This window comes from Aotus nancymaae, unplaced genomic scaffold (assembly GCF_030222135.1).
Source record: "Aotus nancymaae isolate 86718 unplaced genomic scaffold, 86718_ANA_hifiasm-v0.15.2.pri h1tg000083l, whole genome shotgun sequence".
NCBI classification, from domain to species: Eukaryota; Metazoa; Chordata; class Mammalia; order Primates; family Aotidae; genus Aotus; species Aotus nancymaae.
This window is the reverse complement of record NW_026988498.1, coordinates 1,238,258-1,310,346: the sequence shown is the minus strand read 5'-3', so window position 1 is coordinate 1,310,346 and position 72,089 is coordinate 1,238,258.

The window sequence follows — 72,089 nt, the reverse complement described above, 5'->3', positions numbered from 1 at the left end:
CCTGGATTCTCTGTCTGGCCGCGGCAGTGCCAGGTTTGCGTGGTGTCATATACCCTGACGTTATTGAAATGGCAATGAGGTTGGGAAGTGAAAAACCAACAAGAAAATTTTGAGGACAACCAAGGTGGACAACCTCCCTCCAAACAGTTTTTTTTTTTTTTTTTTTTTTTTTTAGAACTTTTGATTACCAGAGGCCTTATTTTATATCGCAATTAAGAGGACTTGAAAAGTACCTGATCAAACAAGCATGCATAAATGAAAGCGTTGGGGAGCCAGTTGGGTGCAGTTAATTTTTATTTACACTCTCTCTCCGCTCTGGCTTTATTTATCGCCAAGCAGCTGGAAGGGTAGAATCCACCAGAGGGTAAATCACTAGTTCTGTGTGAACGGGAATATCTTTCTAGTACATTGTTCAAAAATAGATCACAAGTGAGATTGACACAATTCAGAGCAACTTGTTTTTTCCTCCTTAAATGTCATGATAATGCAATCCTGTCTCGACAAAGCCCAGGTTGCACAGCCCTGCACGAAGGCTGGGACTCTCAAGTTCCTCTGGCTCCCACTTGAGGAAATGCTGCGTTCAAATCCAGAAGGAAAACGCCAGAGTTGAAGCTAAGATGAAAACACCAATTAGGAAAACAATCTGCTAAGCCCGTTATATCCAGTTCAACAACCATCCTCTATTTAATTTGGGGACATTAAAACTAAGAGGGCTGCTGGTGCTGTTATGAAAGATTAGATTGATTTTTAAATCCCCACACACTCAAGACTTCACTGCTTCTTGCCAAAACACAGTCATCCCGCACTGAAACAGAACCGATCTTTGAAGGCTGATGAAATACACAAGGCTGGCTACACTCCATTGGAGAAGATGCCTTATAAGGTGAACAGAACCCAGGATTTGTCAAAGATGTTATGATATATCGGGGCTGCTGATATAAGAATATATGGAGTGAGAATTGAGACATAAATTAGGGATTTTAAAACTTCTTGAACTTTTTTAAGATCTATAGATCACGCATAAAAATATACTTAAAAGTAAGATAATGACAGCTATTGTCATTCCAAATCTTCTCAAAAGTAAAGATTCTAGAGTAAATCTTCTGGGAGCACAAGCATTCTCAAATGCAAATGAAAACAATTATAATCAGTTCCCAATAACAGGAAAATAAATCAGAGTGCAGACAACTTAGGAGATGTGTTGAGGGATTGATAAAATGTTGATATTTAGCTACAATGTGTTATAGATTTCTTCTGTATTTGCATTGTATTGCATGCTATTTATCAAACATAAATCAATTTCAGTTTCTGCAAGACAACCATAAAAAAAATTCTGATAGCCATTTCTAATGTAAAAACTATCCCTCCTGTCTCACCTTTCAGAAAAGCTTAAATGGAAACTCCCAGATCAAAAGTATGACTTTTTTCCCCCTCTTTGAGTTTGGCTTTTTGTTTTTGTTTGTATTTTTTAAATTTATTTTCTCATTCTGAGGTGATATAGCTGCTTGGAGGAACTGCTACAAAGGAGTATCTTATCTTAAATTGCATTTAGACTTGGTTTTAAGAAGAACTAACTACACAGTACTAAGTGTTAAAATTGGTGCATACTAGTAAGTTACACTCTCATAAAGGTGTTGAATTACGAGTTTTTAAGCAGGTTTAATGTGTACCCAAATCTTCAGATTGTCATATTCATTGTTAGAGGATTTGAGCATTTCCTTTATAGCAGTCAGACCCAGAGACAATTTGGTACATATGTTTCTAATTTACTCACACTTAGCTCATTGAAGTCTGGTTTTGTGGAGGAAATATGATGTCCCAGAAGACGTTGGGAGGCACTTTTCTTGGAAAAAGGAAGTCATGCTCTTTTCTTTTATAGTTCACAAACCGACTTCTAAAGATTTGAATGTATTTCAAATGTATGAAATCACAAAGTTCATGCATGTCCTAAATTTGGCAAGCCGTTCTTCTATTTCTGTTAGAATGATGTCACAGTGTGCGACTCAAGGCAGAGAGAAACAACCAAATCTCTGCACCAGAGAAGCAGACATTCAATTTCCAGTATTCCTCTCTCTTGCAACTCCCTTAGATTGAAGCCAAATCGCCTGTGCACAGACATTGTCCATCCATGATGTCATATTTCCCAGTCATTATGGAACCAAGTTACAGCTCTGAGCACATTTAATATTTTTACAATTCATTTTAATGTGTTTTAGAGATTTTATTGTTCTGTAGAATCCTATCAACTCTCGGTAAATAGTATTTAATTTTTGGAAGCTCTGTTTTGGAAGATAATCATGCATTCCTTTCTATCGGAGAGAGAATGTGGTGTTGGATTCAAAGGCTTGAAAGCCACAGACCTTGGCGCTTCCCACATTCTCAGCTCTGTGATCTTGTACAAAATATTTTGTCTCTGTGTTTCAGTTTCTTCAAATATCAAATGGGTGGTAATACTCACCTGCGATTTTGGTGAAGAAAAGTAAATGAGAGCATGCCTGCAAAACAAGGAATAGCAGTGGCATTCCAAGTCTCAACAAATGCCAGTTTCCTTCTTACTTCATTTCACGAGGAATCTCTCTATCATCATCAACGGTAATCCACATGATGAGTTTTGCCAGATAACAAAAACCTACTTTTAATAACATTTCTGGGAGTAAAATTTCTATGGCAACTGAGATTTATCATCTTATTGGAAAACTTAAAGTGTCCAGTGGAGAGTGAAGCTACATTTTAAACTAGAATTTGAGCATATTTAATTAAAGTTTTAATCATGCATGATGGACCTTTGACCTCTCCACAAAAAAGAGGAAAATTGGAGGGCGTCTTGCCACACTCCGCTTCTCTCTCTCCTGCTGTTCCTTTTATCACGGCTATTTACCTGCGCATCGCATCATCCCTGACAGCGGGCAACAGAGGCTGGGTGCCACTCCAACCAGAGCCACTTCTGGGAAGTCCGCTTTGTGGCTGTTGAGTCACGCACAAATAATTTATTTGAAAGAGACAAGATTGGAAAGGGTGTGTGTGGTGTCCATATGTATGGTAAATTTTAAAACTGTGTTTTGCTAATACTTCCACGTTTCCACAATAAGGCTGTGAGCACCCTGCCCAGGGGACCAGGTGACTGCCCAGCGTGATGGGGATACTTCCTGCCATAGACCCTCCTTGCCCTCCCCCACCGGGACCCAGTGACACTCAAAAGCACGAGAAAACCTCTCAGGTGTTTTGTGTGTTGTACTTCACCTGACCCCCAATAAAGATGGGGTTTCACCATGTTGGTCAGACTGGTCTTGAATCCCTGACCTCAGATGATCCTCCCACCTCGACCTCCCAAACTGCTGGGATTACAGGCATGAGCCACCACGCCTGGCCAACTTTTTAAATTTTTAAGCACAGTTTCAACCCATTCTTTCACAACAGTAATCTGGAATGAGAGATTCATCAATTTTTTTTCTGCCTGTCATCTCATTGACTCATCACCTTCTCTTCTTTCCTCTTATGTCTTGTTTCTGTAAGAATTCTTTACTTCTGCCTTCTCCCTTGCATGTTCTGTTTGGCTACAGCAGTGCTGAGGGGACAGGTGAAGAAATGACATGGCATAGTCCATTTTTATTGTTGCTGTTCCTCAATTGTTACAAAAACTAGGCAAAACAAGAAAATCACATACATGATTTAGGACAGGCTTTCCCAACCTCGGCACCATGGACACCGTGGGCAGGATCATTCTTTGTTGGCGGGAGGCTATCTTGTGCATCGTAGGATGTTTAACAGCATTCCCTGGGCCTCCCCCGACCAGATGCCTTTAACAAGCCCTCCCCCATCACGAAAGTCAAAAAGTCTCCAGGCATTGCCAAATGTACCCTGTAGGGCAAAATCAGCCTCAACGGAGACCCACTGGTTTACAATTGGTATCTTTTCATAAAGCAATGATATTCAGAAAAGGCATATTCACATGGAGTTACTTGAACAGCCTGGCATTAAACGGTATCTAAAATAACTTATTACAATAGTAACTGCAGCAACAGCTCACCTATCTTGGGCACTCACTATACACAAGGCACTGTGTTGAATTCTGCACACTCATACTCTAATGTCACCCCTAAAATGACACTGAATACCTTTAGGAGTCTTGTATAAACCAGGTAGAATGCACAAACACATTTAGTCTCCATTTCAGTCGCCTCATGGTCACAGTAGGTATTCACTGACATAGCCTAAACTTTACTCACACTGTTCAGCATCAATTGTTTTATTGTTAAATACTTTTAACTACTGGTTTCTATTAGAGTGGATAGTCATTAAAACACAGTTACCTGAAATTTCCTTCCTTAAAAAAAAAACTGCTGTTTCATATTTATGTATCCATATCAGTGTTGGCAACATATTTATTTTTTGTTTGTTTGTTTTTGAAATGGATTCTCACTCTCTTGCCCAGGCTGGAGTGCAGTGGTGTGTGATCTTGGCTCACTGAAACCTCTGCCCCTCGGATTCAAGCAATTTTCGTGCCTCAGCCTCCCAAGTAGCTGGGATTACAGGTGCCCACCACCACACCCAGCTGATTTTTGTATTTTTTAGAAGAGACAGGGTTTCACCATGTTGGCCAGGCTTGTCTGGAACTCATGACCTCAGGTGATCCACCCACCTCGGCCTCCCAAAGTGCTAGGATTACAGGCATGAGCCACCATGCCCGGCCTGGGCAACACATTTAATCGATTATCTTTCAGTGTTCTACAGCAATGATATTAAGTTGTGTATCTAAAAGTACCCTGTCATTTTGGGAAGTAAACCGACTATGAGGCTTGCCTTGGTCTATGGAATTATTAATAGAAAGATATTTCTTCACTACACAAGTTTTCTTCTTCACTGACGAAAACTGAATTTTAGAATTCATTGCAGGATTATTGAAGAGAAAAATGCACAGTGTATAGAATTCCTGTTTTATATGTCAAGTGGCTTATTCTACATGTAAAAAATATATATTTTTATTTTCATAAAAACAATCACATTTATCTAAAATAATTCTTCCAGAATTGGGTCACGTTACAAAAAGAAAATTTCTGTGAGTGGCTTGTCCAACTAAGAGTGGGAAACTCGTAATTCACTGTCAAGCCACTGATGCGCTGGTGGAAGGTGAAATTAAAACTGTGTCTGAAGACAGATTGACACTCAAGGCCAAGTCTCTACCATCGCCTGCAACTGATGGTAGAATTTAACTGGACAGGCTCATCTGGACATGTTGAAAAATTATTTCGTATCCTGAATTCAAATGATTAATAAGTATTTTATTCCTCTCAATAAATCACAGACATGTTGAAGACATATGAACAGGCTTTTCTATGTCCAAAGTGCATCACAAAGAATATTCTATATGTTGAGGAAAGAGTGGCTCACAAGTTGTAAATGTTAAACATGCTTCTGAATTCCTAAAGGAATGTACAGGAGCTGTGGTCTCCATCAAAGCTACGGGGCTTCCCTGTATTGTAATAATCATGTATAATAAGGATTTATTTCCAGTGTGTTCTGCTTATCTGGTTTCTCAGTCAGTCACTGTCTACAAAGAAATAAAACTTTTGAACAAACAATAAATATTTTCAACCATGGGTTTCACAGACCAATTAAACCTGTACCCAAGCCAGTATTATACATTACAGTTTCTGGTCTTAAGAATAAAGAGTATCATAGACATGTTTCTGCTTTGAGCATAACACACACTGAACAGGGTTCCACCATTCATTTCCCAAAGTAGCCGCAAATGAAGGACTTGATAATGTAACAAACAATATTAAACAAGAAAATTATTTAAAAGAAAACAAACTTCACAAGAGATTATGGATGTTCCTATAAGACCATGGATGTTCGTCTGCACAAACACAATTTGTAATGATTATTGATCAATAATTCTGTATTAAATTGAAGAAGTATTATTTAATAATGCATAATAGATAGTGTATTTCAACAGTCTTCTGTGTATCAGATATTTTGCTGAACACTTAGAGATATATAAATCAAGACAGTCATAACATCTCATCACTCATGGGATCTTTATTTGCCTTAATAGATACCAAAATATTAGATTTTTCACCATGCTTTAACATAAAATAGATAACACAAAGAATAAAACTTAGTCATCATTAAATGTATTGAAATAATAGCGTGAACATAGTTTTACAAAAGTTCTGAACAATTGTGTCACATATTCATCATTCAATAAAAACAATTGCAAAACCTCTAAGACTATCTATGTGCTGTTCGCTGTGCCTGTGACTAGGTTTAGAATGTTAAGGAAATCAGACAAGTTCTTCTTTACCCTCAAGGATTATCTATTCTAGATTGAGAAGACAAACAAGTGTGCAGGATGATCGGTGTGTGAGATCGTGACAGTGCAGATAAAGTCTCAGCTGGGCATCACTTGGCAGCTGTTTTATGTAGTACAGGTAAGAGATGAGAGCTGTTAGATTTTGCATTCACTAAAAACAGACACAAAACCTGGTGTAATGAAAACTAAAAATCAAAAATTGCCTGCCAATCCTGCATTCCATTAAAATTTAAAAATAAAACACTGGCTGGACTGGCACACAGTAATGAAGGTAAGTTACCAACAGACATCTGTGTTTGTTGGCCACCTGCTTGGGCCACGTTCTCTCCATTGTAATTAATCTCACCAGAAGCTCACAATCCTGGATCTGTCCATTGGCCTTCCTCTAAGCCATTTTACCGGACCTGGGAGGTGACATCTAAGAGAAAATGAGTTTACAGGTCAAATGACCGAAGTGCTGAGGATTAGAACCATGACCAATGACAAGAAATGAAGCAACCTATACCATGTAAGCTGAAATTGTTGTAATAGACAAGAATTTTAAATTAAAACAAAATCTTTGGAAGGATAAAGGAGGTTTTTTTTTTTAATCTGAAAAAGAAACAAGAAATCATGAACTATCAAATGGAACTATTAAGTATCATGTGTCGTAGTTGAAATGAAATAAACAAACACTGGGAAAAAAAAGTAAGATGAGCACAGCTGAAAAATGATGGAGTTGAAAGATTCAACTGAAGAACCCTCTGATAAAACAGCAGAAAAGGATAAACATTGACATGTAAAATCATCCACATCTGGACAACAGGAGTCCTATAAAACAAGAACAACTAAAGGAGAAGAGCGAATATTTAAAGGAAGCATGATGAAAGTTTTTATCTTTCACAGCAGTGGTGTTCAAACCTTAAACAAGGTGTTCACCATCACCTAGAAGCAGTTGGGACTGCCAGACCCAGAGATTCTCACTCAGTGGATCTAACGTGGGGAACAAGAATTTGCAATTACAGCAGAGCTGAAGATTCTAGAGACCAACTTTGAAAACCACACTTTCAACGAAAAAATAAAGTCATTTGATTAAATATTGTACAGAGAATTGAAAAAAAAAACCTACACACATACACCTTTTAATAAAGTAAGGATATATGCTCCAAGGATCATTTAAATGCATTCGAAGATACAGAGCAGACTGCCTTGAAATGGAAAAATCATATTGATATCACTAGATGCAAGAAAACAATGAAGTAATATTTTAAAATTAACTTAGAAGGAAAATGTAAATTTGAATCGATAATGTTACAACTAGCCAAATTGTTATGTAAAGTAAGACCAGAGCACTTACTTTCTCAACCATACCTTGAAATATCACTTTTTAAAGAACAACTTGAGAAACACTTTTGAAGACATTTTCTAATAAAAGGAAAAATAAACTAATAAGAATTTAGCCAAAAAATGCAGAAAATAAGATTAACTAAATTTATTAAAATGTTTTTGTCTAAAGAAGAGGTAGGTTAAAAAATGTATTCACAACACTTGCGATGGTTAATTTCATGTCACCTCGACTGGGCTTTGGTGCCCAGTTGTTTGGATAAACACTAGACTAGATATTGCTATGAAAGTTTTTGTTTTTAAAATATGATTAACATTTACAATCAGTAGACAAAGTAAAACAAATTAGCCTTCATAATGTTGCTGTGGCTTATGAAGTCTGTCTAAAGCCTTAACAGTGATGATTGAGGTTTCCTAAAGGAGGAATTCTGTCTCGTTTGCATCATAGAAAGCCTGTCTGAGCTTCCAGACTGCCTGGCCTGCCCTCAGGGTTTAGGACTCAAGAAGCAACATCAACTCTTGCCTAAATTTCCAGCCTGCCAAGCTACAGACTTCAGACATGTGTGTCCTTGCAATCTATTTGCCTTTAACAAATGGCAAGATATCTGCCTTTTGTTAAAAGATATTTGCCTTTAACAAATGGCAAATATCTATCATCTATTATGTATGTATGTATGTAGGTAGGTAGGTATGATCTATCTATCTGTCTGCCTGCCTGCCTATCTACAAGAAGCAACCTAACAATTCAGAAGGAGCCAGAAGGAGAAACCTAGGCATAGTCACGTGTTGTGGGATTGATTATGTGTGTGTGGACGTAATAAATTTGACATGAGAACACACTAGTGTATTTGTAATGAAGGAAAAAAATATATAACAATATATCTGAGAAAGTCATAAGGATATTTAAGTCTTAATAGAATTTTTATGTTAAAGGTAAACAAGAATAAAAATAGATCCCATGACTGAAACTAAAGGGAAAAGATGTATCCAATACAAAGTTGAAAAGAAGATGAAATAAAAAATAACTTCCGATGCAAAATTGGAAAAAGTAGGTGAGAAACACGTCTCAATATAACAACAAAAAATCAGATTTTATCTTTAAAGTCCACCAATATTTGATATAATGGGAACAAACAAATAACACTGAAAGCCAAAGAAGAAAACATATTATATGTCGGTAAAAAACAGAACTAAACATGTAATCACTTTAAATATCAATACACATGCCAGTATTTACCAGATCTGAGAGATTTATAGAAAAAGGCAGAAAAACAGTAAATGTAATTTGTAATACTCCTTCCTTAAGAGCTTATAGATTAAGAAGACAAGAATAAATAAGCAAAAATATAGAAGATATACGTAACATAATTTATAAGCTTGAACTATTGTGTGTGTATAAATATGCATATATGTAAAATTCTACATGTCACAAATAAAAACATATTTCTGGACATGTATAGAAATTGGTCATGTAATAACCACAAAGCAACTTTCCAAAAAACTCCAATAAGTCAGTAACATGACTCTGTTTTAAATAAAATAATAGCTTAAACATTTTCAAATGACTCAAAAAAAATGTTATTAAATTACTTTTGGATTCATGGGAAATCAAAGGAGAAATTATAGCATATTTAATATGGACTAATAATTAAATGCTATGTGTCAAAATATAAGTGAAGGTAGTAGTGAAAGTTAAACTGATACCTCTAAATGTATTTTATCAAGACTCAAAAACTCATCTTTTCAGAAGAAGAGAGAATATATCAGTAAATAAAGCAGAGTGGAATAAGAGAAATAATGTCAAAAACAACATCGAAAACAATGAAAGTAAAATAATACAGTAATATATGTAACTCTTCAATTATACAGATAGACATTTTAATATATGTAGATAAAAACTGTTTAGGAAGACACTGGAGCATGCGTAAACTAATAAAAGTATAAATACGCTGATACACTAATTGAAGCATTACTTTTCCCCAAAGCCTCAGAATCCCACGTTACTTTGAAACAATCCTAAAATTAGAGAAAAACTAAAAGGATAGGAAAAAAGTTAAGTTGTCAACTGGATGCCCATCACCACCAAATACTTTAGTATCTTTTTCCTACAAGCACGGGCATCCTCCTACATAACCTCAATACTCATAATCCTCAAAGTCAGGAAGCCAGCATTGACGCATTACCGTATCTGACCCTCAGGTCCAATTTCTCCAGTTGTTTCCATGTTTATCGTAGGAAAAGGAGCCAGCTCAGGATCACAGGTAGCTTTCAGTTAATCGCGTCTCTTTAGGCTTCTTTGGACTGGACGAGTTCCTCATGCTCTCCTTGCTTTTCTTGATTTTGACAATTTGAAGTTACTTCCTGACGGTTCTCCAAGGTTTCTTCTTAGGTTTCTGCGTATCTTGCAAGGAAAGACACTGACTACTTTTGTTTCAGGTTATCATTTTAAAAATGATGGTTTGGCAAATAGTTTTGGAAGGTAAATATAGTTTCTCCCTCTGGACATACTTCCTGCCCGTTGTACTGCACTTCCTTTCACACCAACCTAACGAAAGATTCAGGTTCCCTGAGCTCGTGGTTCCTCTACTGTAACACAACCGGCGGCATGTGCAGGTGTTACTGGTCCTCTTTGTGCTGCCTTATGGGAAATGATCTCAGGAAACAAATGCAAAAGCTGGTACTCTTGCTCCTGTGACTGCTGTGTGTAATGAAGTCTTTGTCTCTGACCTAAGAGTCTTACGTCTTCTGCCAGCATCCATCACATTGTAGCAGGCTCACACTTTAGCTTTCAAGCAGAGTAAAATCTCAGACCCTCACAGTTCTTAGAACTCAGAGCCCAATTATTTGGTGGGACATCCTCAATTTGGTTTTGACAGGTATTTTCTCATGATTAGATTTAGGAAATCCCTTAATTTGGTTACATACCGTCCCAACACTGTCATAAGTATTAGACATTATGTAAAACTTCAGACACAACTCCTTTATGACTAGAAACAAACCAAAAATATTCACAATTACTTCTGCTATGCTGGAAAGGAAGAATTACAGTTGTTATTATTTGCAGATGATATGGTCATCCACGTAGAAACGCCAAAGAATCAGACAATTATTAATATTAGAATAAACACAATAGTTTATCAAGTTCATATTACAATAACCAATTGACAAAAATTAGTAATATTTATCTTCACCAACAGTAACAAATTAGAAAGTAAAATAATATATAAGATATTTGCATTCATGGTAAAAACTATAACATTTTAAAGAATTGACTAAAGAAAGAAGTTAAAAGTCTCCCTGGGGAAAAATCCTTTTATGTATTATAGGAACTTACAGATTTGAAGATATGGAAAGACATACTATGATTCATTAGTATTTTCAGTTTCTAAGTATTATCAAATGATGATTAGCCACATATTAGAAGCCCAATTCCATGTAGGTCTATCACAATTTCAAGTGACTTTTTTTTTTTTTTTTTAGGAAAAATATAGTATACATGAATATTTGTTCTTTTTACTGATCTTTAGATTTTTTTGTCTCTTCCTGCTTCAGCGTAGCGATCTGGAGTCACCACCATTGCCAACTCTCTTTCTAACAAATTAACAGCATCTAAAACACAATTGCCCATGCATCTGAGTGAGCACAGTGTTAAAAAAGTCTCTGTGGATATTAGTGTGTAAATCCAAGTTCTAAAGGGAGGTCCACCCACTTTACAGTCAAGCCAATAAGGGTCGGAGAGAGGAGGAAGAGGAAAGCAGATGTGACGGTGACATCCTAGGGCGATGCCAGTGGTTATTCAGCTTGTAACTAAACGTCACCTGCCCCTCTATTTCACCCAGTTTCTCCTCATGAGAGCTGGCAGGAATGGGCACCACTGGTACACGTGTGCGGTTGACCATGAGACGTGGCCACTTCTCCCTGCGGATGAACTCCTGCAGCTGTTAACGGTGGAGGGAAAGCTAGCCTAATGACTTATGACGGGAACATCACCGTGGTCTAGAATTCCCTAGAGGGAATTCTTCATTTTGGGGGCATAAAATTAAAAATTATATTTTAAACATATTAAACCATTATACCTTGATATTTACTATTTCTATTATTAATTTTAAAATACATAAAGCTTCTGACAAGTTATTTTAAATCATTTATTTTGATATTCATGGAGAGAAAATGTATGGTTAAAGTACTACTCTACTCTGAAATCCTTCATTTAAAGTTATTGAATGCTTTTAAGCAAGGTAGTTTAGAGAATTTCGAACTATCTATGCAGTGGCTTTTTTAAGATTCCTGGAAACAAATATGTGCTAAATAACAGGCTTTTTGAGCACTGATAATGATACTAACTTACTCAAATGTGTCTTTCTGCCAAGACCAAGTTCCTTGAGAGCAGGTTCTTAAATGCAGCATCTTGGTTACCTTGTTTACTTATTTTTTTAATTTCCTTATGTTTATCTTTGTTTACTTACACCTAGTAGGTTCTCAGTAGACTTTGTTGAAACAAAATGACACCTTGTGATTGACCACTGTCTCATTACCAGGCAGCTTGCCCTGGAGAAAAATAGAGCAGTTGGTTTAAATCAAGACACTGAGAATTAGCTAAGTGATTTACCTCTGCCAAGTAGGAACTATAAATACTACCAGACTAATAGCACTCGCTGCATACCTACTGTGTACTGAGCATCATTAGATTGGCACACCTACTCTAATTGTGAACAGATGGAATTAGCGCATAGAAAACAGCATGTGTTTTTCCCTCTCCACCCACATATACCAACCTAGAAAAATAGAATTCTCCATCATGGTATTTTTTTTTTCTAACAAGGACATCATCAAATGTATTAGTCAAACTTGGAGTTGCTCCAACACTAAATCTTACTTCTAAATTTAGAACTAATGCGCTCTCTGTGTGTACCAAAGTAGAAAGCACATATTCTCTGTTAGCATCGAGGGCTTTATTCAACATAACGCTACTGCCAAAGAGAATATAAATGTTTCTTCTTTAGTGTTACTGGCTTGCAAAACTCAGTCACTGGGAAAAACATGAATGTTAGGGAAGAATGATGGGTTTGTGGAGAACATTCGTTTCAGAGAATCATAGAACTCTTCATTTATCAGGTCTTTAAAGAACCCCAGCCCAATGCTTCCTAACTGATAGAGTTCTTTTAAAATGAGTCTCTGGGTGATCGCCAGTGCTCTACCTACCTCCAGCACCAACACATCTCCAGCCACGTCGGAGTAGCTTCAGTGGCACAAAACCAAAGTCATTTTTGCTACTGCCTCCCCAGTGACCTCTGAGTTTCCTTTTCGGGACACACAGATTGAGGACTCTTTCCTACGACGCTTTCTTCGCGCTCAATGACAAACGGCTACCGCATGCTCTCCTCTCCGGGTTTCTCTTCTCCAGGCCAAACACGCATTTTTCTTTCTTTCTTGCTTTCTTGCTTTCTTGCTTTCTTGCTTTCTTCCTTCCTTCCTTCCTTCCTTCCTTTCTCTCTCTCTCTCTCTTTCTTTTCTTTTCTTTCTTGACGGAGTTTCGCTCTTGTTACCCAGGCTGGAGTGCAATGGCGCGATCTCGGCTCACTGCAACCTCCGCCTCCTGGGTTCAGGCAATTCTCCTGCCTCAGCCTCCTGAGTAGCTGGGACTACAGGCACGCGCCACCATGCCCAGCTAATTTTTTGTATTTTTAGTAGAGACGGGGTTTCACCATGTTGACCGGGATGGTCTCGATCTCTTGACCTCGTGGTCCACCCGCCTCGGCCTCCCAAAGTGCTGGGATTACAGGCTTGAGCCACCGCGCCCGGCCAAACACGCATTTCTTAACCCTTCCTCAGTGACCCAATTTCCAGTTGCTTCATCCTTCTGGTCACATTCTTGTCATGTTCCCAATAATACAACTTATTAAAGATGGATACCATGACTTTTAAAAGAAGTTAATTGTGGCAGAAATATAAAAATCAGTTCTTAGGGATGAGACTCAGGTCCCAGCTACTTGTTACAGCAGAAATGAGTATGTTTAAAAATTACACTGGAGAGTAAATCCGTGAAGATTTTACTTACAAAATAAAAGGAAGTAATAGTATTTGACAACAGGGAGATGAAAGACCCAGGAACACCTTCGAGACCTACACTGGCAGGTTAGTGGAAAATTATACTATTCATTTTATACCGGAATATAAAGAGTAGGGTCAGTTTGCTTGTAGGAGGAAAGACATACTTCATTGAATGTGTTCTGTTAAATTCTTGTAAAATTCCAGGGTAGATGAGTCTATAGAATAGTTACCATAGTTACCATATCTATACCCTGGTTACATAGGAAAGCATCTAGTGACCTGGTGTTCTCTCTCAAGCCAAGCCCCACAGATGTGCTTAATGAATTTAGAGTGCTGAAATGTAACTGAATTCTTTTTTTCCACAAATGTCTGATCCTTTTTGCTGAATCACAATCACAGACATCATCATTCAGTTAACCTTTCAAGTGATAAAATTTTTAATTTTTCCATGACTTCTCTTTTTTTAAAAAATGCAATCAGTTGCCAGATTTCATCAATCTCAAAAATGTCTCTCAAATCGTAGGCTTTGCTGCATTTGAACACCACTGCATGAGCACTTCCTCCAGCCACTGTCTTCCATGCTCATGTTAGCCCACGGTTTCCTGCCTGTCATCATGATGAAGAGCTCTTTCCCAGTGGGGGTGGGGCCCAGTCTGGATAGCACTGCAGAGGCACAGTGCTGAATGCTCAATAATTTTGTGAGCCTGTGAAACAAGGGGTAGCTTGAAACTGACCATAAGAAGGGAACAACACACACAGGAGCCTACTTAAGGAGGGTGAGAGGAGGGAAAGGAGCAGAAAAAAATAACTAAGGGGCCCTAGGCTTAGTACCTGCTGAAATAATCTGTACATCAGCCCCCTGTGACATGAACTTACCTATATAACAAACCTGCACGTATGTCCCTGGACCTAAAATAAAAGTTAAAAAAACAAAAAAAATATGGTACATACATACAATGGAGTACTATTCAGACATAAAAAAGAATGAGATTGAGTCCTTTGCAACAACATGGGCGGAACTGGAGACCATTATGTTAACTGAAATAAGCCCTGCACAGAAAGACAAGCGTCACATGTTCTCACTTATTTGTGGGAGCTAAAAATCAAAACAACTGGACTCACGTTAGACGGTAGAAGGATGGTTGTTAGCTTATTTGCAACTCAGAGGATGAATGCTTGAGGGGGTGGGTATCCCATCATGATGTGCTTACTTCACACTGCGTGCCTGCATGAGAACATGTTATGTACCCTATAAGTACCCTACTATGTATCCACAAAAATGAAAAATTTAAAAAAAGAAAGACACTGACCATAGCTGGAATATTCACAGCAGGGAAATCTACAAACACTACCAATTAGCGCTTTTTTTTTTTCTTTTATCAGAATACAACTGATCTTGACTTTCTAGTCCAACTGTCCTCCAGGTGTCAGAATTATCTTCCTAAAAAAGCAAAGATAGTAATGCCATTCACCTCTATTAAAATGGAAAACGCTATTTTTATCAGTATAAGATCGTGAATGAAATACTGGTAAACAAAAAGTCTGATTTATATATAGAGAGTGTGTGTGTTTTTTTTTGGGGGGGGATGGAGTTTTGCTCTGGTCACTCAGGCTGGAGTGCAGTGGCATGATTTCAGCTTACTGCAATCTCTGCCTCTGGTTCAAGCGATTCTCCTGCCTCAGCCTCCTGAGTAGCTAGAATTACATGCCGTGCCTGGCTAATTTTTATATTTTTAGTAGAGATGGGTTTTTGCCACGTTGGCCTGGCTGGTCTCAAACTCCTGACCTCAGGTGATCCACCGCCTTAGCCTCCCAAAGTTCTGGGATTACAGGAGTGAGTGATAGCACTCAGCCTGATTTAAATGTATTTATAATCAGATCACTTCACATGCACATAGAGAGACACATCCTCACACATGTTCTTTATTGTAGAACTTCAAATGGTGGCAATTCTTATCTTGGTAAAGCAGACAGTGAGTTCAGCTTCAGGGATGGTGGAAGTCATTCTGCTCAGGAGTCCCATTCAGTAGTTCCTTTACCCCTGATCAGGAATCTTTATTAAATGTTTCCATGTGCCCTGTGTCTTCTTTATCCATTGATGTCTCATAAGGTTGACATAGAGAGAAGATGGTGATTCCTAATCTCAAGGTAGAATTCTTTCATCCACGTGTTCTCCAAAGCCAATTTGTTTTTCCAAAGTGGAAATCTCTATTATATTCTGTTCCAAAGGAGGTGAAATGCTCTCTGGTAAACTGATTTGCTGAAATTCAGTTGAAATCGATTTTTCAAAATTACAAGGCCAATTCTGGTGTTTCTGAGATGAAGACACAGAGTGCTCTGACCCTCTGTGCCTCTGTCCAGTTTTCTTCACATGACCACATACCCCAGGTAATTAAATCTCCAGAAGTTCTTTGTGCAGCCAGGCAGTTTCTGTTTGAATTCCCGGCTAGTTTTAACTATTGGCCCATCATTAACTTTACTTACAAATGCATACATTTAGCAAAATTTATTAAAAATTGCCATTATAATTTGGTCTGGTCTGCTCAAAATGTCTTTCTGTTACCCTCTCCCAGGCCAACTAATTAATTTTTGTTTGTTCTCTATTTGAAATAAATTTCTGGATTTCTCTTATAGTGCACAATTACATCAGCACCTTTGCATTTGGCCTATCATCATTCACATATTTCACTGCTTTCAGAACCCTGCTGGTTTCCTGTTGTCCAATGAAATACATGCTTCAACAGTTCGTTAAAACGAAAATGACTGTATGAGAAGCTGGGATGAGAGGGAGGTGTCTGCATTATTTTGCATGCTGCAGTTTGACAGCCACTGGCCTATAGGTCAAACTAATAGTCAAACTCCTTAGTATGAAACATAATTTTCCTTCAGCATCCATCTCTAACATCTTAACTACCTTTAACATCTCATCTCCAGCTACACTCAACCCAAATTCTTGAAACACTGAATTGCTTGATTTGTTCCCTGCTCTCTAGTCACAGGGCATATTAGAAGATTTTACATTTTCATAAATTCTTGTCTCTGCTTGGGATGACTTTCTCTGCATCACTGCAACCAAATATGGTTTCCAAAGCCAGCTCCTCAGAAAATAAGAATAACTAACAATTACTGAGTGTTTTCACCGTGTGAGGCATATTGTTAGGTCCTTCCAAGGATTACCTCATTCAATAATCCCTGGATTTTAAAGGAGAGAATTTTTTTCTTTTTTTTTAGACAGAGTTTTAATTTTGCTCCTGCTGCACAGGGTGGAGTGCAATGGTACCACCTCCGCTCACTGCAACCTCTGCCTCCCAGGTTCAAGTGATTCTCCTGCCTCAGCCTCCCCAGTAGCTGGGACTACAAGCATGTGCCACCGCACTAAAGGAGAGGACGTAAGAGGAAGAACGTGAGGCTCTGGCCCACAAAGCCACCTGCCCATGTTTACATAGATTCAAATCCTGTCCTGGAGACAGGTGCCCAGGCAGTTGATAGACTGTCTTTATCACTCTTCATTGATTTCTCTTGATATATTTTCTTTACAGCAATCATCACTTTTTAAATTGATTTTGAATGCATTTATTTAGAAGTTTTGTCATATTTTCCCCTATCATCAGACTCTGTGGTTTACTAGGATATGGATTTCTATTCCTGGGCCTCTGATAGTCTTTTTTTTTTTGAGACGGAGTTTTGCTCTTGTTATCCAGGCTGGAGTGCAATGGCACAATCTCGGCTCACTGCAACCTCTGCCTCCTGGGTTCAAGCAATTCTCCTGCCTCAGCCTCCTGAGTAGCTGGGACTACAGGCACACGCCAGCATGCCCAGCTAATTTTTGTATTTTTAGTAGAGACGGAGTTTCACCTTGTTGACCAGAATGGTCTCCATCTCTTGACCTCGTGATCCACCTGCCTCGGCCTCCCAAAGTGCTGGGATTATAGGCGTAAGCCACCAAGCCTGGCCTCTGATAGTCTTTCATACGTGGACAAGATTCAAAGTTATTTCTTGGATGGATGGAGGGATGGATGAATGGACTCATGGATAGGTGATGGATGAAAGGATGGATGGATTGTGGGTAGAAGGATGGACAGATAGATGAACATTGTTATCTGGGTCTTTCTTTTTAATGGGAGAAGTAATACAAATGTCTAAACATATAAATAAGCGTTTAAGTCACATATTCAGATATGGCTCACACGTTTCTCCTATTTTCTCTCCATGTGATGACCAGTTTGATGCAACACTTTGCTTCTTAATGTGTGGTCTGCAGAACAACAGCCTCAGAATAACCTGGGAGCTTATTAGAAATCCAGAACCTTAAACTTCTCCTCAGACAAACCAAATCAGAATCTACGTTTTAACAAAATTCCCAGTTAGTCTTATGTGCCCACAGTTCATGTGACTAGTGCTTGTTTTTATCAGGAAGTAGCATAGAAGAGCTCAGACTTACGATTTGCTGAATATACCTGAAAGCACTTTTGAATTGAGAAGCTCTAAATTATTTCTGTTACAACTTAGAAATAAACTAATCATTTTCCCTGTTAGGTCCCTAATGTAAAAATAATAAAAAATTATGTACTATACAATACTAAAAAAGCACTAAGAAAACCATTCAAAACTAAAATTAATTAAGTCCTTTTTTAGCATTCTGAAAAGCTGACTTCAACTAAGAATGTCATTCCTTGGCATTTCTGGTTGACTGAATATCATTTTAAAAATCAAAGTCATTTTCATAAATCTCTTTATATACTAAATATGCGACTTACTAAATATAATTTTCAAATCCAATAGGAAAAATGAAGAAAATTGGACTGCATTACTTCATGTAATTTATACAATTGTTATTCTTACACATGTTCAAATTTTATGAAGGATAATAAATACAGAATAATTAATTTTAATTTAATTTTTTAAAATGCAGAATAGTTAAATAATTTAAATTTAATTATTAAAAATTTGATATGTAGTTATCAAGGTAATGTTAATTACATGGATAACATATTGAATATATGAATACAATTATATAACTGCCTGGACTTCTATAAAAACATATTATTTTTTCAAAACATACACTTCCTTTTTTATGGTAGCTTTAGGTGTATGGAAAAATTTCACAGAAAGTAGAGTTCCCATTCTTGCAATTTTTTCAAATTCCTCTTTCATTAAAATCTTGCATTCATATGGTACACATGTTACAACTGAGGGGGCAATATTGATACATTATTAGCTGAAGCCCACAGGTTATATTAAGGTTTACTTTATTTTTTGCTGTCTATGCATCCTGCAATGGATCCACCATTGTCGTGTTGTACAGAATCGTTCCACTACCCTAAAAATCCTCAGTGCTCTACCACTTCCTCCCTGCCTTACCCTGACTCTTGGCAACCACTGATCTTTTTACTGTCTCCATAGACGCGTCTTTTCCAGAATATCATAGAGTTGGTTCATACACTCTCTAGCTTTTGAAGACTGGCTTCTTCCACTTAGCCATATGCATTTAAGATTCCTCCCTGTCTTTCCATGGCTACATAGGTCATTTATTCTAGTGCTGAATAATATTCCAGTGCCTGCGTGTACCAATGTTTGTTTATCATTTATCTACTCAAGGTGATCTCAGTTGCTTCTAGTATTTGTTAATTATTAATAAAGCTGTTTAAACACTTATTGTGCAGGTTATGTGTGGACACAAGTTTTCAACTTATTTGGAAAAATACTCAGGAGAATGATTGCTGGGCTTTATGGTAAACCTGTGATTAGTTTTGTGAGAAACTGCCAAACTGTCTTCCAAAGCAGCTATAACATTTTGTTTTCCCAGCAGCAATGGACGGGAGTTCCTATTGCTCCCCATGCTCACCAGCATTTGGTGTTGTCGTGCTGTGGATTTTGGCCAATCTAGTAAGTATATAGTGGGATCTCATTGTGCTTTTAATTTGCATTTACCCACTAACATACAAAGTCCAGCATCTTTTCCTATGATTATATGCTGTCTGTGTATTTTCTTTGGGGTGGTGTCTTTTGCCTATTATTAATTGGGTTGCTTGTTTTCTTATTGTTGAGCTATTTGCATATTTTGACTACTAATCCTTTATTCGATATGTGTTTTCCAAGAATTCTTCTCTCAGCATGTGGCTTGTCTTTTCAATCTCTTAACAATGTCTTCACAGAGCAGAAGTGTTTACTGTTAATAGTCTGACTTAACAATTATTGTCTCACGGTTCTTCCTTTTGTTGTTGCATCTAAAAAGTTATAACCAAATCAAAAGTTGCCTAGATTTTATCCTGTTTGATTAGAATTTTGCACTTTTACATTTAGATCTACAATCCATTTTGATTTTTAATTTGTAAAACGTATAAGGTTTCTGTCTAAAATTTTTTTGAATGTGAACGTCTATGTCTAGTTGTTCTAACCCTAAAATACATTGAAATAGCTTTGATTTTCTTATTTAAAAGTATTTCTAAAGAATTATTAGAAATTAAAGAATTAAGGATATTCCAAATACCAAGTCATTCAATATTTTAATTTTCAGGTTGCATAGCGTTGGCTGGGTTGTATATTTTCTGACTAATCTTGTTCAAAATTTGTAACAAAGCATGTTACACATTAAGTAATGCAATTTTTTATTTAATCTAGCCTGACAGCACCACATTTTTTTAACTAACTACTGTAAAGAACTTTTTATAAGTAGTCTTCGACAAAATAGTGGAGTAGGTCAAGATTCTCTTTTGCTTTGTTTTCCTCCTAAGACTCTTTACCTCTGCCTAGACACCCTGAATTCTTAGGAAGTTAATCAGCAAATCAGGCTTGCATACCCTATAGGCTCATTCTAACTCTCTCTTGCTAGCAGTTTCTTGTACTTGTTACTTTATTTTACCATGATTCATGGAATAGAGGTTCATAAAATTACCTTCCTCTATCTAATTTTTATAATGTATGGCTATTTTACTCATGATAACATATTAGTGCAAACACTAAGCACCCTTTTATTGAGTAATTACTTTATATGCTGATCTTATTTAATCCTGACAATAATATTATCAGGATTAAAAAAGATAAGCATATTGAATATGCTTATATTGAATATACTGAGTAATGGATTATACTGTTATATAATTTGTATGGCTGAGGACCCTGATACTCAAAGGAGTATGTAATTTACATAAGGTCACATAGTTAATTAGCACTTGAGTTACATCCGACCCAGTCTGGCTGGCTCCAAAGTTCTTGGTCATAAACTCTAAAATCTGATTAAGGGAAGGGAATGGCCTTCTACGAACAACTTTTCACCCAAAAGGACAATTTCAATGCTTAGAATCTGGAAACTTCATCAAGTCAATGGGAGTGAGTATGCAGATGGTCACTCATTCTATTTTTGTGTCGATCTTTTTCAAAAGACAGAAGGGTGGTTGTGGAGTCAGTTTGAATGAAAAAAAGTTGTTTTATAATTCTGCAGCTCTGAAAATAATCATAATCTTCAGGAGGAGATTGCATGAAAAATGCCCCGTCATTTCAAATGTATTTTGAATTAGCCTATGTGCCTAGAATCCTGTGGTTGTTTATAAGAAATGTGTTGCTTAAAATAGGCATTGATCATAATCACACTCTTTGTAATGCAGTCTTATTACGAAAATAAAGCAAAAACAAGTATTTTTACTCTTTCCTTGAAGTGTTTGAAACCTTTGCTTTACTACTTTACTTTGAAATATCATTGTTTCTTTAGACTTTGAAGTGATATTCTATACTGTCATTTAGAAATGGCTTTGTGTTTAAATACGAAAATTTCCAAGCAATTAGTTCCTTTAGTGGACTAATTGCTGTTTCTATTTAAGACTAAAATTAAATAATACGGTTATTTCAATTTGAACAGAAAGATTTATGCTTTAAAATAAATATATAAAAATTTCCTAGGGAGATTCTAGCTGCTTTTTCCTGAGTACATATGACATACTTTGGTTAGTTTGTACCTGGGACTATTGGACTGATTATTAATAATCTAAGATTCCTTTAATAAACCTTCAATGCAATTGATCCAGAGGAAAGAAGGCTATTGATTGATCGTTGATTTTTAAACTTCGCATAACCTTTATGTGCCATGTTATGGATCAGTTGCAATAGTGTCATTGGAAATATGCTAATGAATAAACTTTTCTGATTAACTCCTTGATATATCCTTGATGCAATCATCATTTCTGCAAAAAATTAAAAGTCCTTCATTGTATTGTACACGTAGTCTATAAAGCGTCTGATAGCCACTGAGAAACATGGAAAAATATTGTATTTGAGACATAAGGGAATGACCTCCATTTTGATAATATTCAACTGGGTCCCCCGAGATTAATAAAACTGACAAGGGAAAGTACCCTCCACTTGTGTGTTTAAGGTAACAAACAAACAAACAAACAAATAAACAAATAACAGCCCAGGAGCCAGGAGGATGGAGAGCACAATACTCTTGCATGGGAAAAGGGAGACATGAGTCTTATACCTAGACCCTGAGCACTCATGGAAATGTCAGCGAGGGGTTAACATCTCTGGGAGGTTCATTTCTTCACGTGAAAAATGAGGGCATTAAACAATATGATTCGAAGGATTCACAAAACCCTGAAAGTCTTTAATTGTGTGATTTTTGTTTGCTATGCCCCCTACCCTTTTTAATTCAAATCTCTGGCTGCACACACAGCAAACTTTGACCCAGTCTTGAGGCAGCTCAATTTCTGCCCTCCTGGGAGCTCTCCTAGTAGCTGGGCAGGGACAATCATTACCAATACTCAACGTTTCTATTCTTTGTAACAAGCAACAGAAACCGACTCTGATGACCTAAGCTGTAAAGGAATTTGTACAAATATTGAAGAGTCCATAGAATATTCAGGAGCATTCAAGAACGATGTCCAGGAATCCACACAGTCAGAAACACAGACAGACATGTCACAGCACAGCTCAGTGAGGCCACAGCTGCTACCGTTGCTGCAATCAGGGGCTGCAGCCATTACCCTGACACTCCAGGGCAGGACGCTGACAGTTGCCGCTGGTACCACTTCTACTGCTATGCCCAGAAACTGCAGGGTCTCTGCTGCCGATGGTAAGGTCAGGCTGCAGGACTCTGGAGCCTACATTGCAACCCTCTAACTGATGTTTAGCAAATGTCTACACAGTATTCTCATGGACTAGGGATACTTCCAGCTCAATGGGAACTGCTATTTCACATAGCCCAGGTTAAAGGGTCACTTTCACTCCATGTTGAACATGGAGAGTTATCTTTTGTTCTAGGCCCTTGTCCTGTGCCTAACGGAGTGGCTCACCCCTGTAATCCCATCACTTTGAGAGGCTGAGGCAGAGGCATTACTTGAGCTCAGGAGTTTAAGACCAGCCTGGAAAAATAGTGAGACTTTTCTCTTCAAGAAAGAAAAAAATAAAATAGTTGTGTGTGGTGGTGCACACCTGTAGTCCCAGCTACCTGGTAAGCTGGGACAGGAGGATTGCTTGAGCCCAATAGGTCAAGGCTGCTGTGAACCATGATCACACCACTGCACTCCCACCCAGGTGACAGGGTGAGACTCTGTCTCAAAAAAAAGAAGAAAAAGGGCAGCTTTCCAAGGCACCTCATAAATGGGTGGAACAGTATTTTCCAGGTTCTAATTCCAAAATCACAGAGCTCCACCAGGAGCAGTCTGCTTCTTTCTTTGTGATGCAGGTACAAAATGTAATAGCTTGTTCTTTACCTTGAATGACATGTCTCACCATGCGCCCAATCACCGACCCTAAAATTCTTACCAACACCTGAGACTCCTCAATCTTAAGTAGAATTTAGTTCTCACCATCTGCTGCACACATATCTTATGACAACTTACAGAGTCCTTGCCACCCTCCCAGGTCTGATTAATTTGATGTCGTCCTTTTGTGAACTGTTGTAACTTTCTGCGGACTATTCAAACAATCCTGTCCCATTTAGCCTATATTGTGACAGACAGCAGGAGAGGTACTGTAAATGTGGATATAGAATGCACACTGCTGTACCTTCTCAGTGAACGAGTCATGTTTCCTGCAGATAAGGAATGAAAGAAACTGTTTGCCAGATACCAAGGTCAGCAGAGGTTCCGGATCTGTCAAGTAGGGATGTCACATCTGGCACAGCACTGCAACTGGGGAAACACTTGCAGGTTCATGCATCCCCAACATCTGCCACCGTTCATCTGCATCACACATGGGCCAGAGAGACGGCTCACAAGGGAAACCAGCGAAGACCACCATGCCTGCATGCTTACATCTTTGGGGGTGGCACGAATTTATGTCTTTCCATTGGGATGATGTACTGGTTCTGATTCACCATCTTGGTGGGGAGGGGCAGTTTCAAGGGTTTCCACTTGGCCATTTCTTTGACAATTGGTCATACACATCGTGGAACAAATGTGAGGGACCTTTCAGCTGCTAAGTGTATTCATCCCAATTACACACTCAGAGACTGGAAAGATTACTCATGGTGGGTCTGGAGACCGCTGTACCCAGGACGCAGTGGATACAAGAGGACTACGGTCATGATCGGGCCTTGACATGCCCATCTGTAACAGAAGGGCCATGTTGGAATTTTGGGTTCTCTGGTATTTGACGTTTCCTGCTTCAGCTGACTCTGCATGAGACAGCCCTGTGAGATCTGTCTGTCCCCTTCCCCAGGACCGACTCTTTCCAGGAGATTGCTATAGGTACCGTGTGAGTGATGGCTGGGGGCCTCACTACTGAGCATACTCAATACTGGGGCATTGTCAGGTCCCTCTTGAAGAGATCAAGCCCACCTTAAATTTATAGGACTTAAAGCCGAGAAATGGGCCAGGTCTGGAAATGGGCCGCAGCTCATTATTTTGCTTTGAGTAACTGATGTAAGCCTTTAACCCACCTACTCCTGATGATTTTCTAAAGAGGTCAGGCAAGACCTTAATTGGCTGCCCATCTGTCTCACAACCATGTCCCATTGTCCACCAGCCTTGGCCAGAGGTCTCCTGGTTGTCCTGCCATTGCCTGTGCTGCCAATTGGTCTGTCAATTGTCATTCTCCTTGATGTTAGGGGACTCAGTCCCATAACACCACACTCTGCCGTCACTGGTCCACCAAGCACAGCCAACACCAAGCCAAAACAAAGTTGGTGTGAGTCCAGCATCCTCTCTCGCTTTCGCGGCTGGAATGTCCCCTGCATCTTCCCAGGGCATAGGGTCAGCTGAGGACTTCCTGACTTCAGGTGAAAAGTCCTTTCTAGCATGTCTATCTTCCTGAAATATCTTCCTCCTTTCTTAATGCTATCAAAGCAGTTCTAGCATCCCCACCTCAACAGCTCTGTGCCAAATTCAGTGATACAGAACAACACTCCATTAGATAGGACCAGGTGACTTTGACAGTCACTGAATTCTGAATCATAGAATAATTTCCCTCACATCAATTAACTCTTTTTTTATTGTCTTATATTCAGCCTCATCCAAACCTCGATCTGATACTTACAGAACACATTCTGCCAGTGTATACTACCTGCTTGTGCAAAGCTTTTGAAATAATCCCTTTTTCCTGACCCAGATGCATTATTCCCAAGTTAGCCCACGCTGGAAAATAATTTTAGTACCTTCCTGTATGGTATTGGGGTAGCGGCAGCAGATATGGAGGAGGGAAGCTATCATCTTGTGGTGCATTCCCCTCAGGGGAGACAGGTGCACATTCTCTAGGTACAGTGAGGCTGCTGTCTCCTAGCAAAGCCAAGAAGGACTTTTGTGAGGGCTGAGGGAGCCCAGGGGAATCTTGTATTTCAAAGTAAACAAGAACATTTTCCACCCAAAGCCTAAAAGATGGTGGCCCCATGGTATTTACGTTTAACTCACCTATAGCGCCCCCTCCAAACAGCCAGAAAAAACTCTCATCACCATGACTGTGCCCATGTGTTATCTCCATCCATGGCATGATGTCATTAATCTGATGGCTGCATTCTTTCCCAGAAGCAGTTTATGTGCCCTTGGGAGAGACGAGAAACATTTTCCCCATAATTTCCTGGTCATTGCTCTAAAGTCTCTGGACTTTATGGACATTCTGCAGAACGTGACATTGGTCCACCATGTTCATTATACCAAGTTCATCAGCCCAGGTGATACACAACTGACATGTACATTTGAAGACATAGTAAGCTGTTCATAGTTCAGAGGATGGGGAAAACCCTGTGAATATTCAGTGGCTTGCCACATCCGTGAAGATTTATGGGTCCATAAAACTGAAATATGGAGAACCTTCCTCTTTAAAGTGAAGAACAAATCATCTGATGGCTTCCAAAAAACGTAACACCTGGTAAATTTCTTTGTGTTACAGATGCAGATATTTTATGTGAGGAAACACTATTCTGAATGTATATGGGATGATGTGAAAGCCCATTTGCAGTGAGACCCAGAGCATGCAAGGTGGGGGCTGCATTGCAAGTGTTCCTGCTGCTTATAACCCAGAAAACCTATAACCTTAGAGGTCTTGCTGGTGGAAAGATACCGACTGGCATTTCTGAGAAGCCTTGAAAGGAGATGCTCAGTGCGTACGCCAAACTCCTGAAAGAATTCCATTCCCTCTGCAGTGAGGAAATATATCCCACTTGAAAAATAGCTCCTAGAATTCTCCTGGGTCCTGGGACACCCAGAGTGCCAGGAGGAGGACATCACGTGTGGCGAGGGTTACACTGCATGAGATGGGTTCTGTTGGACCTACTATGTCATAGGGTCTGCCCAGCAGCAATCTATTGTAAGATAGAGGCAGGGCCTCTGGAACCCAACGCCAACACTGCCAGGCACACACGTAGCTTCAACAGTGAGCGGGCCAGACTCCCATGATGTCCACCACTGCTTCAGCGGGACCATTTCCAGATGAGACCACCCCGATGGAGGAGGGCACTCCCTCTCTGGAGTTCTTTTGCTTGTTCAAGGTTATGCCTCTTTTTGACTGCAGCTCACGTGCAAGGACTGGTCAATATGAGGAATTAAAGCCTAAGCCCCTTGCCTCAGTTTGGAACAGGTTCAAAGAACCATTTCTTTTTCAGAACTCTGGAACGAGTGGAGTCTTTTGCTGTGTTTACATCACTGTCCGGTTCCCCCTCTGTGCAATACTGCTTTCTCAACCCTCGCCGATGCCACTCTCAAAAGCACTCACCTTTAACCTCCATGAACGCGTCTCAATTTCCTGGAGCACCTGACCTGGGACACGGACATACACCTGGTGTACAGTCATGCTGTTATGCCTCCTGTTATGAATTAACCCGACAATTCCAATCTGCAAGGCATCGTGCTGGGCTTGAACCTATGCACCCTGGTGCCAGAAACTGAGCCTGGCTGAGTTGCAGAGACAAGCGGAATGCCGGCCCCAGAGCAGGCCATCAGAATGTTTTTTTGAATGAACAGGTGGAGGAATCCACCCACCCCTCAGGTTCTGCTCGGTACCACTGTGTTTTTAGAGCCTTCCTTAAAACTTAGCTGGACGTGGTCTTTGTTTCCGCTTTGTTTCTAGTTAGCATTCATAACATACGCGTCCATACGTGCTCAGCACACACGCATACACGCTATTTGTTTTGGAGCTGTCCAAAATCTACAGCTTAGTGTTTCAGTAAGACTTGGGAATTCCTGAACATTTACCAAAGGGCAAGGAAGAAGAGGAAGAGTGAAAGGACTTCAATGTAAATGTCTTTGAGTTTCTAAAACAGCTACCAAATTATGAAGCCTCTTTCAGCCACAGTTCCTTCGTGTATAAATCACTAATACTATTTTCCCTGCCAGGTTTCTCAGCGAGAGCCTCTCACACACACTCATTGAGCTTGTCTCTTACCGCAATGTGTGTATGGTGAATATCAGCTGTTTACGACTGGAGTGCCCTTTGCGGATCCTAACCCTCACTCACAAAGCTGGGAGAGCCTTAACTGAGACATTATATTTCAGTAATATATGTTTGTTACCATTCTCAACATTATTATTCAGACTTTATTCTAATGGTCCTTTGATGTTTCTCATGTCTGTTCTTTTTACTCTAATACAACGGGAAAGTCATACATTTTACCTATTTCCAAATGAGTATGACACACACACACACACACACACAAAATACCTGTGTGCTTAGAATTTCTGTCTGAATTTATATAAAAGGATTAGAATTGATTCCAAGAGAAAGGATGTTCTCCTTTCCACAAGAAAGCAGTTTGAATGGCCTCTGAGTATCACCATGCCGACAGAGGGACAGAAGATAATCTTTGGTTTTTCTTTCTGGCCTGGAATGCCGACCTCCTCTCTTAAGGGTTCAGTTCTTTTAGAGAATGCCTTTTTATCTCTCCAACTCATGGAGTTGTTCCTGTGTTGTATTCAGGGTCTAGAGAGGAGTTATCGCCGAAGTGAACAGAGAAGACGGAACATGCATCATTGTGGAAATACTGTTTGGAGAGTAAAAAGTAATCTGAAAATGGCAATTAGTGAAAAAAAAACAGGTAGAGAGTGGAAGCCTCTGTGGAAATGAAGGACGATGGATCGAGAGTGGACAAAAACGATGGAAAAGACTCTATATGGCCAACAGAGCTTTGAAAACAAAAAGGTTTTTATCCAAGAAAATAGCCTTTTTGTTCCGCAGTTATTTTCTTACTACACCAGCAAAAGTAGTAAGTGCCTTGAGCTTTCATTCACGTCTTCCTTTTAGTCCCTACCTAATCTCCTTTATCTGAGGCAGTGGCCAGGTGGTCCACGACCTGGAAGTAAGCGGTGCTGAGGCCATTAGGACGCGCGCGTCAAAGCCACGGCCTTCGTTGCTGCAGCTTCTTTCACAGAAATCTGGCACCAGTCACTTGGCCTTGGCTGCCTTTATCTACAGGACAATGCACGGTTTTATCTGCACTTGACAGAGAACACACTGCACAGAAGCTCTAAGAGCATTCCGGCATTTGGTTTGAGGTAATTCTTCTACCACTCTACGGATTGAGGATTCTGATCCTAACCCTTTCAGAAATCCAAGAATGAGCTGAGGAAACAAAAGCAACGTGGAATTTCCGAGGCAAATCAAAAGATAAAGCAAGAGAGCACCCATTTACCTTGTTTTCATTAAAAACATCCCAATGAGTTACGTTTCCGCCATTCTCCAACCTACTGTTTCTCAGAATCGTCTGATCTACTGCAAGAAGTGAATTATCTGTCAGCTTATACAATTCATATCACATTTACTATAGAGGAAATAAACAAAGCACCTTGGCCAGGCATTGACTGCTCTGTGATCTTCCTGTAAAGCTGCGTTATCACCAGCACTGGGAAGCCTCTGCTTAGCCGCTGTGAGTGATTCCTTCCTCTAGCACCTGACACAGCACCTGATGCCTGCACACAGGCTGTTCCTACCCTTTCTCCTATTACAGTTCCTTCTTTGAATGCAGAGACCCTGCTTCGACAACCCTCACATGCTGAATATAATATCTCACACTTGTGAGCCCCATGAGTGACTTTTCTGTTTCATGAACATTTTGCAGGAGTTAGACATCACTTTGAAAATGCACATTAAATAAGTCTTGAAATGCCACAAGCAAATCCTATACTTGTGAAGGTTAGAAGCTAAGACACTGAAGAGATTTTCTGACTCATATGCTGAGACATCTTATTCCAGGAAATTTTTCTTTACAATAAAATTGCTGACAAATGCTTATGCTCATTTATGAACCATGTTTTACAGAACCTACAATTCATATCCTTTTCTTCTTCCTTCCAAAAGGTACACTTTCAAAGTTAATACTAAAAAAAAAAAGTAAGACAAAAAAGGTTATTTATTATTAACAAAACTCGAAAGGCAAAGGCCCGTGTGTTAATCTTACGGTAAACTGAAAATGTTTCAATATGCACATTCATGAACAGTAAGTGCTTTGATTTTTGGCAAGTGTTATATAAAAGATGAGAACAGAGAAGAGAGAATCAGAATAGTAGAAATACAGAGGCTTCTAGAAAACAAAGCAATGTATTTTAGCATGACATCTTTGACAGTCAACAGTAATGTCTCCTTAAATGGTCACTAAACTTTGACTAAAATATTACCATAAAAATTTTGTTTATGTTGGTAATACCTTGTAATCCAAAGTATCAAACCAGTGGATTTTCCATCTTCTAAAGGACAATGATAAGAGCTCAGTTTTAGAACTATAATTTTCAAGGCATTAGAAAACTAATTGTTGATTTCCATTATTGCAAAAAGGATATTCCATTTTCTTTGACTAACCGTACACACCTGTATGCGTACATACTCAGAGAGACTCACAAAGGAGACCTTAACGTAACCAGATATTGAATTAAAGCTCAAGAGCTCAGAGCAGGATGTTACGTCACTACCAGTTAGATGTAGTTCAATTTACATGTAAGTCATACATTTTAATTAGATTGTCATGGGAAATTAAAGGACAGTTTTTGCATCAGCACATGTTATTATACAATTTTTAAATGCAATTAGAATTCTGGCTTGCAAGAAAAATTTTTCCTGATTTAAAAGGTCAAAATTTGTTATCATATGGGCTTTAGAGCAATCTGTATTCAAGGGTTCTAAATATTATGATTATTATTGAATATAAATTCTAGGTATATGGCAAAGTGGCTAAACATGTTGTACTTTTGTGTCAGGTTTTAGATGTCAGAATCCATTTGCCTGTAAATTTCCTAAAGGTTTTGTCCTGGGATTAATTCTGTAAAGATGGTTTCCCAAGTTTTCCTGTTTCACAACAAATTTTGAAAAAAAATTTGTATTTCACTTATAATCTCTTCTTGTAACTTATTTGAAAGCATCCTTAAGACATTAAAGTTAATTTTTAAAGAGACATGCTGACCACTACACATCCGGCTATTCCACTGGTAGGATGAAAAGATGGAAATATAATGCTAAGAATAAAAATGGTAAACATAAAAAAATACAAAATTTAAAAACTGCAACATGATATTGACTATTGTCTCACTATCTATGGAATTCCATTTTACTCATGGCTTATATAAACCTTTTGGTAAATGATACTTTTTTAGCTATTTTCTTACTCTAACTTTCCTTCAAGTACTCAAAACTGACAACAAAATCTGAACAAAAAATTATGACTTCACTGAAAATCTATAACATTTTCTCACTCAAAATATTTACTTGATTGATATGTAAGCCATCACTCTTTTTCTCCATAAGCTATAGATACTTAAATATGCACCAATATGGCTGCTTTAAAAATTATTGTTCTTTCATTTTAAAAATGAATTCCCAGCTGCACTTTAAAGATTACACTTTCAGTAGCATTTATCCTTTTTAAAGCCGTGATACGAACACAGGCTGAGATTCTCAGTAAAACACCCAATAGAAATGAACAGCGTAATTATAGTTAGTTAAAAATGAGTAATTCTTAGCTGATTACTTCCTACAAGCATAACTAATCTAATGTTTCACTTCCCATGAAATAATGGTTAAAATGCTAATTGTTAAGGCTTTATTAAACTTAATAGTCATTTGTCTCAGCTGAGTTCATTAATTATTAGCCATATCGCTCCCCATTTTTTAAAAGGAAAGCCTTATGGAATGATGACTAAGCAGGACCATGGGACAATGCCCTCCCTCCTTCCCCAGTTTCTCCTTATGCCTACCAAGACTCGGGCATCAGAGAGCAAAGGAGGCAGGAAAGGACATGAAGCTTAAAAAGCACGTAGACGTTTTCATATCATGTCTTTATGCCCTTGGGTAGGAGGAGTGGAAATGATTTTTTAAAATTACCCTTTGCACCAAAGCTGCTAATTTAAGAGAACAGGCCTCAGTATTTCACGAAAGGGGTGAAGGCATAGATGAGGGCAAAACAGTGAAGCTAGCATGGAGTCCAGACCAAGGAGTCCAGACCTCTACTGGCTTCTCTACCCAAGCCACAAGGAAATATGGACCCAAATATGGCCACTCTCTGAGCACAATAACCCCAGCTCCACTCCCAGAGCCCTTGCTAGCGCCCTGGCTCACCCACACGCATTTTACAATAACCTTCCTCAGCCTCGGCTCTGTAGTCTGAGTGCTTCTCAGCAACATGGAGCCTCTTCATTAGTGGACACTTCTCAGAGGCATAAAATGAACACACTTTTTTTTCCTTATAAACCTGCCAATTCCATCTCATTATTCCTTATCATCTTCTTCTGTACCGTCATCCATCTCACTTTTCAGTGTTCACACCCAACAGATATTTGTAGACATTTATTACGGCTTTCCCTGGTTGTCACTTAGGAAAGTTATTCATATTGAATTCATTTAACGTGTCTCCATAAATCAATGCAAACAGCCCCTTAATCATGTTCATTGCTTTTCCCTAAACTCTCGTCAGGTTTTTCCAGTCTTGCACACACAATTAGGAATCCAAAGGACAAATAAATATGCTAATATATGGGCATACCAGACCCACTGGGAAGCTGCTATTCTTTTTTCCTTGCTTTTACGGTGATGGGTGATGAGCTTATGTTTACAGTTGTAAATTTCATGAAAAGAATCTGCCATCCTTCCACATAGGAGACTTTTAATTCCCCCAAACACATGGGTGGTTAGCTGGGCAAAAGCTTTTATTCCCAGTGAAGAGTTTAGGATGCTCAACTATCAACTAAGTCTTGGCCAACGCAACGTGTGTCTCCTTTGGACTCCATTATATTATAGTTGAGTTCATTTTAATATATAAAAATATACACATTGCTCCTATTTCAGAAAATTAAATCATTTGGAAACATCTAGATAGATTTAAGAGACCCAAAAGATTATGAAAAGGATATGTGTTTATATTATGTTTTGGAGCCAGTAGTATTTATGATAAAGATAGTTGAAAGCTGCATCAAAGTCAGTATAACACTAATCCTAAGAGTCTTGTCACAGCTTAAGAAATATTTTCTTTACCATTTCTTGACAGATACTATTCCTTTTATTTTGAAGTTAAGTTTTTCCTTTAAGTTATACCTTCAAGTTGTTGCTCCCATCCTCACACCATCCCTGTGCCCAGATCTCTCTCTCACACATGTACACACACATTCACACACACACACACACACACACACAATTGGCCGGGGAGGGATCTCGTACCTCTTTGAATACCTCTTCTAATTGGCTGCATCTATGTGCATATGCAAATATCTCCTAATCAGTATAGCTGCACATGACTGATGGTCACAGGTTACAATTAGTACAATGTGTATCACATTGGTGATGGAAACACTCACACCTAGATTCCACCACCGCCCAGCGGATCCCCATATATCAAAGCTACACTTGCATCCCTGGCATTTATATGAGTACTAAATAAATAAATAAATAAATGAATAAATATTGCAACCCCAGTTCAGGACACATTGGGAGGACCAAGAAATGAACACTTTACTGGGAGGAAGAAGACTTGGGATTGAATGAAAGCTTCTCCATCAGTGTGTCAACATTTATTATTACACATGCCAGTTTGAGGCATTGTCACCTAGTGATCTCAATTCAATTCTGAATCCCAAATCACAGGGAAGAGCCAACAAGTGCAGACACAAAAACAATAGAACATTCAGGGAACCTAACAAGCCCCTTGCAAGCAGAGGTGAGAAGTAGGAAATTCTAGTTGAGCTAACACATATGCTTACTTTTCATAGTCTGAAAAAATGCCACTTAACTGAATTTATATGTATCGAAAGAAAGAGCATTTATCTCTCCTTTAACTTTAAGGTTAGACAGTCTTCAAATAAGAATAAATCATCTGTTTCTTGACATTTTGACAACCTTTGGGTCTTAAAGTGGAGCAGCCCTGACCAGGTAAAGAGAAGCAGAAAAAATCCAGATTGTGTTAATTTACGTTGAGGAGTCACACACTCATCTGGTGTGACTACTTTGCTCACCTCCTGTGCCACAGCAGCACTGGTCCTCTTAGCGCCCAGGGCACCCCATGCTCGCATCCACTATGGGGTCATTCTTCCCTCCGTAGTTACCAGTGTCAATTGTTCTTCTTTCAAACATCAAAAATATCTGTTGCAGTAAAAAAATTACCTTCTATATATTTATGAGGAATAAAAACCCAACCTATCTGATATTTTCATTCAGAAATATCCTAAGCACATTTTAATTCCTCTAAGACGAATATTTTAAAACTAATATATAAATGCTAAATATGTCCACTGAAATATTAGCCAATTCTGGCTACTCTATATAAATAGCTTTCCTTCTTCAAAATGGGGACCTAAAACTCCCTCTAGTTGAAAGACTAGATTTTCTGAAATGTCTCAAATTTTAATTTGTAATCCAGTGTGATAGCTGTGATAACATGCCACTTTGATGTCTTGAAAAACTAATTTATATAAATTGAGCCCATTTTAATTCTTTCTTCAAGAAAATACAAACAAATAAACCATTTTTAAAACTTCTTTTATTTAAAAGGGCATGTGTCACTCTGGGAGGCCGAGGCGGGTGGATCACGAGGTCAAGAGATCGAGACCATTCTGGTCAACATGGTGAAACCCCGTCTCTACTAAAAATACAAAAAATTAGCTGGGCATGGTGGCGCGTGCCTGTAATCCCAGCTACTCAGGAGGCTGAGGCAGGAGAATTGCCTGAACCCAGGAGGTGGAGGTTGCGGTGAGCCGAGATCGCGCCATTGCACTCCAGCCTGGGTAGCAAGAGCGAAACTCCGTCTCAAAAATAAAATAAAATAAAATAAAACAAACAATAAAAAAAGGGGGGGGAATGTGTATGTTTATATAAAGGAGAAGGCAGTAGAATTTTTAAAAAATGTAATATTTATAGTGAAAGCATAGGAAGTTAAAATATTATAAAACTAATCAATTTAGGCAAGAACATATTAGCTAAAACAAAATAAAATACTGAAAACTAATTTTTATCGAGCATCGACCATATACTGGGGTGGTTCCTAGTCCATACTGTTCACTGTGGCAGTCCTTATCCTCCCAGGGTTGCAGAGGAGTTGAATGTGGCTATTTCCAACTGAAGTGTGTTATTCAGTGTAAAGTACAGACTGGACTTGGAAACACAGTATAAAAAGGTATGTAAAACAGATCTATTATTTTTATTTCATTATGTGTGGAATGATTATATATTCAGTTAAATAAAGCAAATGTTAAAATTAATTTTATTTTTTTTCTCCATTTTTAATGTCATCCCCAGAAAATCTAAACTGCTCCGTGCCGCTCCCCTCACCTTCCTGCAGGACAGTGGTGTTGAATTAAACCTGCCCACACTCTCACGTGGTACGTGCCACCGTGTCCCCATTTTGCAGATGACTAAACTGAAGCACAGGGTTGGAACCCAGCTGTTCAGCTGTAGATCCCATGGCTCCTGGGCTCCAACATTCTTGAACAATTTTCAAAGTCATGCAAACCCGCTCTAACGGACAGAGTAATACACAATAACACCCTTAGTCACGCAATTTTTTAAAGAAGCGATAACTGCCGTGTGCCTGACTGTTGAAATCAGAATCAGATAAAATGGATTCCATCCATGCCTTGCATTCAGTATCTGTGTGGTTTTGCAGGGCTCTAAACTCAATGGCAGCAGCTCACCCTGGCAATATGGTTGCATGTTCAACTTCCCAATTTCTTTTTTGTTTGTTTGTTTTGAGATGGAGTCTCACTTTGTCACCCAGGCTGGAATGCAGTGGCACAATCTCAGCTCACTGCAACCTCCACCTCCTGGTTCAAGTGATTCTCTGCCTCAGCCTCCTGAGTAGCTGGGACTACAGATGCGCGCCACCACACCCAGTTGATTTTTTATTTTTAGTAGAGATGGAGTTTCACTATGTTGGCCAGGCTGGTCTCAAACTCCTGACCTCAAGTGATCTGCCCACTTCTGCCTCCCAAAGTGCTGGGATTACAGGCGTGAGCCACCGACTGTCGGCTTTTATTTGGGGGATCTACATGCCCTGTAGTCACCGTAGGTGAGTTCATGCCTGTCACTTCAGCTTTAAATGCTAATTGACATGTTTGCTCATCAGTGAATTTGACACTGATTCCCTCCCTGATTCTTTAAGGCAGCGGTACCCTTAAATAATTCTTTACAATGTCATCACATCCATGTGGAGAGCCTAGGCAAAACGTGCCTCTCACAGCCTTCCCAGAGCCTGTTTCTATTTTTCCTGATCAACATCAACTGAGCTCAGGGGTACAAGATCCCCCTCAAGTCCCTTCTCAGCAGGCAGTTCTTTCAGTGAATTATCTGATTTGTCCTGTTCCATTTTCAGAATACAATTTATATACATGCAGTATATCCAATCATCCCAACAAATGTTTTTTAAAAAGGAAAAGGGAAAAACTTCCCCTCAGGGGTATTTTATTCTTACTGGATGAGATAAATTTCCGCAACAGAGACAAATTCTCTTCCTACAGCTCCTGCAATCATAACAAGGAAGTCTATTAGTGCCTGTGGATTTCCACATTATTTCCCACTCACTAACAGCTTATTTGGTTTGCATCTTATCTCCTCTGAAGACGATTGGGAACTTCAAATACCAACTCCTTTTCCCTAATCAAAACCAGAAGTCAGTGTTCCAAGCATCTGCTAATGAAGAGAAAATCGGGACATCATTTCTCATTGTTTCCAGGTCTGTGACTACAAACAAGTCCACGTAGATTCCACTGACTTCCATAATCTTAAGGGTCCTGATTATTTTTTCTTTTTACATTTTACTGTATATCCTAGGAAGCTGGCCCCATGAGGATACTTCTAGACATGGAAAGAAGACAGATAGCTGGGACACTTAGCACAGCATAGACTGGGTAATTCCAGTGAAACCCTTTTACCCGTTCTCTGATCCTTGCTGTGGTAAGCTTTAACAATGTGGCTTATGTAACTGCTGCTAGAGAGGGCTCCCAAATCTACTAGAAACATCAACATATACTAAGGGGATCTTTTCTGCCCTTTAAACTATGAGAATATCTTGTGGTCTACGTGTTCAAGGCCACAGCCATCAGGTAAGGGCAATGCTGTACAATACCCCCTTTGCCCCCTGGTTCATAAGACAGAAACTGAAATAGTCTCAACCAATTCCCTTTCCCTTGCTTCCCACATGCATGAAGGCTGCCCTGATCCATTTCTCCTCTATATCTTCCAAATCCACCAACTTCATCTCGTTTACCGCTGCCTTAGTTTGGACTGCTGCTATCTATAACTTAGGTGATGGTCTTCCTCACACCTGACCCATGACCTTCTCCAAAACTTTCATCACTCTGAAACCTGACTCCAAAATGCAGTGTTGTTCATGACACTCCTTCCCATCACTTACCACCTGTGACGACCTACCATGACTTTTAGAGGATAACAAATCCTTAACTTCTGGCTCCTATTTACTTTTAACCTCATCTGGTGTGACTACTTTGCTCACCTCCTGTGCCACAGCAGCACTGGTCCTCTTAGCGCCCAGGGCACCCCATGCTCGCATCCACTATGGGGTCATTCTTCCCTCCGTAGTTACCATCCTAAAATTATTTCCTAGTTATTACCTGTAGTCCTGCAGACTTCAGGACACATGAATATCCATGAAACTTTCTCCTGTCTTGGTAGGTTTCCTTAATTACTATGCAAGTTCAAGTGACAATCATGCTTTGCCTCCAAAGCATTTCCTTCAGTTCATGATACAGCATTGAAAGCAAACATATGGTTAATGTCAGTCTCCTCCAGTCTGTGTTCCTCATGAAAGCAGGACATAGGTCTGGCCCAATTGGTGGGCATCTTCTTTATATTCAGTTGTAAACTCATATATGGTTTTTTTAAAAACACTTCTTGACAAAAATGAATAAGAGCATCTATAACAGAACACTTCCTAAATAAGCCAGAATTATTTTTACATGTCTTCTTAAAGAGTATCTAACCCATTGTGTTATTAGTCACTTAGCTAGTCACTTAACTCTCCCATTGTGCCATAACCTGGGAGAGTGAAGGAACAGAAATGTATTTCTCAGGCTGGGTGCAGTGGCTCATGCCTGTAATCCCAGCACTTTGGGAGGCCAAGGCAGGCAGATCACCTGAGGTTGGGAGTTCAAGACAGCCTGGACAACATGGTGAAACTCTGTCTCTACTAAAGACACAAAAATTAGCTGGGCGTGGTGGTGCATGCCTGAAATCCCAGCTACTCAGGAGACTGAGGCAGAAGAATCGCTTGAACCTGGAAGGCAGAGGTTGCAGTGAGCTGAGATCGCACCACTGCACTCCAGCCTAAAGAAAAGAAAAGAAAAGAAAAATTTATTTCTTACGTTCCTGGAGTCTGAGAAGTCCAAAATCAGCTGTGAGTGCTAATCCTGTCACGAGGGCCCAACTCTCATGACATCATCTAAATGTGTAATAGTAACATCCCAAATGCCCCACCTCCAAATGCCAACACACTGGGGGTTAGGGCTTCTACACAGGAATTTTTTGGGACACAATTTAGTCCACATCTTAGTCCAATGATGTTTCTCCTGACATGTGGCTTTCTGTATGGTTTAATTAACTTCTTATAGTCTATATTTTTCATATTACTGTGCTAATATTTCAGCAAAATACAATATTGGTGAAGAAGTTGAGGTTGAATCAATCAAAGAATGAAAGAAACTAAGATGAAGTTGCAAATCTGTACCTCAATTCGCCTACTTTGCAGTTTTGCTTTTGAGTAGGAAAACTGGACACGAATCTTGGGTCACAGAGTCGTTAGCTTAGCCATCTATCTCACACGTCTGCTTTGTCCTTAACACAGCATCTCAAATCCTCCCGTGAACATTCCCATTGTCTTTCCAGACATTCACACACGACTGTGAATAATTCATTCTCTCCTGGTCTTCACTTAATAAACTCAACTTCAGTTCTTCTAATCAAAGACATCAAAATTTTCATAGAATCTTAAACAAGCTATCTTCCACAGGTCATCTAGGTAAGGCTAATCGAAAACTTAGTGAATGGCACATAGATGATTAGAAATAAATATTTTAGTTGATTAAATAGTTGTTTTTCACTAGGCCTCAGCAAACAGTCTCTAAACATTTTAGCAAGGAGCGGTGGAAAGACTTAACTCTAGTTATGAAAAGGAACAGAAATCTGCTGAAACTAGCATCAGCTCACCTCTTTTCTTTTTTAAAAAAATTTTTTCTTTTGAGACAAAGTCTCATGCTGTTGCCCAGGCTGGAGTGTAGCGACAGGATCTCAGCTCACTGCAGCCTCCACCTCCCAGGCTGGGACTACAGGCATGTGCCACCACACCAGACTAATTAGGCTAATAGCCTTTCTTTCTCTCTTTCTTTCTTTCTTTCTTTCTTTCTTTCTTTCTTTCTTTCTTTCTTTCTTTCTTTCTTTCTTTCTTTCTTTCTTCCTTTTCTTTCTTTCTTTCTTTCTCTTTCTTTCCTTCTTTCTTTCTTTTTCTTTTTCTCTTTCTTTTCTTTTCTTTCTTTTTCTTTTCTTTCTTTTCTTTCTTTCATTCCTTCCTTCTTTCTTTCCTTTCCTTTCCTTTCTTTCCCCTTCCTCCTTCCCTCCCTCCTTCCCTCCCTCTCTTCCTTCTTTCCTTCCTTCCTTCCTTCGAGACAAGATCTCAGCATGTTGCCCAAGTTGGTCTCGAACTACTGGTCTCAAGTAGAGATGAGGCTGGCAAAGCTCATCCACTTTTGTTGTGCCTTCAACACAAAAAATGATGCTTGAATTGCCACAGCTGGGATGGCACCAGGGAGCCAGTGAAACACGAGAAGAACACAGGTGTCTCAAAGCCTCGGGCCTCAGGTTGCTGAGCTGCTGACACAATGATGAGCAGCACATCCTCTAGGCCTCTTGAGAGATGATCTTAGGAACAAGTGCGTTCTTAACATGGACGTTTTTTATTCAGACACAAACACTGTAAGAAAAATGCTGGCACCATTTAAAAACCTTATTATTAACTTTGTGAACAAACAGTGTAAGAAAGAAATATATTTAAAAAAAGCACTCAATACTTTGAAGTGATTGCTGGGGAAAAAAAGGCTTATTGTAACAAGTGTAGAGAAGAGTATGGAAATTTTAATGGAAACAGTAATCTATTTTAATATCTATGTTACATATGAAATGATTTGTCATTTATTAACAAAGCAAGGCTGAAGTTTATATTGAAGTTAATGCATATATTAATCATTAATTATTGCCAGTAATCAATTCTTTATAAAACTCTTTTCTACTTGCCTAACCAAGCATGTCCATCCTGATCCTTATGGAAGGCTTCACTTTTCTTTTGCTTTTTAAACAGATTTTTAAAAAAACAACCTATCTGAAAGACCTGTGAGGGCTCTGTGTTATATTCTGAATTATGAGCAATGTAGCATGGCTGCAACGTTATTAGAATGACTGCGATTCGTTTGTAATTTTTTATTAGAGAGGTTATAGGTGGTGACCTCTATAACTGCAATACTTGAGCCCTTCATCAAAGCAACTTTTCAAAACTGATTGAAAACTAGAGTCAAAATCAGAATGACAAGTATGACACTGGGTTTTATAGCACAATTCCAAACAGGAACCGAGCAATTAAAATGATGAGTGATGAGAGCGGTTATGGTGCTTTTGGCTTCAGGGCAAATAGAAGTTTCAAAATGTCTTAACTGTAGAGATTTGCCATGTTCTAGTTTCCCTAAGATTGGTGCGAGTTTCTGTAAGGAAATACACATTCATAGAAATGAAATACAGAGAGATATTTCCAACATTAAACCAAACCATTTTGATTGCACAACACATTGATAGCTGAGTTGGAAAGGGAAGAAGGAATTTCTGCTCCTTTAAGTACCATTGTCTGTGTCAGTAATTCAAGGCAGGCTCATCAAGTCTAAATGCTTTATGCATGCATCCATGGGGGTGAGTCAACCTTGATAAAATAAAGATTCCTGGCCTTGAAGGGGTCTGGGAGTGACTTGCAATCATTGCTACTGGCTTTTCAGTATTTAACATCTCCAAATCTGTTTGCTATTCCTAGAGGCAGCAAAGCTCGGTGGATATGAATTTAAGTTTTAGAATCAGACATACTTACTCTTTGCTTAGGGGCTCAGTGACAATTTCACTTAATGTGTCAAATCTTCTTGCTTTTGTGTTATATGGGGGTAGCGACCCTCGCTGGAACATGGCTGTGACGGATGAATCTGGCAATGCACTTGAAGCACTGGCCACACTGAGTGGGCAGCAGGCCCCAAGCGAGTGGCTGAAATGTGCAGAGAACACAAGGGCAGCCTGGTTTTGTTCAATGGAAAGGTAAGGTCCCAAAGAAAAATGTCATTAGCACTTACAGTGGCTTAACATTAACTGTAGCTTTTTGCTTTTATTTGTATTATGTGCATTAAAACTCCATAGTGTGCACTAAGATTTCCAGACCACCTTTCTCAGACCTCAACATCTGTGAACAGTGAACAGTGAGGACCAAGAACCAAGGATAAATAATTGTGATCATTTCCAAAGAAAAGTAGAAAAGCTGTTAGATTAGGTGAGACAAAATGGATTCACCATTCCATTCTTAGTTGTCAGATTAGGTGGATAGAATTTCCATGGCCCAGTAGATCAAGAAAAGCAATAAAAAAAAGAAATGGCATTCATATAGGTCTGTAGGTTAGAAGGGTTCCCTAGAAAGGGAATTTATTTGTGATAAGAAAATTGAGGCTAAAATTAGAAAATTTAAGCTGAGACAAGAGTGTTAAAGCTCATGATCTTGCTACTGAAAATCCACATTCTATGAGGTTTTCTTGTTTAAGCCTAAGGTAACTTAGAGGCAACTGTCACTGTAGCTCCAGTCTGTAATAGAGAGAAAACAGACTTTTGAATCAGGCATATCTGTTTGAAAACCTAGCTCTACTTCATATTAACTATGTGTTGTTGGACAAATAATTTGGACTTCCCAATCTTCAATTTCCTCATCTGCAAAAAGAGGTAAACACTTGCTAGGCAGAATTCTGATGGGGATTAAATGGATTAGTAGATGTGAAACACCTAGCACAATGCAGTAATACGCAGTAGGTATTCAGTGGATATTAGTTCTAATTCATTCATTCAAAGTGCTGATATTACAGGTGTGAGCCACCATGCCCGACCCAACATGTTTGAGTTCTAGAAAACATCTAATGGAATAATCAAATGTGAAAAATATCCCTTACTACATTTCTGCCTGATTGAATTAATTAGTATTTGAGTATTGGTTTTCAAAGTAGACCACAATACTTTAAGAATATCATTTAGCCTCTCAACTTTGCTTTTGTTATTGTTCAAAAGGTGGGAATGAAGAGCCATTGGATATTTAATGACCTCTCTGAAAAACCACCAACACAATATCTTCTTAAGTAACAACAAATTATTATGAGTTTTTAAATAGGGTTCTTCTGTTAAAGGGGTATCTTAATCTATTCAGACTGCTATAACAAAACGACAAATGGGCAGCTTAAACAATAAAAATGCATTTTGTACAGTTCTGGAGACTGGGAGTCCAAGAGCCAGGCTCCACCAGGTTCAGTGTCTGGTGGGAAATCTCTTCCTGGTTTGCAGATGACCATGTGTTTGGTGTGTTCTCACATGGCCTGGTGTGGGGAGGTGGTTAGGAAGCTCAGTCTCTCCTTTTTCTTCTCATAAAACACTAACCCCATCATGGGGGTCCCGCTTTCATGACCTAGCTACCTCTCAGAGGCCCTCCTCCTAATATCATCTCATCTGGGTTTAACGTTCAACATATGAATTTTAGAGAGAGACATAAACGTACATTCCATGACCAAGAGTTATCATTATGTTTAGTAGTTTGATAGTGATCCTTACATTGCATTAATTTTAAGCAAGCATATGATTAACTTCAACTCTCTAAGGTAATTAAATAGGGGAAGAAAATCATCCTATCTAAAGTCTTGGTAATTGACATAGTTAGGTAACAGTTTACTAGTTAGTAAAAATTTTTATGAGGAATCTGTTTTTCATGTGGCCAACTATATACATATATAATTAAGTGAAAAATCTAAAATAACGAAAATAGAGAATAGGCTATGCTTTTATTTAAAAAAATAGTATAAAAATTAAGTGACAAATGCTGATGCCTGAACTAATCAGTAGAACACTATAAAGTTGTTCTATGGAGAAGGAGGTAGAAAAGAAAAAAAAGAGTGTCTGATGCCAATTAGGTCCTTGAAAAATGAAATCAATTTCAAAAAGAGCAATTTGGCATCCTATATGTTGGCTATAGTTAGTATCCATCAAAAATAAAATAAAAACAAAGACAGCAAATATATCACTCAACTAGGCAAAGGTCAGCACAACTACATAAAGCACAATTTACTGGCAGCCCAAGCTGGAGATTTTTATGTCCCTTCAGAACCTTGCTTGACTCATTGGTTTAGAGTAAGATGCATTTAAGTGATTATTTTTGAAGTAATAGGAGCAGTGGGGCCAAGGCTATCCTCGATAAATCATGCAATGAGCTTAAGTGTTACTTCACTAAACCTTTGAAGGAAGGTTTAAAGAAATGTACTTAAATGCTTAGGCCAAAGGCTATAATCTCCATTTTGATTTGTAACTTAGCAAAAATGTTAAATGCTGGCATTCTATCGAGAAAGAGAGAGAGAGAGAGAGGAGAAGGAGGAGGAGGCGGCAAAGATGGCGGAGGAAGCAGGAGGAGGAGAAAGAAGGAATAGGAGGCAGAGGAAGAGAAAGAAAAAGAAGAATGAGAGAATGACAGACTAAGGAAGAAACACCCAGACAGACATACTGTCTGGCATTTCTGTCATTTCCATGAGAAGAATATTGAGACTAGCCTGCTGATTCCAGAGGTATGAGAGGTGTGGAGCAGAGCTGAATCACCCCAGTGGAGCCCAGCCTGGTTCTGAGGATTGATATCTAAGTACCAGGTGCTTGACTGAGCCCTGTCAAGATCAGTAGAGCCTCCTCACAAAGGCCAGTGTGTCTTCTGAACCTCAGCAGATGCAGAGATCTGTGACGATGCATGATTGTTGCATTAAGGAATGAAATTGAGGGTTAGTTTACTGAAAGGCGTATTATAGTTATAGCTAACTGTCACATGGGTAAATGTCCAACACTATGAAATTAATTAAAAATCTGAGTACATCTGTGTTGCATAATATAAAGTGCATACATTAAATGCATTATTTAATATAATTTAGGTGAATATTTAATCACATTTGAGACATGAACTTTATGTATTACATATTTAGCATCCAATATAACATTATAAGTAATAAGGTCTTTCAAAATAACCAGCTAGTTTGATTTTGACTTTCTAAAAAGAATAAAATAAAGACACATAAATGGTAAAAATATTAAATAAGTGTATTCAACACACACAAAAAAATCATTTAAAATAGAGTTTGAATAAGGCTCCTTGGACAGCATCATTTCTTCACCTTTTAATAAGAAATGGTATATTGTCCAAAAAAATAAAGGCACAAAAACTTAAAATTTTGAATTTATATTAAACATTTTTTTTCTTATGATGATGCCTACAGGGTATCCTTGGACATAATTTATTAAAATCTCCGTTCTTGGAGATATTCAATAATTTATTTAGGTACTACAGTGGATTTTTAAAAATCATGTTTGATATATTGAACAATTTATTTCAAATTCAGTTGCTTAATTATTAAAGTCTGCATTGTGGTTTATCAGTTTTCCAGGTAAAACATATCAAAATGATTCAGCTAGATTGTCTGATCTACCTTCCAGTTCTAACAGTCTAAAAAATCTATTCAACTATTTTGGATACCTTTGGGTTTTTGCAGATTGATGTGAAAAATGAGCTCCATTCTTCTGTGCAGAAGGCATTCATCCACTTTGTGCCAGGAGTCAGAGGGGGACAGAGAAGAAGGTGTTTTCCAACAGTAAGGTGAATCTAACAAAATGTATATCTTTATTGTCCTGCACTATCAATTTGGATAATCTGATGATAATGCAAGTAGTAAAAATACCATCATTTGCAAACAATGGCCAATGGAAATAAAATAGGTATATTTTAAGACACAATTGTCCTTTATTTTAAAAATAAGTATTAAAGGATCACAATAAATATTAGTAAATAAACTAGCCAAGCAGATATCATATAAATGATTAACCTAAGAGTGATAGTTTTGAAAACCTATCAACAAGTGACATGTTTATTCATTCATTCCCTCTTGGAATTTAAATGCTGATCTCAGTGCCTTTGGGGATTTCTGGGAAACTCTTCAATTTTTTCAGATTATAAGATTTCTTAGGAATTACGATGTGATCATCTAGAAGCTGCTGTGTACAAACAAAGGTGCCAGGAATATTTATGGAAAAGCAGAATAAAAAATTAAAGCAACTGAGGACTTTCATTTCTAGCCAAGACACAGTCATGGGACTTAGATTTATCTTCTTCCTTAAAATAATGGAAAAACAGATGCGATATTAGAGAGAACGAGTTTTAAGACATTAATTAGACAGCAGACGTCAGAGTGGAGAAACCTTAGAGGAACGGGAAACCAATGACATAAACTCCAAATTTCTGAAGTGTATTTCCTGGAGACAGTCCCTGAAAAAGCTCAGAGACAGGAAGCCAGGGGATGCAGCATCCTACCTGAGTTAAGGAGACGAAGTCTGGAGAGGCCAATGCAGCTAAACGACACAAGGCTGAGAACTAGTGAGGAGAGCTGGACAGAGAGACCGCTGAGGATTTGCAGAAGGTCTCTCTTGCCTCTTCAGCTGAAAACTGATCGGTACAAGGGTAGGAGGAAGCTACCGTAGTCTGGAGGAAAGAACCATCTAAAATGATTAGGAAAGCAATCCCTGAAACTCACACAGGCCAGACATATTTTCTGTTCCCCAAACCCAGAGTAGAAATCTTATAGTTTATAGGTCATTGGGTAGAGCACTTAAAAGGGTTTTGCCTCAAGGAGCAGAAGAAGTTATCCTAAAATAAATGCTACCCTGGTCCTACCTAACAAAGATTAAAAATAAGAACCTGAGAGATTGAACTACTACTGAGTAATCAAACTGCATCTCAGAACAGAGCACAAGAATATTTATAGGAATGCAAAAATTATTCATGACACAAAAAGATACAATTCCAAATGGTTATTAAGTAAAAAAGTATGGACATTCAATAAAACAGCAAAATAGAATTCATAATGATGAGAAAGAAGTCCATAGATTGAAATCAACACAGAAATGATATATATAGAATTTATAGACCAATACACAGAAATTATAACTGTATTTAATATATTAAAAAAGCTAGAGGAAAATATGAGCATGTTATATAGAGACATGGATATTATAAAGGACCCTGATTAAACTTTTTGCAATAAAAACCACAATGTCTGAGATGAAAAATATGGATCTCCACAATGAAATAAAGAACATTAAAAATAACTGTGTGAATAACAATGAATTTTTCATTATAATGTAATTATTCTTAAAAATGCATAGCCAAAATAAAAATAATATAGCATGACATTATTGTATGTAGAAATAAAATATATAATTGCATGAAGTCCAAGAGAGGAAAATAGAATTATATAGTCATATGGTTCTTATTCTGCATGTAAATTGGAATAATATTACTTGAAGATAGACAATTCTGAATTAACATTATAGGCTGGGCATGGTGGCTCACGCCTGTAATCCAAGCACTTTGGAAGGCAGAGGTACGTGGATCACCTGAGGTCAGGAGTTTGAGACCAGCCTGGTCAATGTGGTGAAACTCTGTCTCTACTAAAAATACAAAAAATAGCTGGGCATGGTGGCACACATGGGAGGCTGAGGCAGGAGAATCACCTGAACCTGGGAGGCAGAGGTTGTAGTGAGATGAGATCATGCCACTACACTCCAGCCGATCTCAAAAAATATAAATAAATAAACAAATAAATAAATATTAAAAAATTAAAAAATGAATAACCCTTAAAACTACTGCTACTACTACTACTGCTGCTCCTCCTACACACACACCCCCCAAAGAGATATAGTTTATAAGTCAGCAAAAAGAATTGTTTAATTGAATAAGTCAATTTGAACGACTGGATAATGAAATTATTAAATTAACCCACTAAAGAAGAAAAAATAGAAGAAGGAGGACAAACAAAAGATGAATCAAACAGGAAAAACTAGGAATATAGTAGTTTTTTTTTTTTTTTTTTTTTTTGAGACAGAGTTTCTCTCTTGTTACCCAGACTGGAGTGCAATGGTGTGATCTTGGCTCACCGCAACCTCCATCTCCTGGGTTCAAGCAATTCTCCTGCCTCAGCCTCCCAAGTAGCTGGGATTACAGGCACGCGCCACCGTGCCCAGCTAATTTTTTGTATTTTTAGTAGAGACGGGGTTTCACCATGTTGACCAGGATGGTCTCGATCTCTTGACCTCATGATCCACCTGCCTCGGCCTCCCAAAGTGCTGGGATTATAGGCGTGAGCCACTGTGCCCGGCCAGGAATATAGTAGATTAAAATCCAACTGAATCAATAATTTTGTTAATATAAATGGTCCAAACAGACCAATTAAAAGGCAGGAATTATAACACTGGCTAAAAAATAATTGCCTGTAGAATGCCCACAAGGGACCCTTAAAAGGGTCCCTTGTTTATACTTTAAAAAGTATAAAGGCACAAATAAGCTATGAGTAAATAAAAGTTATACAAAGTTACTATGGATTAAAAAATAGTTGAAATTGCAACAAAAGCAAAAATGGACAAGTGAGACATAATTAAACTAAAGAGCTTCTGCACAGCAAAACAAAAAACTATCAAGAGAGTAAGCAGACAAGCTACAAAACAGGGGAAAATAGTTGCAAACTATGCATTAAACAAGGGTCTAATATTCAGAATCTACAAGGAACTTAAACAATTCAACAAGGAAAAAAACAGAAATAACTCCTTTAAAAAGTAGGCAAAAGACATAAACAGACACATCTCAGAAGAAGACATACAAGGGGCCAACAAACATGAAAAAACGTTCAATATCACTAATCATCACAGAAATGCAAATCAAGATCTCAGTGAGATATCATCTCATACCAGTGAGAATGACTATTATTAAAAAGTTAAAAAACAGTAGAGCTGGTGAGGCAGTGGAGAAAAGGGAGTGCTTGTACACTGCTGATAGGAATGTAAATTAGTTGAGCAACTATGGAAAGCAGTTTGAAAATTCCTCAAAAAGCATAAAATAGTGCTACCATTTGACCCAGCAGTCCCATCTTGGGACTTTCAAGCAAAGTTGATTTTGAAGTAACGAATATTCTCAGGGATCAAGAAAGTCATTTCCTAATGAAAAAAAAAAAATGGTTCTGGTCGTCCTTCCTCTGGCTGTATCTGTTCATCAACAGCGTCTGACATCACTTTAACTGAGATTAGTTTTCTTCACCACTGAAGAAGCTCCCTAAATAACAGCAGTAGGTACCTATTTGCGTTCTTCCATGTTTATCATAGATCCTTTCTTCTTTCGCTCATAGAACTTTAGTTTCACTTTGGCAAACGTCCTTGCCTCCATTCTATGCGGTCTTGTAGACTCAATCTATGTGTCTAGTCACTGATAACTGGTTTCTTTTCCAAGGCACTGAACTCATGTAGAGAGGGACAGGGAAAGGGTGAATAGTTGACGGATTCATAGCAATGCCCCTGGAAGACTGCTCGTTAGGTCTGGCTGACCTAATTATGATTCTTCCAGGTTATTCAGTTTTGTCTTCAATTTTGTCAGCTAAATAACCTGACATATGTCAACCCTTCAACCCTTACTTACAGTGCCTTCTCAATTTCTCATCAAACTCCAGCCATTTCAGTCTCCGCTCTTTTCTTTGAACTTTTCAAGCTCCTTCTTCTCAAGATTCTCGCAATCGGTGTTCCCTCTGCCTGGTGAGCATTCCCGCAGTTCCACCTGTATCTGGTTCCTTCCCATGATTTGCATCTTAGTCCAGATATTACTTCTTCAGAGAGGAACCTTCTGACTGCATTATCCAGAAGGATATGCTCACCTACCCAGCACTGCTGTGTTATTCTCTGTAATAGGTGTCAGCACATTATGTCACCAGACTAACCACAGCCTACCACATGGTTTTCTAAATAAAAAGTCTCATTGGAATACAGCCACACTGTTCATTTGTGTGGTATTGTATATGGCTGCTTACACCCTTCAAGTGGCAGAGTTAAGTAGATGCCTAAAATCTTACCAAACCTTTAAATAAGCTTGTTGATCCCAGTGTTATGCTATTCCATTTATTCACTTACACAACTTATCACTACCTGCCATTATCGTGTTCGTATTTTTAGTTTATTGACGTCGTCCCTTCCCAACACTGTAAGAGCTACGGACAGTGGGTAACTTGCCTGCTTTTAATCAGCTATGCTTTCCTAATATAAATCAAATGTCTGCCGAGAATAGAATTCTACAAATACTTGTGGAGTACCTGAATGAATAAATGAGTATAACTTATTAAGAAGTACTCAGCAAGTACTACCCATGCCATCTCTAGTATTTCATATATACTCTAGATGACATGCTCTTCTCACATAGTTGATTAGACTATGAACAGGTGTCTAACTCAAGAGTAGCCAATAAGTAGACCAGCCAAAATTCCATGACCACTGACAAAAAGATCAGCTGGATCACTGGATCAATTTGACATTTTTCTCAGGAACCTGAAATTGAGAATGTGGCTCAGGAGTTGAACTTGTGTCTGTTTAGAAGTGTCTGAATAAGACTGACCATTTGGTTTTTATTCATTCTTCTATTACGCCCACTTCTTACATGAGCTAGCTTGGGTATATATCTCTTACATGCTTTCAAAGCAATAAACTGAAACACATCTAAAGCTAAAACTGAGCAGAAATATCCATATATAAATAAAAATAGGATAACCACCTGCATTCTCACAGAAAAACAAAGTGCTTTAAGGCATTTCAGAACCTGGTAACACAGGTTGCAATATAGGTTCCCATGGCAATAGTAAAGCCAATACCTAGTTCACTCTGGCTCTATGAAAAGTGGATTCTTGTTTTGAAGCTATTGGTACTAACTGATTACTTAAAGGTGCAATGCCTTGTCATTAAAGTTGACAATGAGAGGAAAATCTTCTAAGCATACTTACAGTGGTGTTTTTATTTTGTTTTTATTTTACCAATATAAAAGTAAAATTCATTATCAAATCATCTTATGTCCTTTAGATAAAAAACTAAAAATAAGTGTGATGACATTTCTTTCTGGGAGGTATCTTTACTACTGTTAATGTCAAAGATTAAACAATCAAAGTGGGGTGGGGACAGGGCAGGGAAGAACAGTAGGAACTTGATTCAGCTCAGATAGGCATAGGACAAATACAAAAACGAAGGCACGTCCCTTTCAGAGTCATTCTAACTCTTGCGGAAGCGAGTCCCCTCCACTCAAGGACGTGAGGCTGAATTCACCTGATGCGTAACAGGAGGGCGTGGGCAAAGCAGCCTCACACAACAAGCAGGGGTAACTTTCCAGGGATCCAGGTGGCAGTTTTCCGTCTTCTCAACAGTGAGCAGGGTGCGTTGGGAAACTCAGAGGCACTTGGAGACTTGAACGTCTTTGGGCTTGCACAGACAGAGTGGATTGCCAGGGCTTGGTTTTTCTGATTATTCTTAGAGAGGCTCAAAAAGCACGATGGTGTGTGTCTAAGTCTCCCTCTATGTATTTCCCATAAGGCTACATTTATCGCTACATTTATTTCCAAAAAAACAGATTGTCTATTAGTTCCACAATTCATTCCAAGTGTCCAACTCACTCTCTCATTTTCTACGTCACCTTGGGAATCTCTTTCCCTTGTAACTCTGCCTCTACATGATTTCCTAGATTCATCATATTAAAACAAACATTTAAAAAATATATGAACATATCTACAATGTAAAAATGGCTTTCACCTATTTCCTCTTCAACTAATGATATTCAGAGCATATACAGTTTTTCACGACCACTTTTACAATCATTGCATTTTTCCCTCAGAAAAAAGTAATAGAATGGCTAATATAAATTTATTGTTTATTATTACATTGCATATTTTTAGTGCCTTAAATGAGAATTTCAGTGTGCTTTAAAGTACAAAGAATGTGAAATGATTTCCAAATATATATTGCCTCACAATATACTACGGAGTTGAATTATTTCTTATTACAATTCTGAAACAAAATCTTACTGTAGATGCTGAAATAGAAAATACAGTTCATGATTCTACTGTCTAAAAAAGATTACAGTTGGCTGACTGTATAACATCTCGATTATTAGTTCTTGGCAAATTTCTCTCAAGGGTGCTTTTCTGGGGTTGTAAATGTCTACATCTTGAGTACTGTGGCATTGAACAAAGTGATTTTACATGAAGTTTTTCTGGAATCAATAAAACATCAATGCTTAAAATTGACTTAGAGAACCAAAGATATTTTAGAAAAAGCTTCTATTAAATAGTATTGTTAGTCTTTACATTTAATCATGACCTATTTATGAGACATTGTATTATGTAATTTATAAAATTATTAAAAATGATTACCTATATTTTTAACCTCATTCGTTTTATGTACTTCAGACCCAAATATTCTGCTACCTCCTAAACATCTCCATATGTTTCTGTTGCCTATGTGGCAAAGCTCAGTGTTTCCAATTCTGAACTTAATAACATTCTCCTTAAAACCTAGCCTGAGACATCAAGATTCGGAGAGAGAATTTCCAATTCTAATATTTACTTTTCTTTGGCAGTAAATAATTTACTTGAGGAAAGAGCATAGATGCATAGAACAGCTGTTAAGCAGAACATCAATGAGATTAAATTGTAGGACAAGAAAACAAAAAGGGAAACTGTGTTTCCAAAGGGATGGCATGCATCTCACGGAGGGTGTGTGAGAAAACGCCAGGGAAAGCATTTCACTTGGTGCCAGCGGCTCCGCATACGGGCTGATCGTGAGCCACCTCTGGAAAGGGCAATTCAGAAATATCAAAATTACAGATGTTTTTACACTTCTGAACCCCTCATTCTATGTTCTAATATCTAAAACATAGGCAGCAAGTCTCTGTGGGTTAAAAATCCTGATGGTCTCCGTTCTATTTCTGTTCTTATATGCTGGGTCCAGACACTTCCGCTGTTTCTCACTTCTTCATCTTTGACTTCCATGAGGCCTGTAGCCTCAGTCCCCAGTCCAGGTCCTCACGTTCATTTTCTAGATGCATTCACATTCTTAAATCTCAGTACGTCCTATGCCTCAAAAATCTCCAGTGGGTCCACACAGCATACAAATTATTAGCCTGGTGATTTTGTCACTCTGTGATATGGAGCTGGGTTTTCCTTTCTAACTTGTCTTCTACCATCAAGCATCTGGGGTTCTGCCATGTTGGACATGTTGCACCATGTAGCTTTCACTTATACTATTTATCCCCTCAACCTCTGAATACCGTCTTCTATTTCTGTGTATTGAAATCTGATTTAATATCGCACCCAGGCTCAGTGTCATCTTCCACAAATGTGTTTGTAATCTGCCCTCTGGTCTCCTAGAATTCATCAAAAATTTTCCCAGCACAGTGCTTATGACTTTATGAGAATATTGTGCATAATATTTTGCTGATGCATGGCTACGTACTCAACTAAATCATAATTTTAGGCAAGATTCAGCCTTTATTTTTGGCTGTATTTCCCATATTTTCCACTGAATATTGGATGAATATGTCAAGGAAGGAAAGAAGGGAGGGAGGGAGGGAAGGAGGGAGGGAGGGAAGGAAGGAATTTGTTACTGACAATAATGAAGGGCACATAAACACCTGAGAAAACCCCAAGCCAGTTTATATTTTTGAAAATTGTATAATGCAATCATTTGAGAGATAAATGTCTAAATTAGAGATTAAGTTGATAATAAATTCCAGATTTCATTAATAATAAAACTGTGGTAAGGAATAGATTTATTATGAGACATTCTGAAATACTCTTACATATATATATATATATGGAAAGTCTTAGTTTCTACAAAGTGGTTGCCCTTTAGAATTATGTAAGATGAGTGTATGTAATTCCAAAAGATTTTAAAATATTTTCCCTTTAGAACTTGGCTGTTGTTATACTGCATGATTTCAATGTCTTAGTACATTTGAGCTACTATAACAAAACACCTTAGACTGAGTGGTTTATACACAATAGAAATTTATTTTCATAGTTCTTGAGGATAAAAAGTCCAAGATCAAGGCATCAGCAGTTTTGGTGACTGGTGAGAGAACACCCTCTGGTTCGTAGACAGCACCTTCTTGCTTTGCCCTCCCATGGTGGAATGGGTGAGGGAGATCTCTGTGGCCTTTTTAACAAGGGCACAAGTCCCATTTATGAGGGAGTCTCCCTTGTGACAGCATCATAACATGAGACCTCCTGGACTGCATTCCCAGGAGATTAGGCATTCTGAGTCACAGGATGAGAGAGGATGTTGGCACAAGATACCGGTCACAAAGACCTTGCTGATAAAACAGCCTGCAGTAAAGAAGCCGGCCAAAACCAAGATGGTCACCAGAGTGACCCCTGGCTATCCTCACTGCTCATTATATGCTAATTATGACATAGTAGCATGCTAAAAGACATTCCCACCAGCACCATGACAGTTTACAAATGCCATGGCAACATCAGGAAGTTACAGCATATGGCCTAAAAAAGGGAAGTACCATCCATTCCAGGAATTGCCAACCTTAGTCCCAGAAAATTATGAATAATCCACCTCTTGTTTAGCACATAATCAAGAAGTCACAATAAATATAAGCAGCTGGGTAGCCCATGCCCTGTTCTGCCTGTGGTGTTGCCGTTCTTTTTTCCTGTGCTGTCTTTCTTTTTTTTTTTTTCTTTTTTTGAGACGGAGTTTCTCTCTTGCTACCCAGGCTGGAGTGCAATGGTGCGATCTCGACTCACCACAACCTCCGCCTCCTGGGTTCAGGCAATTCTCCTGCCTCAGCCTCCTGAGTAGCTGGGATTACAGGCATGCGCCACCATGCCCAGCTAATTTTTGTATTTTTAGTAGAGACGGGGTTTCACCATGTTGACCAGGATGGTCTCGATCTCTTGACCTTGTGATCCACCTGCCTTGGCCTCCCAAAGTGCTGGGATTATAGGCGTGAGCCACCGCGCCTGGCCCATTCCTGCGCTTTCTTAATCAACTTGTTTTTACTTTACACTATTGACTCACCCCAAATTCTTTCTTGTGGGAGGTCCAAGAACCCTCTCTTGGTGTCTGGATGGGGACTCTTTTCGGGTAACACAATCTCGTAAATGTTATAATTAGGATTAGTGATTAGGATGTTAGCGCAGGATTTCTGGAAGAACTGATACAGAAGATGAGACCTAAAATATTAGAATTCATATAAATGCTTAGCAAATAATATCCCAGATAGAAAGAACAATCTTCAGGGGAACTGAGGTTGGGAAGTGATAATACTTTGGACAAACAGGAGGTCATTTTGTGGCTGGTGCAATGAGCTGAAAACTAGTGAGAGGAAACTGGAAGAATGAGTAGGGCTCAGATAATAGCAAAATTTGTAAGTAAAGTATTACGGACATCATCCTGAGGACAGCAAGGGGCTGACTTAAGTAAATCCCTGGGACTGTCCTTGGAGAAGAGATTGGAGGAGCACTACAGGAAGATTAGAAGCAGGTGTTGTCATCACTGGAAGGTGCAGTAATCTATTTGACATACGATGCTGGCCTGACGTAGTGACAGAGGCCGGGGATAGAGAGAAGTTAACGGAGTTGAGCGATCCTGAAAGGTTTAGATGCAAGCCTGTGTGGCCATCAATTTTTCTGCTGAGGGCAGAAAAAAGAGAGTGAGTCAAAGATGAGACTCAAATTTTACCCTAAATAAATTCTTTTCATCTGAACAGGCTGCAGAATCCATGTAAGAAGGAAAAAATAAAGTAATCTTCATTGTTTTAATCCACTAATAATGTGGTGGACAATTTGTTGCTTTTGTTGTTATTGCAGCATAAGAAGTAACTTTCTGATACAAGCCACAAGGAATAAGAGCAGTGTGTGCATGTAAATAACAAGAACCTGAAAAAAAAAACACTGACACGAATGTGAATTTGAAGGTAGTTTTGTCTTCCATATAGACTATGCTGTCTTCATCCGTCCGTGAGACTATGAAAAAGCTAATAATAAATCAATGGGAAAATTTCTTGCTGGTTTTTCAAGTACAACAAGTTAATAGGGTTCCACTTAATGTATGAATGAAGATGTCCTACAAGCTCAGCTCCACCCTACAGGCAGGAAACAGCACCTGCTCTGTCCCTCTCCTGCCCATTTCTAGTTGACATGGCTCTGCTGAAACCCGTGACTGTCTCTTGACAGGAGGTGATGCCTTTCAGCCAGGATTTTCCTTGCATTTTACTTCTACAGGAAACTGTAAGAATCAGCTATTTTCGACTCTCATTTGCAAACATAATACTATATAACATTGTCAAAAATGAATCCTTTTGAAAGCTATGGCATAATCGGAAGTATCACCAACAAGTAGTTTTCTTGTCAAATACAGTGAAATTGAACTGAAAAAAAAATACTCTTTTAAAATAAAGCACTGGAAACATGTAGCCATCTGACAGTGAAACGAAGCCAGACTTTACCCTTCCTGGGGACATGACTGCCACTGGTTCTCTCCTTCTCCTCGACCCACAACATGGAACGTGCTGCTCCTTTCATCCTCACTCCCCTCACTACTGAGAGGATGGAGTCTCACTGAATATTTCATGGGAATCTGACTTGCCTTTAGGGCTTTGACCTATTTTTCTCCTGGCTTACAGCTTGATGCTGGTGCTGAAATATATTAGAGTGGAGCGTGGAATAGGCAAAGTAGTCTCTCCCCAGCTCTTGGCAATTGGATAAAATGAGTTCAATTTTCCTACTGGTTCCTGACTGGAGATATGTAGAACCCACTCTGTCTTCAATCAGCACAGAACGACTGACATCCAAAGACTAGTCCAGTCACAGTTATGCTAAAAATAATTAGCATAAGCAATGATGGAGAATGTATTTATTGTGGGGATATGAAATGTTAGAACAGATGATTTTATCAACTCATTTAATGGAAATTTGGTTGTTACATAATTGTTTGTGGATATATAATAAAAAATATAAAAATGCCCACTCACACAACTAACAGTATGTTAAAGACGTGTGAATTTTTCCTAATATGGCACAGTTTCAAGGCAAAGGAGAGAAAGGACATCACGTAGGACTGAAGATGGAGGGTTGAATTGTTAAGTTATCATTTAAAGATAAGCCACGTGGGCCCAGGGGAGCTTTATCCCCTTTAACAACGTGCATGCAAGTGGTTATTGTAGTGCAGCTTTGTCAGGGGAACTTAGTAATGAGATAAAATAACAGCTGTATATTTTGTAGAGAAGTTTGCTTAGGAAGGCAGTTGCCATGGGAACGCCTGGCAATAGCGATTTGATTTTGTGTTGTATGAAACCGATGAGTTTACTTTGTCTAGATTATTTTCCTCACGCTGGCAACTTCTAGGGGAGAAAGGAACTAGTCTTTTCCAGAAATTTGCATATTAAAACAACCCACTTCATTTCAGAGTAGAGGTGGAGAAGACTTTATTGACAAGCCTCTTCACCAATGAATCACATACTTACACCAAAAAATGCACATTGTGTAAATTTTCCGCATTTCGAAAGAGCTCTCACTGCCTCAGCCTGTGCACTGGAGCTCTGCTTTAGGCAAATGAGTCACGTTCAATTATAAGTCCTCAGAAATTTGCTTAAAATTGTTGCAGCTGGGAGATGTAAAAAGCCTTATGAATGAGCAAAATTGAAGTGAATTATACTTCACGGGGAAGTCTCTCAATGAAAAATGTGGTAAACAGGCCTGGAGGAGAAAAAGGAAACAGATGCTGACTGATAAGAAACGCTTATTTTAACAGGGAGACACCAGCATGGATGTGCTGAGGTTTAAAGAAGGACTCAGCAGAGCTGGTTTTTCTCTCCGCAGGTGGCTCGGCTTCAGCGAACTGAAATATCTTGATCAAAAGATAAAATGCATTTCACCTCTGAGGGTGAAACAGGCAATCCTTTCATTCAGCTCTAGGAATTCAAGATGGCCAGGACTTGCACACGCGTACAGAATGCAAATCGGTCACATAGCCTGAGAGTGTCCATACTCCAGTGTCAACCCACATCGCACCAAGGAGGGGACAAAAGACAAATAAACCCACATGCCCGTCCCCAAGGAACCCCGTCCCCTAGGCCTGCACGTCCATCCTTAGTAAGAAAACTTTCTACTTTGCGGATTCCTTGGTAAGTTCAGTTGAATCTGACACAAGCAGAGATTAATGATCATGTCCCAGGCTTAGAAAAAGATCATCTCCCTAAGATCCGAGGTCTTTTGGTCAAAGAAAAACTCAGAAAATTATAGAAAGATAGAAGAATAGAGAGTAGATTGCTTTTTAAGTTACTGCTGCAATTAAGAAACTTCAGATGAGTAATCTTAATTATTTTAGCGAAATCTGTCTTTCAGGACTGTCTCTTATCAAAAGCAGAAAGTTATTAATCTTGCTGCATGAGTTGCTTTTTCTTTTCTTTGAGCCTGGAAAGAGTGGTCTGGGAGTTTATCTCCCTTTTATCTTCCTTTGCTTGTTTTCAGACAGTCATTTATCTGGGTGTAGAATACGAGAAGCTCCCTGAATTCATGTTTTGGAAACCAGCTTTATGTTTTTCAGGGCATCTTTGGACAATTTAAAGTCGTAAACTGACTCAGCACAGGCTGAGGCAGTCAGAGCTCTTTTGAAATGTGATAAGTTTACACAATGTGCAGGCTGTGGGACTCTAGAACCTGGGTTCCTAAGCTCATCATCATACACCACAGAGTTTAGAGGACACTCTGGATAACTCCCCTTCCCTAGTAATCACCTTCATCCAGCCTCTGAAAATAGAAAACTGTAGAGTGTGGCCAAATGTTCTAGAGGCTATTGTAGCTTACTTAATGAATCACATTTTTCTGTATGTATTTTGTTATTCAATTTTGTAATTAACCTGGAATCTGCCCAGATAGTCCAACATCTTGAAAGTCCTAATGTACTCAAGGCATTGCCCAATTTAACTGTAGCCAACCACTCTTTACAGTTGTTTCCATTTGAGGTCCTCAAAAAATATTTGAAACAAATAAAATCAGAGCTGTATGAGAATGAAATATAGGCCCCAAAAGGATATAATCATAGAAACTGAAGTTCAACCAGAGTCCCCTTAGCTTCAAAAAGCTTATCTACAGATATGGTAACAAGCTGTTATTTATCTTTACTTTGGGCGTCTTAAGAAAAGTTGTCTACCTTGGGATGGAAATCACACAAGCTATGCAATGAGAGATATGCTCTGCTGCTTCCTCAGGAATTTAGTAATGGAAATACCTTCCAAAGAGAACCTTCCAAAGGAATAGCTTGCTTAGAAGACAGGCTCAAAAATGTACAGCAGCTCAGAAGGATTAAGGTAGGGGATTTTGTGATTCTATAGATTTTGTGATTTATGAATTTATTTCTACATCTAACAGTCATATATTCCATATTTCAACACATTTTTTTTTTTGCATTGTCTCTTATTTAGTAGATTTAGTTTTTGAGACAGAGTCTCACTCTTGTTGCCCAGGCTAGAGTGCAATGGCACGATCTCAGCTCATTGCAACCTCCATCACCCGGGTTCAAGCGATTCTCCTGCCTCAGCCTCCCAAGTAGCTGGGGTTACAAGCATGCTCCACTAAGCCCAGCTAAAACTTGTATTTTTAGTAGAGATGGGGCTTCACCATGTTGGTCCGGCTGGCCTCGAACTCCTGACCTCAGGTGGTCCACCAACCTTGGCCTCCCAAAGTGCTGAGATTACAGGCATCAGCCACCACACCCAGCCTACTTAATAGATTTTTTTTTTTTTTTTACTTAATAGATTTTTAATGAAATTTAAAAATGATTTGAAACATCACAATTTTCTTCTTAATTCTGCATTAAAGTAAGAATTAATTTAAATGCAAATACAATATAATATTTGTCCCAGTTAAAAAATTAAAAGTTATGCATGATAATACATGTAGAATATTGACTTTAGCAAAAATGGCCAGTGTAACAAAAAGTTCTCTCCTCTGATATATTTCATTCTCTTGAAATTATTCACCCTACCCACCCACTTCACTGAGTGTAAAAAAAGAAAAGAGATTAGTAGCAGATTCAGTAGTATTTCAGAGCCCAAGAGGACAAAATTAACTGGTGCTAATGCTGAAAATGTTACCCATCTGTGATTGCTTGTATGTCCAGGAAATGCCTTTAACTCTTCCTCTTAGAAATGCCATTGGCTGAGACACATCAGTGCAGATGCTACACCCTGCTTAGGTGCTATTTGATTAGGGCCATTATGCTTTATGGCAAAGGTCTAGCAAGAATCCACTTTCTAACACAGTGGATAAGAGCTGTTTCTATAAACATTCCAAATGTATTTTCTTGTTGAAAGCACGGTGTGCACTTCAAAAAGATTGCTCACAATTGAGCAAGGCATCCCTGTACAAAGCTCTTTAAGATATAATGCCAGACTTACTTCATGGGGGACTGCTGCTGAACGCCGAAATGAATTACAGGAAGTGTTATGAGGATGCATGCTGAGACTCTAGAAAACTCAGGCCTCTAGCCCTGCTTGCCAAATCCAGAACGGTTCTGGCTATGTTATTGTTTGCCACTACCTGACAATCTTTCCCCCAACCCACATTCGTATCTATAAGTGTGTGTGTGTGTGTGTGTAACCCTCTCTCTCTCTCTAACAGTTACATATATATAACTATGCATATATAACTATATATATACACACACATACATGTATAGTTTTATTTACATATGTATGTATATATTTATGTACACACAAGAAGGCTTCTCTTGGGGTGTCTTAGTGTGTCTATGTGTATATATGTGTGTGTGTCTTCTGGGTCACTGAATCTAATAGTTTCTTACAGATTTCAATGGCAGTGCCATAGGTGTACCTTAATAAACATTAAAATTCATGTTGGCTTTGAAGAAATGTGAAACTGGAGGTATTCCGTTTTAAGAACTGTCTTTTAATGCATATTAATATTTGGATTTAACAAATAATTTTCATTACACAGACATGTTTCCATTACTAATGAGATTGTGAAACTTGCAATTCACAAATTGGAGGACTTTCCTGCTCCCTTTCCCCAATCCTTCTACTGACCCTTCCGCAAATCTGCAGATCACATGGGTGACTCCCAGCACCTATGATGGTTCTTTATGAACTGAAGCAGAGGGTTCTTCTCTTTAGAGGCACCTAAGCCCAGAGCATTCCCAGGACTTTAGAACTGCAACTAAAAGACGGATCCCATTTCTTTATCATAGGCTAGATCCTCACCACGTTTGAAGCTCTGGGTGGCCTTGACTTCTGCCATGTGGACCAGTAACAGAAGCCAGTTGCAAAGAGGGAAGAATGAAGCCAACATACAGAGGCTGTCTTTTGCCAAGACCTTTCATTCCAGATGGGTCTTTGAAATAATGCAAAGCATCTGTTGTTCAGGTTTCCTTTTTTTTCTTCAAGTGGTTTTCATTCTGAAAAAAGTAGAAAAAATACAAAAATGAATTTTTTAAATTTAATAAAATGTAAAACAATTTTGTGACAAGGAATTATCATAAAATGATGAGTGCAGGCTACCATTAGAATCATCAGTAAATAATGCCATGTTTTAAGTTGTCCTCAAAAAATTTGTGAATGCTATAATTAAAAACAACATCAAATATTTGAAAGAGCAAATTTATAAGAAACTGCATCTTAATAACCACAGTAATTTAAAAATTTACTTAAATATAATAACATGAAAGAGAAGCTATAAAAGACTCAGGAAATTTCTACAAGAAATAATTCCTTCTATTAACTCAAAACACTAATAATTAAAAAAAACTGAGTAACACATTTCTGATAAGCTAAGCTAAGCAACATTTTTCTTTTTTAAGATGGAATCTCACGCTGTGGCCCAGGCTAGAGTGCAGTGGTGTGATCTCAGCTCACTGTAACTTCTGCCTCCAGGGTTCAAGCAGTTCTCCTGCCTCAGCCCCTCGAGTAGCTGGGATTACAGTTGTGTGCCACCATGCCCACGAAATTCTTAAATTCTTTTAGTAGAGATGGAGTTTCACCATGTTGGCCAGGCTGGTCAAGAACTCCTGACCTCAAATGATCTACCCACCTCTGCCTCCCAAAGTGCTGGGATTACAGGCATGAGCCACTGCACCTGGCAAACATCTTTATCAAATGACTTTTATTTTTTTTTCTGTTTAACAAAGACTGTGAGTTAACATTTGGTACTAGGTAAAAAGAGAAGTATGTATTTATCATGAAAAGTCTTATCTTGCATATCCCCAAGCTATTAAACCTTGCTCACTTATTGTAATCTGACTTGCCTATTTAAGCTACTATATATATTTTTATTATGTGTGGAATGTTCCAGCATGTCTCTGATACTCAGAAGAGTGTTAGTTTAGTTTAGTTTTTTTTAACTTTTATCGTGGGTTCAGGGATACGTGTGCTGGTTTGTTATATAGGTAAACTCATGTCACAGAGATTTGTTGTACAGATTATTTCATCACTCAGGTACTGAGTCTAGTACCCAATAGTTATTTTTTGTTATCTTCTCCCTCCTCCCAACTGCCACCTTCCAGTGAGCCCCAGGGTCTGTCGCTGCCCTCTTTGTGCCCATGTGTTCTCATTTAGCTTCCACTTGTAAGTGAGAACATGTGGTATTTGGTTTTCTGTGCCTGTGTTAGTTTGCTAAGAATATTGTCCCCAGCTTTATCTGTGCTCCTGCAAAGGACATGATCTCTCTCTTTTTTATGGCTGCATAGTAGTCAGTGGTGTATATGTGCCACATTATCTTTATCCATCCTACCACTGATGGGCATTTAGTTTGATTCCATGTCTTTGCTATTGTGAATAGTGCTGCAATGAACATGCACATGCATAATTTATATTATTTGGGCATACACCCAATAATAGCTTTGCTGCAACGAATGGTAGCTCCGTTTTTAGGTCTTTGAGGAATTACCGTACCACAGTGGTTGAACTAATTTATACTCCCACAGTGTATAAGCATTTCTTCTCTCCACAACCTCACCAGCAGCTGTGATTTTTTAACTTTTTAATAATAGTCATTCCGACTGGTGTGAGATTGTTTCTCATTGCGGTTTTGATTTGCATTTCTCTAATCACCAGTGATATTGCTCTTTTTTATATAACGCTTTTTGGCCGCAGGTGTGTGTTCTTTTGAAAAGTGTCTCTTCATGTATTTTGCCCAGTTTTTTGTGGGATTTTTTTTTTGTTTTGTTGTTGTTCTTAATTTGTTAAAGTTGCTTATAGATGCTGGATATCAGACTCTCATCAGATGCATAGTTTGCAGATATCTTCCCGCATTCCGTAGGTTGTCTGGTGATGCATAGTTTGCAAGTATCTTCTCCCATTCTGCAGGTTGTCTGGTTACTCTGCCAATAGTTTCTTTGGCCGTGTGGCTCTTAGATTTAATTAGATCACATTTGTAAATTTTTGCTTTCGTTGCAATCGCTTTTGGTGTCATTGTCATGAAATCTTTGCCAGTTCTTCTGTCCAGAATGGTGTTGCTTAGGTTGTTTTCCAGAGTTTTTATAGTTTTGGGTTTTACATTTAAGTCTTTTATTCATCTTCCGTTGATTTTAATATGTGGTGTAAGGAAGAACTGCAGTTTCAACTTTCTGCACGTGGCTAGCTAGTTATCCCAGAACCACGTATTGAACGGGAGGTTGTTTCCTTACTGCTTGTTTTCGTCAGCTGTTTCTAAGATCAGCTGTGCGGCCTTGTTTCTGGGCTCCCTATTCTGTCCCATTGGTCTGTGTGCCTGTTTTTGTGCCAGTACCATGCCGTTTTGTTTACTGTAGCCCTGCAGCATGAGTAATGTGATGCTTCCTGTTTTGTTCTTTTTGCTTAAGATTTCCAAGGCTATTTGAGCTCTTTTTTGGTTCCATACGAATTTTAAAATAGCTTTTCCTGTTCTGAGAAGAATGTCATTGGTAGTTTGATAGAAATAGCAGAAATAGCATTGAGTCTGTAAATTGCTTTCAGTGGTATGCCATTTTAATGATATTGATTATTCTGATTCCTGAGCATGGAATAATTTTCCATTTGTTTGTGTCCTCTCTGATTTCTTTGAGAAGTGTTTTTATAATTTTCATTGTAGAGACCTTTCACCTCCCTGGATAGCTGTATTCCTAGGTATTTTATTACTCAGAATAGTTTTCAATGTATTAAAAGCATTTTCTATATCTCTGTCTCAAGGTTCATCTGAACTTTATATGTTAAAGGTGTCACACAAGAAGGTATTCTTAGGGAACAAGAATTACACAAATATTGTATCAAGATTTTTATTAAATAACTTCCAATAAAATAATCAGTATTTTTACTATCAATCAACATGTAATATATACCTACCAAGTATAGGTTTCTACTTGTTCTTCCTTTATAATATAGTTCTCACTCAGAGGATCTCCAAACTACATGAAATAAAAAATCTGAAATAAAGGCGTGTAAAATTTTATGATTGGGTATGTTGCTGTCTTAGTCTGTTTTGTGCTGCTATAACGGAATACCTGAAACTGGCTAATTTAAAACGATGTAAATTTATTGGCTCACAGCTCTGGAGGCTGGGAAGTCTTATATGAAGCTGCTGGTATCTGACAAGGATCTTCTTGCTATAGCATCCCGTGGCAGAAGGCCAGAGAGCAAGACAGGGCCAAACTCATCTTTTGCCAAGGAACTCACCCCTGAGATAACAGCATTAATCCACTAATAAGGGGAGAGTCATCAGGGGCTAATCACATCTCATTAGCCCTGACCTCCCAACACTATTGCATTGGAGATTAGGCTTGCAACACATGCTTTTTGGGGACATATTCAGATGGTAGTAAATAGAAAGAGTCAATATTATCAAGATGTAAGTTCTTCCTAACTTGATTTATGTATTCAACATAATCTCAATCAAAATCTAAAATGTAATTTGGTACATATTAACCAATGAACTTATTCTGAAGTTTATACGCAAAGGCAAAGTCCAGAAAAGTTAACACAATACTGAAGGAGAAGAAAAATGTGACACTATCCAGTGTCAAGACATACTATAAAGTCACAGTAATCAAGACAGTGTGGTATCAGTGAGAGAACAGGCACATAGGTCCATGAAACAGATCAAGGAACTGAGAAAGAGTTCCACACAGATATATGTAGTCAATTTACAGTTTAAAAAAATAAGAAAGGCAATACAATGGAGAAAAGTCTTTTTAATAAATGGTGCTGGCACAATTGATTAGGCACATGGGAAAAAAAAGAATTTAGACACAGAACCTACACCCTTTACAAAAATTGACTAAAAATGTATCATAGACCTAAATGTAAAATGCAAGAGAATAAAACTCCTAGAAAGTTACAGAGAAGAAAATCTAGATGACCTTGGATATGTCAATGACTTTTGGATACAACACCAATGTGCAATACATGAAATAAACAATTGATAAACTGGACTTTATTAAAATTAAAAACTTATTATCCATAAAAGACACTGTCAAGGGAGTGAGAAGATAAGCCACAGACTAAGATAAAATATTCACAGAACACATATCTGGTAGATACATTTAAAATATACAAACAAGACTTAACATTTAACAATGAAACGGACAACCTGATTTTAAAATGGGCTAACAACCTGAACTGACATCTCACCAAAGCAGATGTACAGATGGCACACATGCATGTGAAAAGATGCTTAAAGTCATATGTCATTAGGAGATTGCAAATTAAAAGAAAATGAGACACCACGACACACCTATTGAAATAGCAAAATTCAAAACACGGACAACACTGAATCTGGTGAGGGTTTAGAGCAACAGATCCATTGCTGGTGAATCTTTTGAAGACAATTAAGCATTTACTTACACAACTCAGAATACTATATGACCCAGCATTTCTGCTTCTCAGCATTTACTCAAATAAGTTGAAAACTTATGTCCACACAGAAATTTGCACACAGATATTTACAGCAGCTTTATTCATAATTGAATAAAGCTTGGAACAAACCAAAGTTTCCTTTGGTAGGAGAACAGATGCACACACTGCGGTACAACCAGACAATGAAATAATGTTCAGCACTAAAAACAGATGAGCTCTTAAACCATGAAAGACATGAAGAAAACTTAAATGCATATTACTAAATGAAAGACGCCAATCTGAAAGGCTTCATATTGTATAATTCCAACCACTACGACATTCTAGAAAAGGCAAAATTATGGAGTCAGTGAGAAGATCAATGGTTTCCTGGAGTTACAGGGAGGGAAGGATCAACAGGCAGAGCAGAAAGGATTTTAGGGTCATGAAGCTATCCTTAATGACACTATAATAATCAATATATGCCATTATAAATTTGTCAAAAGCTATACAATGTACAACACCAAGAGTGAACCCTAATGTACACCGTGGGCTCTGGGTGATAATGATGTACCATGTCAATGTAAGTTTTCAGTCATTATGAACGTACCCCTCTGTTGGGGGATATTGGGAATGGGGGAAGTTGTGCATGTGTGGGGGCAGGTGGGTATATGGGAACTCTCTGTATCTCCTGATAAACTTCGTTGTGAACCTAAATCTGCCCTAAACATTAGAGTCTATTAAATAAATGACAACACTAGTAAAGGTATTTATAGAATAAAATACTTTAAAAATATATTAATATATTTATTTCTATTCTCTTAACTGTTATAATGAATTACATAAAACAATAACTATAAAATTGTATTTTTATATTATTAGGCCTATTTAACTATATAGTGAATATGATAAAAGTAACATAAAGAATGGGGTAAGAAATGGAGATTTATGGAAGGAATCTTTCTACATTTTACTGGGAATAAATTAAATTAAAGTGAAATAGATTTTGATGAATCCAAATGCACGTTGTAATCTCTAAAGAAACTACTAAGAAAATAAAACAAATGCTATAATTTTGGAAAACTACAAGGGAATTAAATTGGTTATGCTATAAAATATCCAGTTAACACAGAGTAAAATAGTGAAAGAAAAACACTTCATAAAAGACATGGCATGTGCACTAAAAATACAGAATTAGCCAAGTGTGGTGGCACATGCCTGTACTCCCAGCTACTTGGGAGGCTGAGGCAGGAGAATCACTTGAATCCAGGAGGTGAGCCGAGATGCATCATTGCACTCCAGCCTGGGCAACAAGAGCAAAACTCCAACAACAACAACAACAACAATAAAAAGACATGGCATATTTTGTGTAAAACCCAAAATGCAAAAAATGAATATAAACCCAATGTTATTAAAACTTACATTAAATCAGATCAGAAAGAGTTTAAGACTCCAATATAAAGGCAGAGATCAACAGACCGGATAGAAAAACAATCTTTAACTCTACCTCAAGTACAAGACATGAATTTTAGATTCAAAGATTGAAAATAAAAGGATGGAAATAAGATATACAATGCAAACTGTAGTAAAGTTGGAGACATAATTATAGAAGAGTCAATTCAACCGTAACTTATGACAGCATTACATATATATAACATACAATATATCATATGCTAAGCCATATATAAAATCTCAGTAAATTTAAAATGATTGAGAGCGTCCAAAGTGTATTTTCTAACAACAACAAATTTAAAGTGTAAATTTAAAAAATAAGAGAGAAAAATGTAAGGAATTCACAAATATTTAGAAATTAACAAGACACTTTTTTCTTTTGTTGTTTTATTTTATTTTTAAATTTATTTTACTTTAAGTGTTAGGATACATGTGTAGAACGTGCAGGTTTGTTTCATAGGTATATGCCATGGTGGTTTGCTGCACCTATCTACCCAGGCTCTAACTTCCCTCCCCTCGACCCCCACCTCCCATCAGGCCCTGGTGTGTGTTGTTCACCTTCCTGTGTCCATGTGTTCTCAGTGTTCAACTCCCACTTATGAGTTAGAACATGTGGCATTTGGTTTTCTGTTCCTGTGTTAGTTTGCTGAAGATAATGACTTCCAGCTTCATTTATGTCCCTGCAAAGAACATGATCTCATTTCTTTTCATGGCTGCCTTGTATTCCATGGAGTATATGTACCACATTTTCTTTCTCCAGTCTATCATTGATGGGCATTTGGGTTGGTTCCATTATTGTTATTGCAAATAGTGCTGCAATAAACACATGTGTGCATGTGTCTTTATGGTAGAATAATTTATACTCCTTTGGGTATATACATATTAATGCGATTGCTGAGTCAAATGGTATTTCTGGTTCTAGATCCTTGAGGAATTGCCATACTGTTTTCCATAATGATTCAACTAATTTACATTCCAACCAACAGTGTAAAAGCATTCCCATTTCTCCACAGCCTCACAGCATCTATTGGTTCTTGACTTTTTAATAAATGCCATTCTGACTGGCATGAGATGGTATCTCACTGTGGTTTTGATTTGGATTTCTCTAATGATCAGTGATGTTGAGCTTTTTTCATGTTTGTCAGCTACATAAATGTCTTCTTTTGAGAAGAACAAGACACATCTAAATAACTCATACATCAAAGAAGAAATGCAAGAACAATTTTAAAATATTTTTAAATTATTACAAATGGAAAGACAAAATATCAAATTGATGAGATGCAACTAAGGCATAAGAGAGAATTTCATTTTTTCAAATGATTACATTAGAAAAGAAGACTCAACTCATTAACTTAAGCATTCAACTTAAAAAAAATAAAATAAGAGAAAATTACATTCAGAGCAAGAAAGAAGAAAATAGTAATGGTTAGAGTAAAAATCAATGAAATTGAAAACAGAACAATAAAGAGAATCAACAAATTCAAATGATGCTTATTTCAAAAGATTAATTAAATTGACAAATCTTTAGCTAGAATAACCAAGAAAGAAATACAAAAAACTCAAATTTTGTTTTCTGTATAATCTAAATGAAAATTCCAAAAGTGAAATTAAGAAAACAATTCCGTTCACAATAGAATCAGAAATAGTAATATACTAGTAAGTGTAACTTAAAAATGTAAGACTTGTACACTAGATGCTATAAAACACCTTTGAGATAAGTGAAAGGGGATTTGTATAAATGGAGAGATATTCATGCTTATGGATTGGAAGACTCAACACCATTAAGATCACACCACTGTCCAAACTGATCTGTAGATTTAATTCAATTCCTATCAAAATTTAAATGGCTTTTTTTGTTTTTTGCAAAAATTAACAAGCTGGTCCTAAACTTCATTTATTAATTTATTTACTTACTTACTTACTTATTTATTTATTGAGACAGCATCTCACTCTGTCACCCAGGCTGGACTGCAGTGATGTGATCACAGCTCACTGCTGCCTCAACCTCCTGGGCTCAATTGATCCTCCCGCCTCAGCCTCTCAAGTAGCTAGGGTACAGGCACACGCCACCACACCCAGCTAATTTTTAAAATGTTTTTGATAGATACAGGGTCCCACTATGTTGCCCAGGCTGGTGTTGAATTCCTGGGAGTAAGCATCCTTCTGCTTCAGCCTCCCAAAGTGCTGGGATTGCAGTCATAAGCCACCACACCAGGTTGAGTCCTAAAATTGACATGGACATGGAAAGCACTCAGAATATTAAAAAAAATTTTGAAATGCAGAATTAGAAAGTGTAAGTCCTCTATGGATTAGAGACCTCACATTTGCTAATTTCAAAAGTCACTCTATACCTGCAGTTATCAAGACCAAAACCATGTGCTATTAGCAAAAGGATACACATGCAAATTTATGAAGAAGACTTGGGAATTCAGTGATAGTTTTAGGGTTGATATTTGACAAAATTTTAAGGCAATTCAATTCATAAGGTACAATGTTTTCAAAAAGTGTTTCTGAAATATTAGACATCTGCAAACGTTGACCTTAGATCCTTGAGAGTTACATAAAAATTAACTAAAATATTATGAGACCTAAATGTAACAGGTAAAATTTTAAAACATTTAGGATAAAACATAGGAGAAAAATCTTTGCAACTTATCTGGAGTACAAGAATTACTAAATATGACAATGAATACATGGCCCATAAAAGACAATATATAAAATAGATTCTATTATTATTAATATGTTTTGCTTCAAGAAACAGAATAAAATGAAAACCAAAATTAGAATTTCAGTGAAAATATTTGCAAATCATACGCCTGATATAGAACTTGAATATAAAAAGAACTTTTATACCTCAATAATGAAAAGACAAAAATCTTAATTTAAAATAATGGTTGAAAGACTTGAAAAGATATTTCAACAAGAATTCATATGAATGGCTGTTAAAAAAGAAAAAAAAGGACACTCAGCATTGATCATTAGGAAATGTACATTAAAATAACAAGAACACTATACTCAAAAAGACTGATAATAATAAGTGTTGCCAATAATATGTAGAAACTGAAATCTTCATACTTTGCTGATAAAGATGTAAAATGATAGAGCTTCTTTAGAAAACAGTGTGGCAGTTTCTTAAATAGTTAAAAATGGAGTTACCATATGATCCAGCAATTCCAAGTCTAGGCATCTACCCAAAAGATATGAATACATATGTCCACACGAATATTTGTAGCCAAATGTTCAGAACAGTATATTCATAAGAGCCCAAAAGTGGGAAAAATGCAAATGTCTATCAAATCGTGAATGGATACAAAATATGGTATACCATATAATGGAATGTCATTCAATAGTAAAGAGTAGCAAAGTACAGAAATACATTACTGTGCAAACGAGTCGCTAAAACATTATGCTAAATGGAAGAAGCCAGATGTAAATCTGGATATATTGTATTGTTTCTTTTATATGAAATGTCCAGAATAGCAGAGTCTATAAAGAAGAAAGCAGATTAGTGGTTACTTGAGGCTGGGATGAGAACAGGGATTGACTGCCAGGGGACATGAGGTGTCTTTTTGAAATGATGGAAATGTTCTCAAATTATATTGTTGGCACAAGTCAGTAAATAGACTAAAATCATTGCATTATTATTTAAATCAAGTAAATTTTATGATACATAAATTATAGTTCAATAAAGTTAATATTTTAAAAAGAAGAAAAATTGACTTACCACTGTCTTATTTTTAGACTTATAAAGTTGTAGAGCTCATCAAAGGAAGGTATCAGTATAAAGATAAACATATGGATCAAAGGGAAAAATAGACCCATAGAGATGCTCAATTGACATCTTACAAAATGTCAAGATAACGCAATGGGAAAAGATGCTACTTTTAATAAACGGCGCTGAATCATATGACATCTCTTAGATAAAAAACAAAATGTATGAACTGTAAAAGAAATTCTGAAGTTGTGTTTGATGTATTTTAAGGTTAAAAATAATTAAATACATAGACGCTAATGAGAGTGAGCTCTCTCACTGCTGGATAAGGATGTTTCAAATAAGCAAAGGGAAATGGTTAGAATGAACTTCGCGGTGTTGCACTGGGACTGAAGATATTAGCATGAAGCCAAAGAAAAAAATATATAAATGCACAGGAATAAACACAGGAATGAATATATGTGTGTGTGTGTATATGGGCTAATACACATATATATGTTTTTTGTTTTGTCCATTGAGAGAACTTTAAAAATGGCGGCACTTGTATACCGATGAACACAGGATGGGAGGTCACAGATGTGATTTCTAAATAGCGTTTTCTTATACAAGAAACCAAGGCCCCTTAGAGAAGATTCCAAGCTGGGGAGGAGCAATATTACATAAGCCTAGAACATCTTGTGAAGCTTAATTAGGGTAAGAAAGTAAAAAGAAGGAATAAGTCAGAGGCATGCAAAAAGGCGCAGGAAACACCTGAAAGAGCAATGATAGTCAACACTGGAACCATCCAAGCAGCCAAATAAATAACGAGAGTGTTGGGTTAGAACTCAAGCAGCAAAATCAATACCCATGGGTAAATATTTATATAAATAAACAGGGCTGGGCCCTGTGGCTCATGGCTGTGAATCCTGACACGCTGGGAGGCTGAGGTGGGTGGATCTCTTGAGCCCAGAAGTTTGAGATCAGCCTGGGCAACAGGCTGTAGAGACCCCATCTCTACAAAAAAGACAAAAATTAGCCAGGCAGGGTGGCAGTGGCCCCAGATACTCAGGATGCTGGCGTGGGAGCATCACTTGACCTCAGGAGGTCAAGGCTGCATACAGTGAGCTGTGATTGTGATACTGCATTCCAGCCTGGGTGACAGAGTAAGACTCCGTCTCTAAATAAATAAATAAATATAAATAAACAGTAAAAGAGGGTAAGAGACAAATCTCCCTAACAAAAGAATTTCCACGAAGAAAGGATGAGGGGAATAGAAAATTAGCATTGAAACAACACAGAAATACTTGCTGTGGGCAGGATCAAATAAATGTTAAAATGATAAAGCCAGCAGGTGAAAATATAAGGAGCAACAGGGTATTCGAAGGGCCTCAAAATGTCTCCTACACAATTTTGTTGCCTACTAAGAGACAATATTGCTTGTATAGTAAAGAGGCCAGCCAGACTCACCTTAACCAGGGACCAAGGTTGACACCAAGCATCACAGGATACCTTGATGTTCTGTGCCCCGATCGGTGTGCCCAGAAGAGCGCTTGACCTCGCTGGGGTTCTAAACAGCCAAACACACCACACAGTCTCTAACTGGGGGTGCTTGACAACGGCTTTGTCTATGCTCTTCCTAAGTGTTCAGGCCACAGCAGAGTCACTGATGGAATCAGAGGGCACTGAAAAGACACAGTATCTACATGCAGTGTGGGCTCTGGGACCAGACCTGGAACAGAAAACAGACATCGGCAGAAATACCAGTGAAATCCAAATAAAACCAGCAGTTTAATGTCTACCATTGCACCAGTGGCAATCTCTGAGTTTGCTCAGTACTGAAGATGTGAATGTTAACGTTGGTGGGACCTGGGGCTCTCTTTCCTCTCTTTGCCACAGTCCTGTGAGCCTAAAAGTGTTTCAAGTAATTTCGTGTTATTAAAACAACAGCATATAGGTACTACCTTCAAAGCTGGCATCTTCTCTAAAGAAGTGTTATAAGAATTGAAGGAGCTTGTATATCAGATATCATTTTTATATGTTTGAATAATTTTAATTCTAATAGTAATTCATGTTTCATTTCATCTGATTTAAAATTTTCTGATACTAAACAGCAACTGCGTGTGCATCATTTAATTGACAGTCCCTGCCACAAGCATGTGTCTCTATGTTTATGTGTAGAGAGACATTTTAGGAGTTATTAGTTTTTTAAAAGTGTTATCAGTCTTTTTAATTAATCGATTTTAATACGTAATGACAATTCAATACTCATTTGGAAGAGGAAGCCGTAAGCGTCCACATTAAAATCAATCTTAGGATACTACTGAAATCTTCTAAGTACATGTTTTTACTTCTATTAACCATGAGTTAAAAATTAAAGTGCATTTCTCAAATTTTTTAATGCC